This window comes from Gossypium hirsutum, chromosome A13 (genome assembly GCF_007990345.1).
Source record: "Gossypium hirsutum isolate 1008001.06 chromosome A13, Gossypium_hirsutum_v2.1, whole genome shotgun sequence".
Taxonomy (NCBI): domain Eukaryota; kingdom Viridiplantae; phylum Streptophyta; class Magnoliopsida; order Malvales; family Malvaceae; genus Gossypium; species Gossypium hirsutum.
Genome location: NC_053436.1, coordinates 42,327,692 through 42,399,780, shown reverse-complemented (window position 1 = coordinate 42,399,780; position 72,089 = coordinate 42,327,692). Strand labels below are relative to the sequence as shown.

At 35.8% G+C, this 72,089-nt stretch overlaps 2 protein-coding genes and 2 non-coding genes across 4 annotated transcripts; 3 read left to right on the top strand and 1 right to left on the bottom strand.

Moving 5' to 3' along the window:
- The first annotated feature begins 8,840 nt into the window (after positions 1-8,840).
- On the top strand, positions 8,841-8,947 carry LOC121212788 (small nucleolar RNA R71). The gene has a single exon (XR_005908162.1). It is a non-coding gene; the product is annotated as a small nucleolar RNA R71 (small nucleolar RNA).
- Positions 8,948-48,577: 39,630 nt separating this feature from the next.
- On the bottom strand, positions 48,578-49,833 carry LOC107894584 (uncharacterized). The gene is made up of 2 exons (XM_016819844.1): positions 49,501-49,833; positions 48,578-49,168 (listed from the first exon to the last, which is right to left on the bottom strand). The coding sequence occupies exons 1-2, from the start codon at positions 49,831-49,833 to the stop codon at positions 48,578-48,580; spliced, it is 924 nt and encodes a 307-aa protein (XP_016675333.1).
- A 3,135-nt stretch (positions 49,834-52,968) lies between these two features.
- On the top strand, positions 52,969-53,075 carry LOC121213374 (small nucleolar RNA R71). Its single transcript, XR_005908756.1, has one exon. It is a non-coding gene; the product is annotated as a small nucleolar RNA R71 (small nucleolar RNA).
- A 14,650-nt stretch (positions 53,076-67,725) lies between these two features.
- LOC107894583 (uncharacterized) lies at positions 67,726-68,322 on the top strand. Its single transcript, XM_016819843.2, has one exon. The coding sequence runs from the start codon at positions 67,726-67,728 to the stop codon at positions 68,320-68,322; it is 597 nt and encodes a 198-aa protein (XP_016675332.2).
- Positions 68,323-72,089: the final 3,767 nt, after the last annotated feature.

The window sequence follows — 72,089 nt, the reverse complement described above, 5'->3', positions numbered from 1 at the left end:
GTTGTGCATTGACTATCGTCAGCTGAATAAAATGACGATAAAGAATAAATATCCGTTACCGCGTATTGATGATTTGTTTGATCAACTAAAGGGAGCCTCAGTGTTTTCAAAGATAGATTTGAGATCGGGTTATTACCAGTTGCGAATTCGAGATTCGGATATACCCAAAACTGCTTTCAGAATGAGATATGGCCACTACGAGTTCTTAGTGATGCCGTTTGGGCTCACTAATGCCCCTGTGGTATTTATGGATTTGATGAATCGGATCTTCAGACAGTATTTGGACCAGTTCGTAGTTGTGTTCATTGACGACATCTTGGTCTATTCAAGAGATGAGACCGAACATGCTGAGCACCTAAGATTAGTGTTGCAAATTTTACGGGATAAGCAGTTATATGCTAAGTTCAGTAAGTGTGAGTTCTGGTTAAGAGAGGTTAGCTTCTTGGGCCATGTGGTATCTGCATCGGGTATTCGAGTTGACCCGAGCAAAATTTCAGCCATACTTAACTAGAAGCCTCCGAGAAATATTACTGAGGTTCGGAGCTTTTTGGGACTCGCTGGTTATTACCGATGGTTTGTAAAAGGTTTCTCGATGATAGCCACACCCATGACGAAGCTACTTCAAAAAGATATTAAGTTTGAATGGACGGAAAAATGTCAGAAAAGTTTTGATCAACTGAAAACTTATTTGACTGAAGCCCCAATTTTAGTGCAGCCCGAATCAGGCAAAGAGTTTGTCATCTATAGTGACGCCTCCCTACTTGGGTTAGGTTGCGTGTTGATGCAAGAAGGTCGAGTTGTGGCCTATGCGTCGAGACAATTAAAGCCACATGAGAAAAATTATCCGACCCATGATCTCGAATTAGCTGCCATCGTATTCGCCTTGAAAATATGGTGACATTACTTATTTGGTGAGAAGTGCCATGTATTTTCGGATCACAAAAGTCTCAAATATTTGATGACTTAAAGAGACTTAAATCTGCGACAAAGACGTTGGCTTGAGTTGTTGAAAGATTATGAGCTTGTCATTGATTACCACCCGGGAAAGGCTAATGTGGTTGCAGACGCCTTAAGCCAGAAATCACTGTTTGCTTTACGAGCGATGAATGTACACTTGTCTGTTCTACCCGACAATGTGTTAGTAGCTGAATTAAAGGCCAAACCATTATTGATTCATCAAATTCGTGAAGCTCAGAAAGTCGACGATGAATTGGTTGCAAAAAGGGCTGAATGTGTTCCGAATATGGAATCCGAATTTCAAATTGATGATGACGATTGTTTCAGGTTCAGAAGTCGGTTGTGTGTTCCAAGAAATTCAGAATTCATTTCGATGATTCTGAACGAAGCCCATTGTAGCCGAATGTCAATTCACCCGGGGAGTACGAAAATGTACAATGATCTGAGACGCCAGTTTTAGTGGCATGGTATGAAACGAGACATTTCTGATTTTGTTTCGAAGTGTTTAACATGTCAGCAAGTAAAGGCGGAACATCAAGTGCCTACGGGTTTACTCCAGCCAATCATGGTACCTGAATGGAAATGGGATCGAGTCACGATGGATTTCGTATCTGGGTTGCCAGTATTGGCAAGTAAGAAAGATGCAATTTGGGTTGTTGTGGATAGACTGACAAGTCGGCTCACTTTATCGCCGTACGTACGGATTTTTCATTGGATAAACTAGCTGAATTGTATGTTTCTCAGATTGTGAGATTACACGGGGTACCGATTTCTATTGTGTCGGATAGAGATCCGAGATTCAACTCACGATTTTGGAAGAAATTGCAAGAAGCTTTGGGTACCAAACTGCACTTTAGCACCGCTTTTCACCCCCAAACCGATGGTCAATCCGAGCGGATAATTCAGATACTTGAGGATATGTTGAGATGTTGCATCCTCGAGTCTAGTGGTTCATGGGAACGGTATTTACCTTTGATTGAATTCGCTTACAACAACAGTTTTCAATCAAGTATTAAGATGGCATCTTACGAGGCTTTGTACGGTCGTAAATGCCGTACACCATTATTTTGGACCGAGCTCGGTGAAAGTAAAATTTTCGGAGTTGATTTGATTAAAGAGGCTGAACAGAAAGTAAAAATAATTCGTGAGAGTCTGAAGGCAACCACAGATCGCCAGAAGTCGTACGCGGACTTGAAACGAAAAGACATTGAGTATCAGGTGGGAGATAAAGTGTTTCTTAAAGTGTCGCCTTGGAAAAAGATACTCAGATTTGGCCGTAAGGGCAAGTTGAGCCCGAGATTCATTGGGCCGTACGAAACCTCCGAACGAGTTGGTCCAGTTGCGTATAGATTGATTTTGCCCCCTGAACTTGAAAAGATTCACGACGTCTTTCTTGTTTCGATGCTTCGACGTTATAGATCCGATCCGTCACACGTGATTAATCCATCAGAAGTTGAAATTCAATCTGACTTGAGTTATGAAGAAGAACCGATTCGTATCCTGGCTCGTGAAGTGAAAGAGTTACGAAACAAAAGGGTTCCGTTAGTAAAAGTGTTATGGCTCAAGCACGGAATCGAAGAAGCTACTTGGGAAACCGAGAACTCTATTAAAGAGCGATACCCAAACCTATTTACCCGTAAGATTTTCGGGGACGAAAATTTCTTAAGTGGGGGAGAGTTGTGACAGCCCTAATGTGACCCTAGTCGGGAAGTGGTTTCGGGACCACTAAACCGAATCATAAAAATAATTAACCGTCATAATTGATGCTCATTATATGTACATGTGCATGTGTGAAAATTTCGTGTTTAAATTTTGTTAATTGTAAGTGAATTTTATCAAATAGAACTTATGTGAGAAAATTTAGAAATGTGCTAGGCAAATGCAAAGTGGCCTATTAATGCATATTGTGAAAATGATGGGTTTGCATGTCAATTTACCCAAATTAAGGCATAGTGGCCGGCCATGCTATGAGTGGAAACATGTCACAAATATGTTATGTTAGTGATGTATGTTAGGAACAATAAAATAAGGAGTATGGGTAATAAAGAAATGGAAAAAAGAAAGAATGTGTGTGATTGTTTCTCCCCCCTCCCCATTGCCGTAAATGTAAGAAAGAAAACAAAAAAAAGTGTCCATCTTTTTTCATTTCTCTTGGCCGAATGTTCTAAGGAAGAAAGGAAACAAGTTGTGTTCTTTGGTTCTTCTTGGCCGAATTGAGAGGAGGAAGGAAGGAGTGAAGCAATCGGTCATCTTAGGTCGATATTAAGGTAAGGAAGTTGATACTAGTTCTTGAAATCCTAGTTGATTTTGAGTGAGATATCAAGTTATTGTTGGTAAACCATGTTGAAATTGTGATTTTGGAATAAGTAAGGTTTTCGGCTATGGAGATTAATAAGGGTGATGGTTGTGTTTCATGCTAAATCTAGATGAACAATGGTAGTTGCTTACATCTTGATGATTATGAGTTTCTTTCTTGATTCTACCTTAGATCCATGAAGTATATTTTTATTTGGTGTTGTTGGAAGTATCGGCCATGGTATATCCATAAGTGTGATTTATGCTTATTGCATGGTAGGTAAGATTTATGTTTTGGATATATGTTTAAATTTGGTTATAATCAAATTTGTGATTCGGCTCTTGCACATATATATATATATGATTGCACATGATGTATTGGTATGACCTATATATTATCTCAAGGTATATACTTACACATGATGGTGCTTCGGTTATGGATTAAATGATGGATGCGTATTGAGTTATAATATGTAATGCATTAGTTAGTAAAATGTATGCCATTTATGTGTGGTATTAAGTATATAATCGGCCTCAACATAGACATGCATATTCGGCCATAGGAAGAAGATTGGTGTTGCATGTATTCGGTTAGAGGCAAGCATATTGATGCTTTTGTCTTGGCTTAGAAAATTCGGCCAAGGGGGAATATTAGCTAAAATGTTCAGTTTGATTCATGATTCCATATATATATGTGACTCTAATGCCTAAAGTATATATGGGCTAAGTACCTTGAGGTTTTCTTTTGATGTTCGAATGAATTGTATTAAATTGCTTGATGTGATTAAAAATGCATATGACCATTGTGTAGTTGAGCTAGAAGGTGGCCATATGACCAATCAAACTCCTTGTCATATTCGGCCATAAGCTAGCATAATGAGACTTTAATAAGTTAAATTAGTTTGAATTAGCTCAAGAGCTTAGAGGACCACAGTTGGATAAGGGAAAGGAAAAAGTTATCGAATAGCCGCTGAAAACGTTCGACCACATCCGAGGTAAGTTCTTAAGTAATAGAGCTTAAATTATGATTTGATTAGATCATGTTTTAAGCAAATCAAAATCATGCTCTTTGTGAGTGGCTATTGAGCCGAAATTGCAAGAGTGATAAGTGTCTTGTGTTTGAGTTTTGCTAATGAAAATGAAATACGAATGTGTCATGATTTATTGTTAAATGTGCATGGTTATTCGAATGATGTCCGGGCTAAGTCCCGAAGGCTTTGTGCTAAGTGACCATATCCGGACTAAGATCCGAAGGCATTTGTGCGAGTTACTAATTCCGGGCTAAGCCCGAAGGCATTGGTGCGAGTTACTAAATCCGGGTTAAGTCCCGAAGGCATTTGTGCGAGTTACTATAACCGGGCTATGTCCCGAAGGCATTTGAACGAGTAGCTATATCCAGTTAAATTCCGAAGGTACGTGATTCGGGAATGAACGATCTTGCTGTAAAAATTTCAGTTAATACGCTTGTAACATCCCAACATTGAGGTATGTTTCGTATGTGCTTTGAATTAGTTGAGCCCTTACAAATAAGTATTCGCTCAGTTGATAAATGAGCTACCGGCCTTTGGCTAAGTTGATCTTTGTGTATGAATATAAGGGTTGGTAATGTGAAGTAAGTATGATATTGAAAATTTGTGCATATGAAATTATCTGTTTAGCTACATGAATGCTATACTTTGGTTGTGTCTAAATTCTTTGCTCAAAACTAAGCATTTAATGCTTACTCCGTTTCTTTGATTCTCTGTTCTATAGATTTTAGTTCTTCAGCTATCGGACTCGGGATTTTGAAGTCAAAGTCACCCACACTATCAAAGCTCCTTTTGGTATACTTTTGGTTGAACTTTGAAATGGCATGTGTAGGACTACCCTTTTGTTGTTGGTCATGTACCCTTCGGTTTTGTGTAAATTTGGATAGCCATGCGAAAATGGCTTAAATATACTTTGATCATAGCATTATAATCGTTTTGTATGTTGTCCGTCGAGAGGTATAGAAATGTTGGTAACGGTTAGCCATGGGAATGGTTATTCATGATCATTTTTGGAATATGTATGACAAACTCTAGTTGATCCATGGAGGATCATGAAATGGGTAAAGTTTACCTTAAAAATAGATGCTGGCAGCAGCAGTGATGTGGATGTGAAAAATCACTAAAAATAGTAGGAATGGAATTAAATAGTGAATAAATTATTTAATCGAACCTTGATGAATCTATTTTCATCAGAAAGTAATGAAACGTTCATATGAATAGTATATTATGAGATGTTAAAGTTCTCGTGAGACAGGGCCAGAACGGTTTCTGGATCCCCTGATTTGACTTTGGAAATTCATTAGAAATTAACCAGAGACATTTAGAAGTCATTCCATATATGTATAGATTCCTCTTTGAGTGTAGTTTCTATAGAAACAAACGGCATCAGTATTGAAGTCCTGTACAGGGAGATATCCAAATCGTAATGCATGAAGGTCAGTGTAGTCGTACCCTGTAACAGGGGAGACTTTAAATAATAAAATATACTAATTGGCCCAACCAAAAATTCTAGAAAAAATTATGTAGATGGACATATGAGTCTAGTTTCAGTGAAAAATTACGAAACTGATTTTCGAGTTTTAGAACTCAAGATATGATTTTTAAGGTGATAGTGATACAGTTAGCCAACTGCCTGGAAATTTTTAAAATGAACTATGCAAGTAAGTGAATTTAGTCTGTGAACCCCTCGTGTCCGACTCCGGCAACGGTCTCGGGTACGGGGTGTTACATAACTAATCCAGTGGAGTAGAGAAATCATGTAATTAATAAGAATTTGAACAAGAAAAAGATGATAACTTATTCTATAAATGACATTTGAGTGATAGAAAGATGAAAATAATATGAAAAATATAGTTTACTATGATAAATATCATTATAAATTAGTGAAATAAAAGAGAAAGGAGTAAACAAACGCTAAAGGAGAGAGGTTGGGTGTCGAAAATGCAGTTGGAAGCGGAGCACGGGCATGGTGGGGAGGGCATGTGGACTTGCAGCGGCTAGGGTTAGGGTTTTTTGGGTGAAGAAAACAATGGATAGTGCAGCCTATTTATAGATTTTAGGGCACACGGCTAGGGAACACGCCCGTGTTCCCCAATTTTTGCCCGTGGGACTTGCGAATTTTGAATTTGGGTGCATCTGAATTTTAGTCCACGCCTGTGTTCCTTGGGCGTGTGGGTGCACACGGCCATGTCGCATGACCGTGCCTGGCTTTGTTCGCTTCTCCCACGCCTGTGTATGTAGGCCCATGCCCGTGTTCGTTTAACAGGTTCGACCACGGGTTCTAGACACGGGAGTGTCGCACTCCCATGTTGTTTTGGCAGGTTCGTCCAGGACCATGTCGCACGGCCATGGCAATTTATCGTAGCCCTTGTAGGGGAAATCTTTCCCCTGTTTTCACATGGCCCTAAGCACGCCCGTGTATTTGGCTGTGTCTATGTGGAAAAACCTGTATTCAAGATCTCTGTTAGTAAGTTAGGTGTTAAATACTAAAATTTAAAGAAATTAATATTGTTAGTGCTCGGGTGGCCTCCCGAGAAGTGCTTATTTATAGTCTAAGCTCGACTTACATCTCCATTGAATGGTCATGGTGGTTCGAGGAGTTTATACTCCTCATTCCTGCTATCATTCTCATCAAAATAAGGTTTTAGACGGGTGTTGTTTACCTTAAAAGTGCCGAACTTGGGATGACTTACCTCGACTATACCGAATGGGAAAATGCTAAGTACCGTAAGAGGGATTTCTTCATTCGGTGTGGTAGTGACAATGTGAGGATCTGCGGCATCTAATAAGACTTTATCTCCAACCTTAAGTTGACGTGAGAAGGTAATGAGCTTGTTCTGGCGGAGTTTTGGTTTATCATGTGTTCTCGGTTTATGCGTCCGCCATTCATCTAGCTCCTCGATTTGTAGCCTTCGATCTTCATGAATAGGTCCTCTGCTACTGCTTGAGAATGACTCATGTGCTTCCTTCAGACTCATTTCCTGCAAAGTAGGTTGTACCATATTGTCAGTTTTAGTAGAATGGTTTAGACGATAACCTTCAATTTCCGATGTGGCACCAAAATTGTGAGCTTGAAGGGTGATTGTTTCGTCTCCCACACGGAGTGTGAGCTCACCTGTGCCAACATCAATAATCATTTTAGTAGTTGCTAAAAAGGGCCGTCCCAAAATCAAAGGAGTGTTGCTATCCTCCTCTATGTCTAGAACAACGAAGTCAATGAGAAATATAAATTTATTGACTTTAACTAGCACATCTTCAATAATACCCCTATGGAATCTTATAGTTTTATCTGCTAATTGAATGCTCATCCTAGTCTGTTTGGGTTTCCCAACACCTAATTGTTTGAACATTTTGTAGGGCATGACGTTAATACTAGCCCCTAAATCAGCTAATGAATTATTAACATCTAAACTCCCAATTAAGCAAGGAATCGTAAAACTCCCTGGGTCTTTTAGTTTGTTGGGTAGTTTATTCTGTAGAATAGCTGAGCAAACTGTGTTTAGCTCCACATGCGACGCCTCGTCCAACTTTCGTTTATTTGCTAAAAGCTCCTTTAAAAATTTCATTGCATTTGGCATTTGCGATAGAGCTTCAATAAACGGTAAGTTAATATGTAATTTTTTTAAGAGTTAAAGGAATTTACCAAATTTTTCATCTGAGCGGTCTTTCCTTGTCGCGTTGGGGTATGGCACACGAGGTTTATATTTGACATTCACTAATTTGTTTTTATTATGACCTACCTCACCTTGACCTCTGCTTACCATAATTTCTTGCCTCGGTTCTGGCTCAGGCTCAACGAATCCTTCTTCATCTTGAACATTAATCGCGTTGAGCTGTCCCCTTGGGTTGGGTTTAGTATTACTTGGCAAGCTACCTTGTGGTCGTTCGGAGATTAGTTTGGAAAGCTGGCCTATCTGAGTTTCTAGCCCTTGGATCGATGCTTGTTGATTTTTAAGTGCTGTCTCGGTGTTCTGGAAATGGGTTTCTGACACCGAGATGAATTTGGTTAGCATCTCCTCAAGGTTTGGCTTCTTTTCTTGCTGGTATGGTGGTTGTTGAAAACCCGAAGGATGTTGTGGCCTTTGATTTCCTTGACCGCCCCACGAGAAATTGGGATGGTTCCTCTAACCTACATTATAAGTGTTACTATATGGGTTATTTTGGGATCTAGAGTTATTGTTACCCATATATTGAACTTGTTCCTCCTCGATGCTAGGGTTGAAGGGTTGATACTCTGTGCATGCTCCTCCTCCATTCGTCTCGCACCTCATTACTGGATGTACCTGAGTAGAACCAAGTAAACCATCAATCTTTTTATTTAGAAGTTCTACCTGGTTTGACAGCATAGTAATCGAATCGAAGTTATAAACACCTGCTGTTTTAGTTGGCTTAGTCCTCATGACTTTCCACTGATAGTTATTCAGTGACATCTCTTCAATAAACTCATAAGCATTTTCAGGTATTTTATTATTTATGGTTCCACCAGCAGCTGCGTCAACCATTTGTCAAGTCAAAGGATTCAAGTCATTATGGAATGTTTGAACTTGTAGCCAAAGCGGTAACCCATGGTGAGGGCACCTTCTCAGTAAGTCCTTGTATCTCTACCATGCATCGTAAAGAGTTTCTAAGTCCATCTGAACAAACGAAGAGATATCATTACGTAATTTGGCCATTTTAGCCAGTGGAAAATATTTTAATAGAAATTTTTTGGTCATTTGTTCCCAAGTAGTAACTGACCCTCGTGGTAACGAGTTTAGCCACTGTTTAGCTTTGTTCCTTAATGAAATAAGGGAATAACTGAAGACGAATGACATCATTAGAAACGCCATTAATTTTAAATGTATCGCAAAATTCCAGGAAATTTGCCAAGTGAGTGTTCGGATCTTCATCCTGCAAACCATCAAACTGAACAAATTGCTGTATCATTTGATTAGTGGTAGGTTTTAGTTAAAAATTATTTACAGCAATAGCAGGCCTAACTATACTTGACTCAATTCCTGTTAAAGTAGGTTTAGCATAATCATACATAGTACGAGGAGCAGGATTCTAATTTGCTAGTTCAACATGTATCGTAGGAGGTAGCTGATTGTCTTGGTTTTCAGCCATCTCTTCGGTTAGGGATTGAGTATTGTCCTCTTGCTCGTTCTCTGTGTATCTTAAGCTTTACCTTATTTCTCTTGGTTTCTGCGAGCTGTGCGATCAATTTCTTCGTCAAAAAGTAGTGGTCCTGATGGGTTTCTTCTAGTCATAAACTATAAAAACCTGCCAAGAGAAAGAAAAAGTAAATTAATAAATAATAATAAAATTAAAATAAAATTAACTTGCAAGAAAAATAAATGGCTAAAGTAATAAAAATTGAGTGTTCCTAATATCTTAGTTCCCCGGCAACGGCGCCAAAAACTTGATCGCGATTTTCGTGTGACAGGTTTTAAATATTTATAAAGAATCATTCTTGAAACTTACTATTATCACGATGTAGGCAAGTGTACCTATCGAACAGTAGTATAGTTTTACCAAGACCGGATTGTCGAACCCAAAGGAACTAAAAGTACTAGTAATGACTGTCTTTTTATTATCTAGCCTAAGAATAAGGGGGCTTTGTTTTAACTAACAAATTATCTAAACTAAGAATTCGCAGAAAGTAGAATTGGGGGATTACTTTTGGAATATGATTGAATTAAGACAATACCTAAGGAAAATCCACCTAGACTTTACTTGTTTTTCTGGCTCCGAATCAGACGATTTATTCATTTAACTTGTCCCTAGAGATACCTAAGTTATATTATTATCCCTATTTAGGACTAATAATATCTAATCCCTAGATTGAATAGTTAAGACTTTTCTCTAATTAACACCCTAGGGTTGCATTAACTCGATCTATGGATCCCCTTATTAGCTTTCACCCTAATCCGGCAAAATCTTGTCACCCTATGTCTAGGCGCGCAATCAACTCCGCTTAATTATGAAAAATGTGCTCCTAGACAGGGTCTATTCCTCTTCTGAATAAGAGCTTATCTTGAATCAATATCCTGGGATATCAAAACAAGAATTAAGAACACATAATTAAGAACAAGTTAAATATTTATCATACAATTCAGAAAATAATAACAAGATTCGTCTTAGGTTTCATTCCCCTTAGGTATTTAGGGAATTTAGTTCATAACTAAAAAGGAAAACATCTCAAAAGAATAATGAATACAAAACATAAAGAAAACCCAAAACTCCTGAAGGAAATTGAGGGGAGATCTTCAGTCTTGATGGTGATTCTGACTTCTGAGATGGATGAATCGGCTTCTCTTGAGCAGTTCCCTGCCTCCTTCTCTCTGTGTCTCTTTTCCTCTTCCTTTAGGGCATATTTATAGGCTTTAGAATGTCTAAAAGCCCTAAAAATTAGCCTTTTCCAAATTGGACTCAACTTGGGCTCGGCAGGGACACGCTCGTGTGAGTCGTGCTTCGATTCTGCCAGATTGACACGGCCGTGTGGTATGCCTGTGTGAGGAAGTCCAGGCCGTGTTGATTTCATACTTTGGCCCATTTTCTCCATTTTTGGCTCGTTTCTCATTCCTTTCGCTCTCCTATGCTCACCTAAGTATAAAACATGAAATCAAGGCATTAGGAGAATTGAATTCACCAATTCTAAGGAAAAATTATCCATAAAATGCGTTAAGCATGGGGTAAAAATATGTATAAATTATGGTTTATCATAAACGTATAGCTTTAGTAAAAATACTTTGGCAATGACACGGTGTTTGAAGAACCCATGTGGGAACCCGAGGAAGCTATGAGAAAATAGTGCCCTAAACTTTTAGCTGGTAAGATTTTCGGGGACAAAAATCCTTAAAGGGGGAGAGTTGTAACAGTCCATTTTTAGTTAAATTGGAACAGTGGTTTCGAGACCATAAATCCAAAGTCAGAATATTTATTTTATTATTATTTTAATGTCAATGACATGAAAATATGATTGTCTGAAATTTTCGTTAAGAAATTTTATCATTTGAATGTTTAATTTGAAAAAAAGGACTAAATCACGTAAAGTGCAAAAGTGTTGTTCTATTAGTTAAAGGTATTCAATAGTTATAGAACCATAAAGTTAAGGTCCTTATGTTGTAATTAAACCACTAATAGTTTAAGTGGACAAATATGGTCATTAAAATGATATTATAAAGGTTAATGAATAAGGTTAATTTTGTAAATTGGTAAATAATGATAATTAAAAACAAATAAAATAAGCTATCGTCTTTTCTTCTTCATTTTGGAATCGATTAATAGGCCTAGAAGAAGCCATTTTTATGTTCTTCATTCGACTAGGCTATTTTTCTCATTAAGGTACTGTTTTTGTCCCGTTTTTAATGATTTCTATGTTTTTGAGATCATTGCAACTTGGTCTAGCTAGCCCAGGGATAATTTTGCAAAACTATTAAAGATTTTCAATGTTATCATTGATGAATACATGAGTATTTTGATGTTTAATGATAGATTATGAATGTTTGATGATACTTATACAAGTTTTGTTAAGTGATTTTTAGTGAAAATGCAAATTAGGGATTAAATTGTGAAATGTGGAAACTTTATGGTTAAAAATGTAAAATAAATAAAAAATATGGGCTGCTGGGGACCTAATTGAAATTTAGATAGCATGGGTTAGTATTGAATTGCATGAAATTGTGTTTTTATGAAATAAGGACTAAATTGTAAAAGTTGTGAAACATAAGGAGCAATTGTGTAAAAATGCCTTAAAGTGAATTTTGGATTAAATTGAATAGAGGGATAATTAAAGAAGCTAATTTTGATTACATATAGATCAAGAAAAGCAAAACTCTTATATAGATCGAGGGAAAAACAAAGTTCTCGACTAATCGACCAGTTTAGTCGTTTTTATATCTGAGGTAAGTTCGTATGTAATAAACATTGTTATAATTATGTTTTAAATGTTTTGATATTGCATAAACTATGAATATGAGACTAGATATATATTCAAAAATGATTTGACGATGATTCAACATTCAAAATTCCAATTGAACCATAGGAATAGATTTGGATACTAGTGACATGTCATTAAGGGATTATTGTAATTATGTGATCTGGGTGTTGGTCCTGTACATCCTATTGGAGGCTAAGTATACCGGCATGCATTGCGATTACTTGACAGCTTGTGTGAGCAACACCGTGTAGCCACATCTTGACCCACAGCTTGTGTGAACAGGTCCGTTGATAGCTCTAGTGTGAGCAGTATATGTGATATGAGATTGAGATAGCTTTGGCAATATATGTGGCACTTTGGGTGCGGGTTTCCTATGTATCTGATAGTATTCTGAATGGTTCAACGGGTAAATGAAAGATGTGGTTGTGTATAAGATTGATACGAGATGGTACAGGTATGTACATGAGCCGTATAAGCTTAAATCAAAGAAGTTATGAAGTTCATACATAAGATTATAATTGAAAATGTGAAAGGTTTGTTAGTTAATGAACTACATGTTGATATGTTCAAATTGATGATTTGTATATTTATGTTAAGATTAAGTTTATTTCATATGAGCTTACTAAGCTATAAAGCTTAATTTGTTTATTTTCCCATGTTTTATAGTGAATTCAAAGCTAGCTCAGATTCAGGGATTGTCAGAGACTCCATCACACTATACATATATCAATTTGGTACTTTTGAGCTTGTGTTTTGGTCACATGGCATGTATAGGAATATGGTCATTTTGATATGTATTTTGGTAGTGAATTTTGTCATTTGTATTGTAACAATCCTAACCCGTATCTGATCCCCGAATAGGGTTACAAGGCATTACCGAAATTCACACTGCATTCACATACATATAAGCAAACATAAACAAAATCCATTCATCTCAATCATATTGTCCCTTCTAAGGTCCTACGAGACCTTAAAACATGCTTAGAAGTGGTTTGGGACTAAACCGATAACATTTGCAAACTTTAGGAAACTTAGAAGTAGTTTTTATATATTATTTTTTTCGTGGTTTGTTTTTTATCCATATAGGGACATATCCACACCAATTTTTTATAATTAAATTGCATAAAAGGAGTCAAACAAAGTAGCGGCTGCGGCGCGTCGAGGCACTTTAGAGCGGGCCGCCAGGTGGTTATCAGAATGTAGTCAAGGAGGTAGGTTTAAAGCTAGCAATAAAGCTAGCAAAGATAGCTCTACCGAGACGCGAGCGAGTAGCCTTTGCCAAAAAAGCGCTAAGAGCTTACTTGTTTGTTGCCTTGTCAAAGTTAGGGGATTTGAGAAGTGTAAGTGTAAAAGATAAGTTTCACAGTTAGAATAGAAGTAGAGTGAAGGATGTGGCCCCTCTTAGGAAAGGGCACAAGAAGAGGAAAGAAAGAGTAATTTTTTAAGGCTCTGTAAACACAAATTTTCTTTAATTTCAGGGTCACACACCCGTGTGAACAGGCCATGTGCCTCACATGGTAACTAGACACGCCCGTGTCACAGGCCATGTGAAAACAAGGCATACATACTGACTTATGCCACATGGCCGAGGACACACTTGTGTGCTAGGCCTGTGAAATCAAGGGGGTTACTGACTTGGGTCACACGGCTGACCATACGCCTATGTGCCAGCCCGTGTGCCACACACGACCAGTAGACATGTCCGTGTGTCTAGGCTGTGTCAAAATTGTAGGGTATATTGACTTTAATTTGAATGGTACCCCAGGGGACACACGACAGTGTAACATAGCTGTGTGTAGCACACGGCTGAGACACACGCCCGTGTCCCTGCCCGTGTGGACAAAAATAGGCCATTTGCAAAGCCAATTTTCCACCCTTATCTCATACTCACCTAGCCATAAAAATGGTATCATTTCATCACATATATGGGCAACCAAAACATACCAAATCACATATAAGTCATGTCATTTCATAATCAACCAATTCACTACTTAAATTCCCAACCACAATCATGCCAAAACAATCAAACTTGCATAACTTCTAAATGCATTTCATCATCATCATCTTATCACCTATTTCAAACCACAAGATTTACCATTTCAATATCACATAATCAAATCACAACATATCATTATTCCAACCTTAATACTCCCATTTACAACTAATTAAAATAATAATCATATAACTATACCAAACAAGCTAACATATAAGGCATTATATATATCACATAAATAGCTTGTCAAACACATAACTTAAGCCAATTTAAATGGCCAAATTTAAACCAACATTTACAAGCCAAATCACATGGCTAAAATCAAGTCTCAAAACATACCACAATGACACTAACCTATACATGCCATATACCATAAATATAAAGCTCCAAAAATACCAACAAGATGATCGATAGTGTGATGATGTTTCCCGACGATCCCCAAGTCCGAGCTAACTTCGATAATCTATAAAACATGGAAAGAACATAAAAAGTAAGCTTTAAAAGCTTAGTAAGCTATATACAAATAAATTTACCACATGAATCACAACATTTCTATCAATAGGCCAAATACAAGTAAACACATATAGATACACATACCTTGCTCAACTTGAATCTCCCCATTGAACCATTCGGAATCAATAAGGATACTAAAAAATTATATAAGCTCGTACAATGCCATTTCCCAGATATGGTCTTACATGTTGTAACATATCGATGCCACTGTCCCAGACAATGTCTTACATGAAATCAATTAACGATGCCAATGTCCCAGACATGGTCTTACACATAATCTCAATACAATGCTGATGTCCCAGACATGGTCTTACATGTAATCACATCGCGATAACCTAATGTCATGACAATCGTATCCTATACTATTCCTAAGGTTCGTACGGGACTTTCAAATGTCGTAACTTCATCGATTCATGCTCGTATTTGCTCATTCAAAATTTGTAGCAATTCAATGATAATAAAACATATACAATTCAATTCAAAAACATTTATTTGCATATGAACTTACCTTGTAATCGGAATAGACGAATCGGATCGATTACTCGATAACTTTTGATTTCCCTCGATCTAAATCTGATTTCTTTCATTCTTGATCTATATACATTCAAAATTAACTCTTTTATTCATCAACACATTCAATTTAGTCCACAAACACATTTTTGCACTTTAGCCCCTAAATTACACATTTTCTCAATTTAGTCCCTATTTCAAAAAAACACAAAATTCATGAAATTCAATACTGAATATCTATAACTCCATAATAGCCAATATTTATCAATATTTCACACATTTAACCACACATTTTACACTTTTCATAAATTAGTCCCTTTTATGCAATTTCACTAAAAATCACTTTACAAAACATGATAATCTATCAACAAATACTTATTTTCCATCATCAAACATTCAAGAGCTCAAGCATTCAACAATGACACTTTAAAAAATCATCAATAAATTTGAAAATTGAGGTATGGGCTAGCTAGAACACGAAGCAACGATCACAAAAACATAAAAATTATCAAAAATCGAGCTCAAAACATACCTTAAAAAAACTAGATAAGTGCCGAACCCTAAGTTAGCATGAAATCTTTCTTTTACCTCTTCAAATTCGGCTAGAATAAAGAAATAAAGATGATATGGCTTTTTGTTTTATTTTAATATTAACTTAATAGCCAATTTACCATTTTATCCCTTAATTAAAACATTTCAAAACACATAATTCAAGGTCATTTATGTCCATCTCCACTATCAATGGACTAATTACATCATAAGGACTTCACATGTAATCAACCATGGCAATTAAGCACTTTTAACATATATTATACTACTTTTGCATTTTACGCAATTAAATCCTTTTTATCAAATTGAGCTATTAAACAATAAAATTAGCTATCAAAATTTTCACACATATATATATTCATATAATGTAAACACATAAACGACCTCGGATTTGTGGTTCCAAAACCATTGTTCTGATTTAGCTAAAACCGGGCTGTTACATTTATTGGCTTGTGAATTGCTATGTTTTGGTTTGTATATATATAGCCATGAGATTTGGCTTAATTTGGTTGTTTTTGATGTATATGTATATATGTGAAAATGGTTTATGATGTGGTTCATAATTCCTTGCAAATGGTTTGTGGTAGTTTAGCATTTAAGGTAGCTAATGGTTGGAAATGGTTATTGTATGGTTGAAATTTTAGGCAAGGTAAAATGTTTAGTTGAAATAATGAAAAAAAGTTTTTTATGATTAATGTGTATAGAGAATAGGAGTATTGAATAGGCATGAATTATGTTTGAACTGGTTGATTTGAAATGCTTATTGATGCTATGTATTGGTGCCTTTGAGTTTGATGTAGGTGAGCACAAGTTTGGATGGCGAAATGACTTGGTAAACAGTCTATTTTTGTCCACACAGGTAGAGACACAGGAGTGTGTCTCAGCCATGTGTGATACACAGTCATGTACACAGCCGTGTGTCCCGTGGTGATGAAAATAAAAACAAGTCAGTATGCTCCATACGGCCTCACACACGGGTGTATGACTTGGCCGTGTGGCATAAGTCAGTATACCCTACATGTTTGGCATGGCCTAGCACACGGCCTGGCACACGGGTGTGTAGGACTATTTCTAGGGTACACGGGCTAGCCACATGGGCATGTGTGTCGGCCGTGTGACCCAAGTCAGAGAGTTACACAGGGTCGGACATAGGCTGTAACATGGCCACGTGCTTCCATTTCGAATGTCCACACGGCTTGTGACATGGGCATGTCTGTTGGCCATGTGAGACACACGGCTAGGCCACACAAGCATGTGTCCCCTATTTTTGAGAAAATTTTTCAAGTGTTCTATGAGTTTTCAAAGTTATCAGTTTAGTCCCGAATCACTTCTAAAGCATGTTTAAGGCCTCGTAGGCTCGTATTAGTGACATTTTTATTGAGACTGAATGATGATTGCATGAAATGTGATAATGTATGCAAAGTGAATGTTTAATTGTTTTACAAGTCTGGTAATGCTCCATAACCCTATTCCGGCGTCGAATATGGGTGAGGGGTGTTACACTAATCATGTGAAGTGTATAATAAAATAAAATTGGAAATTATAAAGCTGAAAATTTAGTGAATAATGAGGTTGTTTGAATGGTAACGAAATGGTTTTGCTTGGGACATAATAATGTTGTCCAATATGTATTAACAAGGTTGACCATTTTGTGCATAATGGGATGGTTCTAATAAATGTACTAAAGTGTGGTTCAAAATTTGCATCTTCAATTATTGTCTAAGAATCAATTTTAATTTGTTGCTCAGAAGTCATGATTAGGAAATAATCGAATTAATGCATTTAATTGTTAACGGAGTTACATGCTTGGCTACTGTTTGAATTGGTGTCTTAATGGTTTTAAATGTTCATTTTTTTATGTTGTCCAAATCTGCTTTATTGTTATGAGTTGAGATATTTGGGATGTGGTGTCTAAATATTAAATTAAAAATAACAAATTAATTTTTCATTAAAATGGTATTACAATGCTAAATTTGTGAGTTAGCATAGTTAACTAATGTTGTCTGAATAACAATGTATATTGTGCTAATTTAAATGTTGAAGATTATGATGTCCTATGTTGAAATTAAGAAAAAATTAATGGCTATAATTATATTGTCCTACTGCTGTTAATTAAAATAGAATGTAATTAATTTTATTGTCTTAAAACATAAATTGAAGTGGGTTAAATGTTGTAAATTGAACTGCATTAATAATGAAATTTTGATATCTTCAACCACCAATTTGAAAGGAGAGTATGTTTGTAATTTAATTTTCAATGGTTTGATGATTAAAATGTATAATTTTTGGAATTATATAGAAGAGGTTGATGTTAATGCACGGATTGAGTTTTTAATTGCTAAATAAAATGTTAGTTAGAAATGTAATTTAAATTTTGCTAATGACAAGCTTAATGTTGTTATAAGTAAGTGGTTTAAGTTGCTTCAAGTGGAAATTGTATTGAATTACTATCCAAACCTAGAACAAATCCATTAGTGTTTGATAAGGGTATTAAAAAAATACATTTGTCGTTTTAATTGCTGTCCGAGATGGTCCAAGTGCACGTGAAGGTGAAGGTATGCTTATTAAGTTTTATCGAGTGCTAGTGACGTGTTGTCAAAGAAAGAAATGAACATATGATTGAATGTTACTATTATAAGTATAATGATATGCATATATAATTCACATTTAAGTGGGGAAGAATTGTTATTAGTCACTGGCACTTAAAATGTTCAAGTTGAATATGTATAGCATAGTAACTTTGATTATTAAGTATGCAGTAGATATACCCATTTTACTTATGATGGATTAGTCAGACTAATATTACATGCTTAAGTTTGGAAATACCACTGAGTACTTTTCTCAGTGTGTGGTTTGTTTTATCTGTGCACAGGTTAGGCTTACTTTGTGATTTTCTAAGCATCAACCTTAGCATCCCATTCACAATCTTGATATTAGAAATGTTGGTTGTTCCATGTTTAATTATATTTGGCATGTACCTAGTAGGTTAGGTTCTACGATTTTAAATAACATTACAATTAGATTTTCATATTCATAGCCTAGTACTAATATATGTAATTATATGGTTTATCGGTTGTATGTTATTAGTTGCATATATAAATTAAACTCATTTTTAGTTAAGTATGTTTAAAAAATTTATATTTGTTTGATTTTATTCATATTAATTGTATAATTTAGTTACGAATTATTTGTAGTTGTTTTTACGACGTTTGTGACACGTATTTCAGACTTGATATCGAGTCGAGTGTATGGTGTTACATTTAGGGGGTATCAGATCTATAGGTTTAGTCGATTTTGAGACTAAATCAAGCTCGAAAATTTCGATTAGAGGTACATGCCAACGTTAAGTCGAGTCTGAGACGAGATTGGATGCTGATTGTTAATTATTTTGTCTTATATTTGAACATGTCTGATGAGTTGAGGTATGTTGTGAAGTAGAAGTTAACATTAATAATCATTTTGTAGAAAGTGAGAAGCAAGTAAAGATGAATGTAAATGATGATGATCAAATTAGTACTCAAGGTAGGAATAGAGAAGATAGATCTTACCAAGAAGATTGAGGTGTTGAGGGCTTATTCTGTGTGATAAAGGATTTACTTTAAGGAATAGTGGGAATTGTTCCGTGGACTGCAGTAACGAATGCAATCAATCAAACTACAAGGTCAAAAAATGCTAACTTTTCTTCAGTAAAAAATTTCCCAGCCCTCGGAAAAAGAATTGGGACCTCTAATTCACAACCTTAGCCTAAGCGAACTAAGGGGACTTAAGGATCATGGATGTAACACCCCTAACCCTTCTTCGTCACCAAATTAGGGTTTCAGAGTATTACGACACAGAACAAAAGAAATGACAACATAAAACCTTTCAAATATCAATTTAAATACCATGTATTAAAACTACACATCATTCATAGCATATTTAAATTTACAAACCAGCCTTAAACCGAGCTTAAGGGGGCCCTAAAAATAGTTTGGGAATAATCAAGGATCAATTTGAATCAAATTAGAAAAATATTGAAAAACTTGAAAATTTTGGAAAGAGGGGTCACACGATCGTGTGGTCAGGCTGTGTGATAGAGGCCAGATCATGTGGCTCAGAAACATTGTCGTGTGACCAAACTGTGTACAATTTGAAATATGGGTCACACAACCGTGTCTCAACCTGTGCTCAATTGAAAATAGGATCACATGACCACGTCACTAGGTCGTGTAATAGCCTGCTATCGTGTGGAAAATCCTTCACTTAAAATCAAAATCACACACGGTCGTGTGACAACCTATGTCCCGGGCCGTGTGCACCTAAAATTGCTTTCAAAACAAGGAAAAGCAACACCAATTCCGTAGGTGCCAAGACAAAACCAAATCAGTCATAAACATACTTTCAAAACACCTATAATCAAGCCAAAAACATACCAAAACATTCAACCTAAGTGCCTAACCAATATGCCATCATTTGGCACCGCAATTCACACCAAATTAATTCAATTTCCACACTACAAGTTCAATTTAAAACATATATAAAACATACCAATTTAACCATTCCATTCACAATCCATTTCACCATAATCTATATACTTTCATTAGGCATAAAAGAAGTGACCAAAAACACATATATACATAGACAGTTTTATGCCAAAACTAAAGTAATATAAACAAGTAAGTTAGAGGTAAGCTCAAACCATACCATATTAAAAAAATAACATAATAGATCCTATTACATGCCATTTACAACCATCAACAAAACAACCAAAACATCTACCAAAGTGATGGACGGATAGTGTCTATGTACTCTGACTAGGTTCCAACTGGTCGAGCTTTCCAATGATCTTCAAGAAAAGAAAAACAACTAACGTAAGAAACTAATGCTTAGTAAGCTCATAAAAATCTGAAACATAAAATTACCATATAGGATAAATTTATCTAATTCATGCATAATTCCATTAATATGCTCATGAATTCATTAAAATCCTATACACATCACCAATCCCACAAGTTAGTGAGCTCAACAATGTAACATATAATCGTATCATTTTATAAACCGTGTATTAGTAACAACTCAAATATACATTTCATTGATCACATTTCTAATTTGCATTACTCTTTCCAATTAATGCATTTATGCCAAAATTTTCCATTTCATCTATCATGATATCATAACATTTCATATAATTAAGTTCACTTGTTTAAGCCTTTATTGCCCGTTGAACCAAAAATGAAACAACATCAGATACATGGGAACCATGCTCACACAAAGTGTGCATGTATCTGTAACTATAACCATATCTATAATGCTTACACGAGCTATGAAATGGGTCTGTTCACATGAGTTGTGGGGTCGGGATGTAAAGCTACATGATGTTTCTCACATGAACTGTGGAGAATTCGCAACAAATGCAAGACCTCAATCGTTGGTAGGACATCCAATACCAGCACCTGAAACTGTATAACCCCTAATGACTTTTCATTTGTATCCTAAGTATTCACTAGGCTCAAATGGGACACATTACATACTCAAATCCTTTATTCTTATTCCATTATACCTTGTCAAATATATATCCGTGAAACTCATATTTCAAACATAATCATCAATTTGATTAACATTATAATTCAATCCAAGTCACTAGTTAATCTTTCACAATCAACTAAAGTTCTATAAAGCACAACATTAATCAACAATTTAACCAAAATAATAATTAGCCAACTTAATCAATATACGAACTTACCTATACAAAAATGATTACTAACAAGAACCAATGACTACTCTACTACTTTGGCTTTTCCATGATTTGAGTCTGACTTATTCATTTATTGATCTAGATAATAATTTTCATTCAATTAAACGATTCAAATAGCTTAAACAATCAAACTTATACTTATAGGCCCTTTTATTATCAATTTACCAAAATTACCCCAATATTTTATCCGTTATGCAATTTAGTCCCTAAACCTGAAACTTGCAAATTAACCACCATTAACTAAAACCCAAGTTAATAGAATTTATTAGGGTTCCTAATCAGCCCATATTTATCACCATATCAAAATATTTCCATGAAATTTACTAATTTAATAATTAAATCCTTAAACATTAAAATTACCAAAAATCACTTAATAAAATTCTTCTATTTAACTATCAAATTCATGAATCTATCAACTAAGTTCATAAACATGTAACACCCCAAACTCGGCCCAGAAGTTAGGCCCGAATCTGGCGTGTCACATTGAAGTGTTTTTCGGAAACCATGTTTTCATTAGAAACCCTTCTTATTTGAAACATAGTACATTGAAAACTTATTAATTTTATTCCCAAAATTCCTTTTTGGGTTGCGGAAGCTAATTTTGGAAGTAACCGATTTATGAAAATGTGATGTTTAAAAGTTAAGTTGCGAAAATGTATTGTTTTGAAAATAGTTGTTGCTTTGCAAAATAGCGATTTACTTCTAACAATTAGAAAACATAGTAGATAAAATCCCATAGTTTAAAATAAAAACCAGAATTAAGAGAGGCCTTATTACAACCCAAATATAAAAAAATATGCAACAGTAAACAAACAAATCTGAAAACATAAGCAGTGTCTGGCCATCTCTGTGACAACCCAAATTAGACCCTGGTCGGAATGTGGTTTCGAGACCACATTACCGAGCCAAAAATTTATTTTTGTGTTTTAATTGCATAAATTTTTGTGTGACAGTGAATATATGAGAAATTAAATGCTTAATATTAGCTTTAGGATTGTGAATTAATTCAAAAAGGACCTAGTTGACGAAGTTAGAAAAGATGATAGATGAATTATAAGGAGTAAGTAATAATAGGGTGAGGAAGCATGGCTTTGCATGTCAAATTGCCCATAAAATACATGGTGGCCGGCCAAGGAGTGATGATGCTCCACTCATTCTAATTTAATATGTTTTCTTTTGGTTAACAAATGATGGGGATAATAATAGGAAAGTGAACAAAAAAAATGGGTGTCATACTTGCCATCTCCTAGTCGAAAAACCAAGAAAAGAAGGGGAGAAAAACTTGGAAAGAGTTCGGCCATTGCTTGTATCTAGGAGGAGTGTTTGATGTTGTGGCATGAAAATGAGGGAGTTTGAATGCTTAATAAGGAGGGAAGAAGGAGTGTTCATGTTTTCTTTCTTTTGCAATTGTCGTAACTAGAGGAAGAAGAGGAAGCAAGATTCGGCCAAGGTGGTCCTTTAGATCAAGGTATGTTCAATGATATTTTTGGAAGTTTACACAACCTTTGGGTGATGAGTCTAAATTCTATCTATCCCATGGTTGGATTTGGGGTTGTTGGAGAGTTAGGATTCGGCTAAGGAGCTTAAAAAAATTTTAGTTGATACCTTGATGCTATTAGCATGCTAGTTATATGGATGTGTTAAGTTGCTTGTTATGTTAGCATGAAAGTTGAAATTGTTAAGCTATTTTGTTGGAGGTGCCGAATTTAGGACTAGGAAGAGAATGAGTATTCGGCTAACATAGTGGAAAGGTGGGTGTTGCCGATTGCTAGATTTAGACTATGGGAGTGGCTATAATGGGCATTAAGATGTAGAACTTAAGAAATGTAATTATATGTGGATTTACATGATGTTACAAATAGATGTGAAAATATGCTAGATTAGGAAAATTCGATTAAGTGTTCATGAGATGAAATTAGGTGTTTAAATGATGTTATAGTTGACATTGTACATGTATACATACATTCGGCCATCTAATTGAGTATGAAGGTGGTGTTAAATCTAATTGTGATGCCCATTCCGAAGTATATATATATACATATATATGTATATATACACAAGTATGCCCATTCGGGATGTTACCTTTAATTATGTGTATAATCGACTAAATGGGTAATTAGTGAGGATGGTTGCCGAATATACAAACATACATATGCATGTGTAATTGAATTATGAATGTTTAGCAAGATGGCTAAACTAGTTGATTTATTGATTAAGCTCAAGGAGTTAAAGGAGGAGAATCAAGCAAAGGCAAAGAAAAGATCATCGAGTAGCCGAATTGGAACCGTCTTACCCAACACCAAGTAAGTCATCAAGCATATATTTTGTATTGATCTAAATAGACATAATGTCTATGTAATCATGCTGAATGGAATGATAAATTTATATACATGTATGTATGTGGTGATGAAAATGTTGAATGAAGAGAAAAGAGGTGAGATGTATTGAGTTGTTGACCTCGGCACTAAGAGTGCGGGTATAAACATTTATGATCATGAGATTGGCGCTAAGTGTGCGGGTTTAAATTGTACAGCACTAAGTGTGCGAGCTTGATTATGTAGCACTAAGTGTGCGAGCTTGATTATGTAGCACTAAGTGTGCGAATTTGATTATGTAGCACTAGGTGTGCGAGTTTGATTATATAGCACTACGTGTGCGAGTTTATTATATAGCACTGAGTGTGCGGACTTAATATATATACGTTTGAATCATTATGGACACTAAGTGTGCGACATTATTAAGTCGATCACGGACAGCGGATCGGGTAAGTACCTTGAGTTCATGGCCAATAGGCGCTATGTTTATAATTGGAGTTGAGCTTGGTAAGTTGAAACCTATGTGACAATTATAATTGAAGTCACGTACATAAGATTTATTGTGGAATAGGTGAAAGGCCGTTTAGTTGTATGATTGTAACGAAAATAAAATGATGTATGAAAATGCCTCAAATATCCTATTGATGAGTATATGGAATGTGAATGCATGATTTGGTATGAGATTGAACCGATGGGTCTGAGGAACTATGGCATGGTTCGGTATGGATGGAGTAACTAGCCTCGTTCCATTTTATTTCCTATTGTGATAATGTTATTAATGGATGGTAGTGCATTGCTTATGACTTACTGAGTTATAAACTCACTCGGTGTTTCCTTGTCACCTATTCTAGGTTTCTTGGACTCGTCTCTTTTTGCGTGGTCGGGCCGTCATCCAAGTCATCACACCGGATAGCAAGTTTTGGTACTTTCTTCTTAGTTGGCTTAGGAGAACATTTCGGCATGTATAGGCTATTATGTTGTGTTTGAACTTTGGTATGTAATCTTTTAGCCATGCGAAAATGGCATAAATGTTCGGTTGGGTTTGGATTCATAACGTTAGGTCGCAAATCTTGATAATTCGACCTTTTTATGCCATACGTCATGGTTGATTATTTTGGTGTTAAAATTCATGATATGGCAATAGTGTAGTAGGGGGAAGTTTGACAATGATTAGCCTTTGGCATGGCTAGTCATGATCATAATTGGTGATATGTATGATGAATTACTAGTTAGATCAAGGAGAAATCACGAAATAGGCATAGTTGCTTTCGTAACAGATGCTGGCAGCAGCAGTGACGTGAGATAGAAAAATCACTAAAAATAGTAGGAGTGGAATTAATTGATGAATAAATTATGTATTTGAAGCTTGATGAGTCTATTTTCATATAGAAGTAACGAAAAGATCATATGGACAGTATGTTAAGAGATATTCAGGTTCTCGTGAGACAGGGCCAGAACGGTTTCTGGATTCCCTGTTCCGACTTTGGAGATTTATTATAAATTAACCAGAAATAATTAGGAGTCATGCCATATATGTACAGATTCCTCTCTGAGTCTAGTTTCTATAGAAACAAACGACATCAGTATTGAAGCTCTGTGCAGGGAGATATCCAATTCCTAATGCGCAAGGGTCAGTATAGTCGATCCCTGTAACATGGGAGATTTTGACTAATAAACTGTACTAATTGGCCCGACCAAAAATTCTAGAAAAAATTATGGAGATGGGCATATGAGTCTAGTTTCAGGGAAAAATCACGAAACTGATTTTCGAGTTGTGAAACTCAAGATATGATTTTTAAAGCGACTAGTACGCAGATCGGCAGCTTGTCTGGGAAATGTCGAATAAGTGGTTTGAAGTCTGTTAACACCTCGTGTTCGACTCCGGCGACGGTATCGGGTTCGGGGTGTTACATTTAATTGGTATCAGTGCTATGGTTTAGTCGGTTCTAGGACTACCATAGCACGTATGAGTCTAGCTATACATGCCGAATGTTAATGTTTAACTGTGTGATGACTTCTGACGGTTAAAATTTTATGTTTTGATTAGTAAATGGATCCCGGTGTAGAAAGAATCTTAGCGGATGACGTTGAAAGTGTAGCGGCTGCTCCTGCACAAGGGACACCGCCTATTGAACCTCAGTCATCTGCGAATAATCAAGGTGAGGGGGCTAAACAAGCCTTCTTTACCATGATGAATGAGTGGGTCGCGCAGTATGCCCGAACCAATCCGGCTGTCCAACAATTCCCGAATTTGAATAATCCACCCCCGGAGCCAGTAATGCCATCAGTTACTGATCCTGTGAGGCTGAGTAAGCCACCTGTAGACTTGATTAGGAAGCGCGGGGCTGAGGAGTTCAGGGCCATAGTTACTGATGATGCTGAAAGGGCCGAGTTCTGGCTTGATAACACCGTTCGGGTGTTCGATGAACTGTCATGCACACCTGATGAATGTCTAAAGTGTGTTGTATCTTTGTTGCGAGACTCAGCCTACTATTGGTGGAGGACCTTGATTTCCATAATCCCGAACGAACGAGTAACTTGGGACTTCTTTCAGACGGAATTTCGGAAGAAATATATTAGCCAACGGTTCATTGATCAAAAGCGTAAGGAATTCTTGGAACTCAAGCAAGGCCGTATGACAGTATCTAAATACGAACATGAATTCGTGAGACTCAGTAGGTATGCCCGGGAGTGTGTAGCTGATGAGGTTGCTATGTGCAAAAGATTCGAAGAAGGATTGAATGAAGATTTAAAGCTACTAATGGGTATTTTGGAAATAAAAGAATTCGTAACACTAGTCGAACGAGCCTGCAAGGCGGAAGAACTTGGAAAGGAGAAGAAGAAGGCTGAATTTGAAGCTAGAGACTATCGTAAAAGATCGACGGGTAAAGCTCCGTTCTCAGCTGTAAAGAAGTTCAAGGAGGACACTAATAAGTCGAGGACGACTGCGGGAATTTCCATCAGAGCAAAACCATCGACGGGCTCTCGAGCTACTTCGGTAGCTAGTGTGGGCAATAATCGTCAAGAGAAACCTGAATGTCCCCAACGCGGAAGACGACACCTAGGTGAATGTTGGGGTAAGTCTACTAACAGGGCCTGTTATGGATGCGGTTCGAAGGACCACTTCATTAGAGATTGCACGGAGCTTGATGAGAAGAATAAGATTCAAGGTGCAAGACCTAGTGGAGTGACAACTAGAGGTAGACCACCGAGAATTTTAGGAGGTAGGGATGGTAGTCAGAGAGGGGCCCCTGATACGGCTGTTCGAGCCGAGAATCGTACTCTTGCTAGAGCATATGCCATTCGCGCACGAGAGGAGGCATCCTCCCCCGACGTCATCACTGGTACCTTCACTCTCTTTGATACTAATGTGATTGCATTGATTGACCCTGGCTCTACTCATTCATATGTATGCGAAACCTTAGCATCCAGTAAGACTCTACCTGTTGAGTCTACTGAGTTCGTAATTCGAGTGTCAAACCCTTTGGGTCAATGCGTACTTGTTGATAAAGTGTGTAAGAGATGCCCTCTAATAATCCGAGAATCCTGTTTTCCGGCCGATTTGATGCTTTTGCCGTTTGACGAATTTGATGTTATTCTTGGTTTGGATTGGTTGACCGCGTATGATGCGGTTGTGAATTGCAAAAGCAAGACTATTGATTTGAGGTGAGCAACTAACGAGATAATCCGAGTTGAGTCTACGGACTTAAGGGGGTTGCCAGCTATAATATCAGCAATGTTGGCCCAGAAATATGTAAGAAAAGGGTGCGAAGCATACCTTGCGTATGTACTTGATGACAAAGAGTTAAAAAAGAAACCCGAATCTGTGCCGGTGGTTTGTGAATACCCGGATGTGTTTCCTGAAGAATTACCGGGTTTACCACCTGTTCGGGAGGTAGAGTTTGGTATTGAGCTTGTACCTGGGACTACGCCGATTTCGATAGCTCCGTATCGTATGGCACCAACCGAGTTAAAAGAGTTAAAATCTCAGTTGCAAGAATTGACGGATAGAGGTTTTGCTCGACCAAGTTTCTCACCTTGGGGTGCACCAGTATTGTTCGTGAAAAAGAAGGACGGAACCATGAGGTTGTGCATTGACTATCGTCAACTGAATAAAGTGACGATAAAGAACAAGTATCCGTTACCGCGTATTGATGATTTGTTTGATCAATTAAAGGGAGCATCAGTGTTTTCAAAGATAGATTTGAGATCGGGTTATTATCAGTTGCGGATTTGAGATTCGGACGTACCCAAAACTGCTTTTAGAACGAGGTACGGTCACTACGAGTTCTTAGTGATGCCGTTCGGGCTCACTAATGCCCCTGCAGTATTTATGGATTTGATGAATCGAATCTTCAGACCATATTTGGATCGGTTCATAGTTGTGTTCATTGATGACATCTTGGTCTATTCAAGAGATGAGACCGAACATGCTGAACACCTGAGATTAGTGATGCAAATTTTGCGGGATAAGCAGTTATATGCGAAGTTCAGTAAGTGTGAGTTCTGGTTGAGAGAGGTTAGCTTCTTGGGTCATGTGGTATCCGCAACGGGTATTCGAGTTGACCCGAGCAAAATTTCAGCCATACTTAACTGGAAGCCTCCAAGAAATATTACCGAAGTTCGGAGCTTTCTGGGGCTCACCGGTTATTACCGACGATTTGTAAAAGGTTTCTCGATGATAGCCACACCAATGACGAAGCTACTTCAAAAGGATGTTAAGTTCGAATGGACGGAGGAATGTCAGAAAAGCTTCGATCAACTGAAAACTCATTTGACTGAAGCTCCAATTTTGGTGCAACCCGAATCAGGCAAAGAGTTTGTCATTTATAGTGACGCATCCCTACTCGGGTTGGGTTGCATATTGATGCAAGAAGGTCGAGTTGTGGCCTATGCGTCGAGACAATTGAAGCCACACGAGAGAAATTATCCAACTCATGATCTCGAGCTAGCCGCCATCGTATTTGCTTTGAAAATATGGCGACATTATTTGTTTGGTGAAAAGTGCCATGTATTTTCGAATCACAAAAGTCTCAAATATTTGATGACTCAAAGAGACTTAAATCTGCGACAAAGACGTTGGCTTGAGTTGTTGAAAGATTACGAGCTTGTCATTGATTACCACCCGGGAAAGGCTAATGTGGTTGCGGACGCCTTAAGCCGGAAATCGCTGTTTGCTTTACGAGCGATAAATGTGCGCTTGTCTGTTCTACCCGACAATGTGTTAGTAGCTGAATTAAAGGCCAAACCATCTTTGATTCATCAAATTCGTGAAGCTCAGAAAGTCGACGATGAATTGGTTGCAAAACGGGCTGAATGTATTCCGAATATGGAATCCGAATTTCAAATGGATGATGACGATTGTTTGAGGTTCAGAACTCGGTTGTGTGTTCCAAGAAATTCAGAACTCATTTCGATGATTCTGAACGAAGCTCATTGTAGCCGAATGTCAATTCACCCGGGGAGTACGAAAATGTACAACGATTTGAAACGTCGGTTTTGGTGGCATGGTATGAAACGGGACATCTCCGACTTTGTTTCGAGATGTTTAATATGTCAACAAGTGAAAGCAGAACATCAAGTGCCTTCAGGATTACTTCAGTCGATCATGATACCCGAGTGGAAATGGGATCGAGTCACAATGGACTTTGTGTCCGGACTGCCATTGTCAGCAAGTAAGAAGGATGCGATTTGGGTTGTTGTTGATAGACTGACTAAGTCGGCTCACTTTATCCCCGTGCGTACAGATTTTTCATTGGATAAACTAGCCGAATTGTATGTTTCTCAGATTGTGAGATTACATGGAGTACCTATTTCTATCGTGTCGGATAGAGATCCGAGATTCACCTCGCGATTTTGGAAGAAATTGCAAGAAGCTTTGGGTACCAAGCTGCATTTTAGCACCGCTTTTCATCCACAAACCGATGGTCAATCCGAGCGGATAATTCAGATACTTGAGGATATGTTGAGATGTTGCATCCTCGAGTTTAATGGTTCATGGGAATGGTATTTACCTTTGATTGAATTCGCTTACAACAATAGTTTTCAATCAAGTATTAAGATGGCACCTTACGAGGCTTTGTACGGTCGTAAATGCCGTACCCCAATATTTTGGACTGAACTTAGTGAAAGTAAGATCCTTGGGGTTGATTTGATTAAGGATGCCGAACAGAAAGTTCGAGTAATTCACGAAAGTTTGAAAACCGCTTCGGATCGTCAAAAGTCGTATGCGGATTTGAAAAGAAAAGACATTGAATATCAGGTTGGAGACAAAGTATTTCTCAAAGTTTCACCCTGGAAGAAGGTGCTTAGATTTGGTCGTAAGGGCAAATTGAGTCCGAGGTTCATCAGTCCGTACGAAGTATCCGAACGAGTTGGACCCGATGCATACCGATTAATTTTGCCCCCTGAGCTCGAAAAGATTCACAATGTTTTTCATGTCTCGATGCTTCGACGATATAGGTCCGATCCATCGCACGTAATTCCTCCATCGGAGATCGAGATTCAATCTAATTTAAGTTACGAAGAAGAACCAGTTCGTATTTTAGCACATGAAGTAAAAGAACTACGAAACAGGAAAATCTCATTAGTGAAAGTACTGTGGCATAAACACGGAATTGAAGAAGCCACTTGGGAACTTGAGGACTCTATGAAGGATCGATATCCAAAATTATTTACCGGTAAGATTTTCGGGGACGAAAATTTCTTATGTGGGGGAGAGTTGTGACAACCCAAATTAGACCCTGGTCGGAATGTGGTTTCGAGACCACATTACCGAGCCAAAAATTTATTTTTGTGTTTTAATTGCATAAATTTTTGTGTGACAGTGAATATATGAGAAATTAAATGCTTAATATTAGCTTTAGGATTGTGAATTAATTCAAAAAGGACCTAGTTGACGAAGTTAGAAAAGATGATAGATGAATTATAAGGAGTAAGTAATAATAGGGTGAGGAAGCATGGCTTTGCATGTCAAATTGCCCATAAAATACATGGTGGCCGGCCAAGGAGTGATGATGCTCCACTCATTCTAATTTAATATGTTTTCTTTTGGTTAACAAATGATGGGGATAATAATAGGAAAGTGAACAAAAAAAAAATGGGTGTCATACTTGCCATCTCCTAGCCGAAAAACCAAGAAAAAGAAGGGGAGAAAAACTTGGAAAGAGTTCGGCCATTGCTTGTATCTAGGAGGAGTGTTTGATGTTGTGGCATGAAAATGAGGGAGTTTGAATGCTTAATAAGGAGGGAAGAAGGAGTGTTCAAGTTTTCTTTCTTTTGCAATTGTCATGACTAGAGGAAGAAGAGGAAGCAAGATTCGGCCAAGGTGGTCCTTTAGATCAAGGTATGTTCAATGATATTTTTGGAAGTTTACACAACCTTTGGGTGATGAGTCTAAATTCTATCTATCCCATGGTTGGATTTGGGGTTGTTGGAGAGTTAGGATTCGGCTAAGGAGCTTAAAAAAAATTTTAGTTGATACCTTGATGCTATTAGCATGCTAGTTATATGGATGTGTTAAGTTGCTTGTTATGTTAGCATGAAAGTTGAAATTGTTAAGCTATTTTGTTGGAGGTGCCGAATTTAGGACTAGGAAGAGAATGAGTATTCGGCTAACATAGTGGAAAGGTGGGTGTTGCCGATTGCTAGATTTAGACTATGGGAGTGGCTATAATGGGCATTAAGATGTGGAACTTAAGAAATGTAATTATATGTGGATTTACATGATGTTACAAATAGATGTGAAAATATGCTAGATTAGGAAAATTTGATTAAGTGTTCATGAGATGAAATTAGGTGTTTAAATGATGTTATAGTTGACATTGTACATGTATACATACATTCGGCCATCTAATTGAGTATGAAGGTGGTGTTAAATCTAATTGTGATGCCCATTCCGAAGTATATATATATACATATATATGTATATATACACAAGTATGCCCATTCGGGATGTTACCTTTAATTATGTGTATAATCGACTAAATGGGTAATTAGTGAGGATGGTTGCCGAATATACAAACATACATATGCATGTGTAATTGAATTATGAATGTTTAGCAAGATGGCTAAACTAGTTGATTTATTGATTAAGCTCAAGGAGTTAAAGGAGGAGAATCAAGCAAAGGCAAAGAAAAGATCATCGAGTAGCCGAATTGGAACCGTCTTACCCAACACCAAGTAAGTCATCAAGCATATATTTTGTATTGATCTAAATAGACATAATGTCTATGTAATCATGCTGAATGGAATGATAAATTTATATACATGTATGTATGTGGTGATGAAAGTGTTGAATGAAGAGAAAAGAGGTGAGATGTATTGAGTTGTTGACCTCCGCACTAAGAGTACGGGTATAAACATTTATGATCATGAGATTGGCGCTAAGTGTGCGGGTTTAAATTAAACAGCACTAAGTGTGCGAGCTTGATTATGTAGCACTAAGTGTGCGAGCTTGATTATGTAGCACTAAGTGTGCGAATTTGATTATGTAGCACTAGATGTGCGAGTTTGATTATATAGCACTAAGTGTGCGAGTTGATTATATAGCACTGAGTGTGCGGACTTAATATATATATGTTTGAATCATTATGGACACTAAGTGTGCGACATTATTAAGTCGATCACGGACAGCGGATCGGGTAAGTACCTTGAGTTCATGGCCAATAGGCGCTATGTTTATAATTGGAGTTGAGCTTGGTAAGTTGAAACCTATGTGACAATTATAATTGAAGTCACGTACATAAGATTTATTGTGGAATAGGTGAAAGGCCGTTTAGTTGTATGATTGTAACGAAAATAAAATGATGTATGAAAATGCCTCAAATATCCTATTGATGAGTATATGGAATGTGAATGCATGATTTGGTATGAGATTGAACCGATGGGTCTGAGGAACTATGGCATGGTTCGGTATGGATGGAGTAACTAGTCTCGTTCCATTTTATTTCCTATTGTGATAATGTTATTAATGGATGGTAGTGCATTGCTTATGACTTACTGAGTTATAAACTCACTCGGTGTTTCCTTGTCACCTATTCTAGGTTTCTTGGACTCGTCTCTTTTTGCGTGGTCGGGCCGTCATCGAAGTCATCACACCGGATAGCAAGTTTTGGTACTTTCTTCTTAGTTGGCTTAGGAGAACATTTCGGCATGTATAGGCTATTATGTTTTGTTGAAATTTGGTATGTAAACTTTTAGCCATGCGAAAATGGCATAAATGTTCGGTTGGATTTGGTTCTATAATGTTAGGTCGTAAGTCTTGGAAATTCGATTTTTATGCCATATGTCATGGTTGATTATTTTTGGTGTCAAAATTCATGATATGGCAATAGTGTAGTAGGGAGATGTTTGACAATGATTAGCCCTTGGCATGGCTAGTCATGATCATAATTTGTGATATGTATGATGAATTACTAGTTAGATCAAGGAGAAATCACGAAATAGGCATAGTTGCTTTAGTAACAGATGCTGGCATTCAAAATATATGTGGGCTAAAGCCCGATTCATTAACATTTGGGTCTCAACCCATCACAGTCTTAATTGGGCCTAGCCTATCTCAGAACAATATCAGTTGGGCCTAGCCCATATTAGAACCAGTATCAGTTGGGCCTGGCCCATTTCAATATCAAACCCATATGAATAATGCATGATAACCCACCCAACCCTACACTTGCCTCCGTCGAACCCTGCACTACTTGTGGGGAATAAATCACCCACGCCATCCCTACACTTACAGTGTTAGTACGGGTTGCAACACTAACTAGAGTCGCTATAAAGCTGCTAATATCAGAATTTGTGGAACAACCACCAATACGGTTTCTTCCTTCATAACAATATCCCAATCCCAAACAGTATGTCATGTATGCAGAATGTCATGCACAAAATTAGTCATACAAATCACAGACAAATCAGTCATTTACCCTCAAGGGGCATAACAGTCATTTTACCCTTTAAGGGTATTATGGTTATTTTACAAATTTTGGGGTCCCAGTACAGGTTACGACCTCATAGATGGTTTGCCGTAGCCTTGAGCGACTCAAGTAACCTAGATGGTCAAAACGGTGAAAATAGGCCCAAGGCTCATTACTCAGCACAAGTGGCCCATATACTCGTGTGGCCCATTTAGCTTAATTTTAGTCAAGCTATGCGAACACCATAGCCTAGTTCATTATTTGTCACTTACCACAGATTATATCCGTGTGGGGCCCATGAGCCCATTAGGCGCACACTACCCATTTCGACCCATCGAGGCCTAAAACAGCCCCAGTACACGAGAACGATCGTGGTGGCCTCTATAGTCTATCGTCCCTAATCTATGGGCTCGTTTTACCACACGAGTGATCATACACTCGTGAGGCCTCAAATGCCAAAGTTTCGGCTTTTCAGCTTTTGCTGATTTCTAACAAAGAGGGGCGTGAATCCACACCTTAAATGAAGTTACGCAAATAGCCCTCGAGTCCAAAGCCTACACTCCACCAAAAATACTCCATTAGCCAAAGCAATAGGATTAACATCCCCTTTCCCTTTCTACTTTTATCAAAATTACTACATCAACACTTGGCTTACTTGCAAGAGTGAGACTAACCCTGAATGAACTGTTGAAAAAGGCTGAATACCACTCATTGACTGAACTGCATACAACCGAACTCCGTTAACCTATATCAATATTGATCACATGTAGATTGGACCAATGTAATCACTTACCAAAAATGTGAAACCGGTTGTAGAAATAATGCAGTCGTCCCTATTCTAGAAGTGAGAATCCAAAAGATAGAGGCAAGGTTCAATACCACACGCTCCTAGCCATAAACGGCAGTAAGAACGTATAAGAGAGATTACTAAACCACGAAAAGAAAAGAACAGAGAGAGAGATAAGAACCTACCGATTGGCCAAAATTAGTTGCAAAAGCCAGAAGCAGAGGTAGGGAAAAAAGTTATGCCGCCACTGTTACAATACCAAAGGGTGAAAAGATTATAAGAGGAGAGAAGAGAAAAGAAGAAGTATTCGGTAAAGGATCAAAAGAAGGGAAGGATGATAAGAGAAGTGGTTAATAGAAGAAAAAAGGTGCAAAAAAGAAAAGTGAGACAGGTTATTGGGTCACCAACAAACTAGAAGAGGGAGGGGAAGACGGAGAAGTCGGCCAAAGATAAAACCACTAGTTAAAACCCCAAAGTGCAAAAAGTGACACAACTAACTGGTAAAAGCCGAATAAGCAAAATGCCAAAACCCGAAAGAGAACCCCTCCCAACACCATTCGACCACAAGAAAAACAATAGCTCTTGAGCACCTTTAGCCGATTTGTCATACACAAACCTCCCTATTCAATTTCAATTTCAATTTCAATTTCCTTGATTTTTTTCTACAAATCCCTCCTTAATTTACTCCAGCTTCCCCCAATTCAAATTCAATTCAACAACCATGACCAGTTCAAACTTCACCCTTTTACCAAGTCCACAACAACCTTCTAGAGTTTCAATCCAATTCAACCACTTACTATCCCTATGTAGCAAAATAATTGTGTTTTGCTTGCAAGGGGATTTTAACCCAAGCCCCCCTTAATAGCTCAACATGCCACTTGCCTCCTTTCCATAAGCTCTTTTGTGTCACAAAATATCCTCAATTAATTATAAGGTCTACAAGCCAAAGTCTAGGTTCCTTTAAAACAAAAACCAAAATAAATTGCAAGAGCCAAGATTTGAACCCAGGTTCCCTTGTAACCAAAATGACGCCACAACCACTAGACCACATGCTTCCTTGTGTCATATATGTAACACAATAATTTAAAAGGCCTACTTCCAAGAATCCAGGGTTTTATTCACTTAAAACCAAAATTTTTGCTAAAGCCCAAGTTTGAACCCAAGATTTCTCCAACACTTCTCAGGGCCATTAACCACCAAAGTAGACATTTAATTGTGTCATTCACTTGCACAACTACATTTCAATTCCTTCGGTACGTGAAGCCCATTTCTTCTAGGCCCAAATTTGGGGCGTTACAAAACACATATAAATCATTCATGGTAAGTCCCTAAAATTGTAACAATTTTACAAATTAACCCCCAGGCAAGCTATAGCTAAAACGATCTCAAAAACATAAAATTCACTTAAAACGAGTAAAATTACATACCATGCAAGATGAAATTAATCTAGCCGAACCAAGCTTCTTCAATGGAGTTTTCCTCCCTTATAATTTTGGTAGTGGATTTAGGAAGATGATAGCTTATTTTTAGTTTAATTTGTTTTAGTTTTATTTATCTAATTACCATTTTACCCTTAGTAATTTAATTAACAAATAACAAAACATTGTCCATAATTGTTTACTATCTATATATATATTTTTGGTATATTTATATTTTAAGTCTATTAATTTACATTTCTATAGTCAATCATCACTTAACTAATAGATGCTAACTTTTCTAGCTTTTACGATTTAGTCCTTTTTACTTAATTTACTATTTAAACGTTAAAATTTCTTAACCAAGCTTTAATGTCTATAATAAATACTCGTAAATATTATTTATATAATATTTAATACCTCACTTGTCGAAATTATGGTCCTGAAACCACTGTTTCCAACACCACTAAAAATGAGTTGTTACAATGGGGATCAACTTCATTAAAAAATAGGTCAGAAAAAGACCGTATCGGTTAGTCAGTGGTATTGTTGGACAATGTTAAAGGTCTGACAAAAGATGTGGTCATTCTAACATGTGAATACTAGGAAAGAAGTGCCAAAGTGAATGTTGGAAAAATATAGTAGCATGTTACCGATGCGGATCCCTAAAGCATTTAACTCGAGTTTACCTGAAAAATAATAGGAATGTTCCTAATACTATTCAGAGATCTATCCTTACAACTAGAGGTTGAGGAATCATTATTATTGAATTAGTAACATGAGGATTTGGTACATATTTTTTTATGAATTAAAATTAAATTTACTTGTTTATGAATTAATGTTGTTTGTATAATTGTGGATTAAGATGAGTTATAATTACCTTATGAATTGAATTGTGATTATAGGTATAGAGCATTGAAAATCAGACTAAATTGAATAGAATAAAAATTTATTGATTTGATTGATATTTGATGATTGGTATGAAATTGTGTAATAGCCCGATTTTGGGTCTAGTCAGAATAGTGGTTTCGAGACCACAAATCTGATGCAGAAAAATTTATTTTTATCATATTTTTATGTTCTACAATTTTATGGAATGATTTCGTGAAAATTTCGTTCGAAAATTTTAACGTTTGGGCACTCAATTTAGTCAAAATGACTAAATTGTAAAAAGTACAAAAGTTGTGTTCTACATGCTAGAGGTGTCTAATTGCTATGAAATTTTAAATTGGAGGTCCTTAAATGGTAATTAGACCATTTTTAAAGTTTTTGGACAAAAATGGACAGGGTTAGGCATGTTTCTAAAGTTTTTCATTAAGGGATTTTAGTAATTTGGTAATTAAATGAACTAAAAAGCCAAATTGAAAGCCAATTTTTGTCCATCTTCCTCCCATCGCTGAATTTTACAAGGAGAAACCATGATTAGGTTTTTCAAGCTTCCAAGCTTGATTGTAAGTTCGTTCTAGCCCCGTTTTTAATGATTTTTATGTTTTTGAAATCCTTATAACATGATCTATCTATTTCTACAACTAATTTAAGACATAATCAAAGTCTAAAATTTTACCCATGATGGATATTTGTGTATTTTCATATTTAATGGTAGAAAATGCATGTTAGTTGTTTGATAAACTACTTTTGCTAAGTGATTTTCGATGAAAATGCCTAAAAAGGACTTATTTGTAAAGAGTTTTAAAATGGGTGTTAAAATGCAAATAAAAGAAAAATGTGGGCTTCTATAAGCATGTATAAGGTTTGGTGAGGCATGGGTATTGAAGAAATTGAGTACATTTCATTTTACGAGCCTAAGGACTAAAATGTGAAAATTTAGGGGCAAAAATATAATTTTTTCCATAATGTGATTTTGGGTTGATTTGAATAGTATAATGATTAAATAAGTTAAATGTGATATGATAGATCAAGAAAAACGAGGTTTAAAATTAGAATGAGAGAAAAACGAGTATTCGACGGTTAGGTCCTTTTTGCCATTTTTTTGCCGAGGTAAGTTCGTGTGTTTAATAAGCATTAAATTATATATGTATAAGTGCTTAATTGATATAATTGTGGTAAATGCTATATTATTGAAATGAAATGTGAATGCTATTGAGTACGATACTACTGAAGTGACCTATAGAGATTCGATACAGTGAAAGTCCCGGTTGAACCTTAAGAATAGATAGGATACAAATGTCATGACATTAGGGTTACTGAGATTACGTGTAAGACCATATCTGGGATGTGGCATCGAGATGAGACTTCGTTAAAGACTATAGCTATGCTATTGGCATCGATACAAGATTACATGTAAGACCATATCTTGGATATGGCATTGGTACGATATTGTGTGCACGAGATTCCCGAGTATCCTTTAGTATTCCAAGTGGTTCAACGGGTAATTTAATGGGTATGTCAAAGAAGAGAAAGAGCATGTAAGTATTACAAATTTCTATAGGTATGCATATAAGTTTATAAACATTGACTTCATGATATTGTGAGTTCATGGTTTCCATGAGAATGTTTTTGTGAAAACCTTGTGATTATTGATTTATACTTGTGATGTACAAAATACATCGTAAATTTGGTTGGCAATTGTGTAATTGGCTTTTGGGCTAAAATTGAGTTATGATATAGCATGTTATATTCACACAAATTGTGATTTATTGGATATGAGGAAAAGGAAAGATAGGTATAATTGCCTACTAAAAAGATTATGGAAGTATGAGAAGATATGAGCTTTAAATAATTGAAGGATGTTAAAATATATGCTTGAAATGTTAATACCCATAATTAATGTGCATGTTTACTATGAGGTCTGAAATGGTTTGTTATTTACTGTAATATGTTACAAAGGAGAGATTACGGTTGTTAGGCTAATGCCTAGATATGTTAAATTATGCTTATAAGTTGTTAGAGTAAACATTGTGACTGATTAAAATTATAACTGTGATATTTATAGAAATTTGTATTATTTTGTGTTTAAATTGTTGGACTTATTAAAAGATTGGTAAGAGTTGTTTATTATTTTTGTATGTACCTACTAACCTATATAGCTTACCCCCCTTATTTTCCCATATCTTATATGATTATTAAGCTAGCTCGAGTTGGAGATCGCTGGAGATCCTATCACACTACCAAGCTATCATATGGGTATTGATGAATTCAAGTATTTTGAGTTTATGGCATGTATAGGGACTTGGTCTTTTGGTCATATGTGTCATTATGACTTTAGCCTAGGTATTGGCTTGTAAGGGTCAAAATCTTGTTTTGATATTTTGCCATGTAAATTGGCTTATTTGGCTGACATGGTTGTAAGCCTAAGTATATTCATATACATGTTAATGTCTTTGGTGATATGATCATGGTATGCTGGGTGAATATGGATAGTTTGTAAATGTGATTTATGGCATTTATGTGAAATGTTTGGTAATGTGGTCTATTGATGAGATGATAAATGTTGTGTGCATGATAGATGTTGATATGGTATTGGTATGTGATGGTCATAATTGTGAATGGTTTGGTAGCTCTTACATGCTTGAAATTGTGCCATAAGTTGTTGTGTAGATGTGCGCAAGTGAGGGTGGAAAAATGGCTTGGTAAATAGCCTTATTTTTGTCCACATGGGTAGACACACGGGCATGTGTCTAGGCCGTGTGACACACGGTCAGCCCCATGGGCGTGTGATCCAACCGTGTGTCCCCTGCACATAAGTTGTTACAAAACAAAATGCTCAGTATCGAGCACATGGGCATGAGACACGGTTGTGTGTCTCAGCCGTGTGAAAGACATAGCCTCGGGACGTGGGCGTGTGTCTTGGCTGTGTGACTTCAATTTGTTCTTGGATGACAAACAGAGAGTTACACGGGTTAGGAACACGGGCGTGTGTGACCACACGGCCTACCCATACGGGCGTGTACCAAGCCACACGGGCGTGTGGCCCTTAAAACATGAAAAATTTTCTAAGTGTTCTAAAGTTTTTTAAAGTTCTTGGTTTAGTCCCGAACCGCTTCCAAAGAACGTTTTGGGCCTCGTAGGACGATATGATTGGTTCTTGAAAAGTTTCAATTTGATGCCAAATTTATGACTCGAAATTGTATGTTTGCTTGTGTTTAAGTTTGGTAATGCTTCGTAACCTGTTCCGACGTCGAATATGGGTAAGGGGTGTTACAAATTGAGCTATAGCATATTGTGTTATAGGATAAAATAGTGATTGATGACAAGTGAGAATAAAAGAATGTAAATTGATTTCGATATAATGAATCGAACAATGGTTACCCTATTATATATTCAAGTAGAGTTAGATGAAATTAACATGTCATAGGATTAGTCGAGTACGCATTACTTTGACTACGTGTCAATGATTACAGGATGCAATCTATTTACTTGGGAAATGTTCAATGATGGCTGAGTAACAAATTACTTCAATTATATCGATGAGCGTTGGGCGCATATTACTTCAGACGTTTTGATGACTGTTGGGCACACATTTTACTTCAATTATATTGATGAGCGTTAGGCGCATATTACTTTAGACTTTTCGATCAGTGTTGGGCACACATCTCACTTCAGTTGTACTGATGAATGCTGGGTGCAAACTTATGCTTCAAATGTTCCAATAAGGCATTGGATGCTAGATTGGTGTGTTGAATTGACAATTTTGGGTGACATTGTGTATCGTTTAAGCATCATCATTGTCGAGCAATCTGGGGTGACGAATTTGTGTAACTGTACCAATTTTGAACCTGGTAAAAAATAAATAATAATAGATTAATAAATAAAAATGCATAAAATAGTAAAAAGCGTGATGGAATGAAACTAATGGAAATGTAAAATAGGACATCCTGTGATCTAGGTATGTTCTCGAAATTTTTTGAAATGTTGATATGAAGTTGAACAGATATGTATGTGACATGTATATGTTGCGTGTGAAATGGTATGTGAATTGTGCAAGTATACACGTCGAATTAAGTAATAAAGTGTTAGGTGAGATTGTCTCCACAAGGATCGGTTAGGTATAAAATGGTTGTGTTATTCTAATGAATATGATGTTATGAAAAAAATAATGATAAGAATGTAGTGGTAATTTTGAGAATAATTATGTGAATAATATGGAAACGAACAAGTAAAAAACAAAAAAAATGCTATGGCAAAGACACTATGGTAAAGGATAGAGGGTCTAAGATGTTGATTTGGAAGGTCAAGATTACTAAGAATCTGCCGTTACTGACAGTAATGCTTCGGCAAAACCATACTGAATCTGCTGCTCAAAAGAGTTCTAAAATGGTCTACTTCTTTCGAGAACAAGACCTCAAGTTACCTTGCCTTAAGCAATATACGTAAATAGGCCTTTAGCACGGTACCCTACATTATTTTGTTTTCTTTTTGTACGACTACTCTATGTCTAGAGGCTACTATAAGTATTTGGTCAAACACTTGCTCATGTAATTCAATTTCAATCTCATTAACCTAACCTTGTCAGAAATAATGTATTAAAACAGATCTACGCTTTAGTCATTAAAGAAAATAAGAGTTTTATCATGTAATCCTATCCCTATGAGATTTACCTCATAGTTGGCACTTAAAATTCAAATCCAAAGTATCATTCAACATCATTTTCATCAAATCAATTCACGAAGAGTAATCAAGAAAAAATGAAAGAATTTAGGGAAGATAGCTTTCGCTTATCCAACCCACACTCCAGCGATACAGTGTCCTGTGGTAGTTGAGAGGAACTGCCTTCATCTTCCTCTTCCTGTCTCTACTCAGCTGCTACCCTCTATATTTTTTCTTCGCCACCCCTAGGGTTTCCTTCTTTGTCTTTTATAATCATTTTCCCTAGAGTAAATCCAACAACCCATGATTTTCTTCCCTTTTTTTAGGTAGATATATTTGGTACAAGTTTAACTGGGCCTAAGTTTGATATGCTTTGAATGTTAACTGGACATCGTCTCGGTATTTCCATAGCATTTGTGTTGACAAACTGTCCAACCCTTTTCCCTGGCAAACCTTCACTCTTTTACTTCTTGTTCTTTATCTTGCACCTGTCAACCCACCACCACACACAACCCTTCTACAATAAATTAAAAATAACTAACGTTTAAGTACAGTCCAAGCTACTAATGTAATGCTAAAACAAGAAAAATACTATTGGAATGTCCTAAAATGCAACTAAATGTATCTAACTACAGGTAATAAGCTAGATTTAAAGGCATGAAATATAACTCTTTTCAAATGTTATCAGTATACTAAATGATGAAATATTACTTGTGATGTGAATGGTAGGTTCAATTACTTATGTGATAAATAGAATGTATTATGATGAAATTGATATGTGGTAATCGATGTTGGATTGAGTTGAAATATATTACATACTATATTGGAATAGTAAATTGATGAAGGATTGAGATTGATAGAATGCATGCGGTAGGGAAAAAAACTTCCATGGCTTGGATTAGAGTGTAGTTCATTCACTCCTGCGAGTGGATTTACGGGCAAGAACTTTATACCGTAGCTTCCTCTTCATAGGGTTCATTTTCTCTCCCTGCTTATCAATTTCCGTAGGCTTATCAATAAGATGATCGATGTCACGATCTTATGCAGTCGTGGAAGCTGGTGGGGTGGGTGGAATAGGGTCTTTACCTTTTGTGGTAGTAGTAGTGGTTACACCAGCCCGTTTTTCAGTGGTGTTAAAAATAGTAGTTTCGGGGCCACTAATCTGACGAGTAAGTTCATAAATAGTATTATTTACTATTTACGAGTCAAATATGTTTTTAAAAAGGTTTTTATTATGGTAATTTATGTGATATGAATGATTAATTAAGTTCAAATGGTAAGTCCCTAAAGTCATGTGATTTTAGAAAATGAGGTATCAGGGCCTTATTTCCATAAAATGAGTTTTAAATATTTTTATAAATATTTACATAGTTTTATTAAGGTTGTATTAAAGTTTCGTTAAGAAATTTTAATGTTTTGATAGTTAATTAATCAAAAAGGACTAAATCGTAAAAGATGTAAAATTTGATCACTATTTGATTTGAGTGATTAAATGGCTTAATGAATAAAGGTAAAAGGACTTAAATGTTAAATAAACCATTTATAGAATTAGTGGACAATTATGGGCTTGGTTTTGGTGTTTTATTTAATTATTAACCAAGGTTAAAATGGTAAATTGATAAATTAAATTAAATTAAAAGAAACAAATGCCAAATTATCATCATCTTTTTGGTTTTCATCTCCAAAAACAACCAAATATCCATGGGAAAGCAAGATAGGTTCGTCCATGGTGATTTTGTTATTCACAGTAAGTAATTCTTACCCGATTTAGTAATTTTGATGTTTTTGAGATTGTTGCAACTAGGTCCAGCTAGCCCATACCTTTGATTTTGAAACTGTTAAAGATATTGAATGTTTCCATTGATGAATCTATGTGATTTTAGATATTAAATGATGAATTTGAAGTATTAGTTGTTACTTATAAGTATTTTATTGAGTGATTTTTGACGAATTTATCGATTAGGGACTAAATTGTTGAAATAGTAATAGTTTAAGGACTTGATGTTAAATTGTTGCAAAAATAGGCTGAAATGGAAGCTAACAATATTCATCTGGTATGAATTTTCAATAAAAAATGGTTAATTTGCATGTTTTAGCCTCAATGACTAAATTGAATAAAAATGAAAAGTTGAGGGCAATTTTGTAAAAAAGTAAAAAGGACTAAATTGTATGAAATAGAGTGAATTTTCTGTCTAAATTAATGAATTTAATGAAATTATTAATGTAGATCAAGAACGAGGAGAAAATTGAGTAGAAGGGAAAATTACCAAAAAGCCCCTTTACTTTGATATTTCCGCAATTTAGCTAGGTAGGTTCGTATGAACTATAATCACTTAAATATTGGTTAAATTGAATGTATAATGTGTTGTTCTAATATAATTGAATCAATATATATATATGTTATTATGCAATTTATCATGTCATGAAACGATGGAAATCCAACGACGTATGACAATTATCAAGCCTTGTTTGAACATTAGAAATTTGTAGGATACAAATGACATGTCAGTAGGGTTACCATGTTTTCGGGTGCTAGTCCTGAATGTCCCACCGATGGCTAAGGTCTGACATTTATTGTGGATACTCCATAGCTCATATGAGCAGCATCGTATAGCTTACATTCTGACCCATAGCTCGTGTGGCCCATTTCATAGCTCGTGTGAGCAATGATGTAAAGGAAAGGAAAAATTACGATTATATGTTTAGCACACTTTGTGTGAGCTACCCCGCGTATCCGATGATATTCTAAATAGTTCAATTGGCATAAAAGGGAAGGAATGGTAGGTATTAAAATGACTTATGTTATGAATCCATGAAAAGGAATGAAAAGGTAATGTTCAATGAAAGTATGTCTATATTCATGAAATTGATAATTTCAAATGGTGTTGTTCATGTATATGACTTATCTTATGTTATTTCAAGTGATTTATGAGTTGATGCTCTAACATGTGTTGTGGATGATGCTTAGGCTTGTGCCAAGCTTATGATTGGATTATATCATATTTAATCTCAATGAAATACATTGAAATGGTAAGTGTTCAAGTGGTAATATGCTAATGTTCATGAAAAGGTGGTATAAATCAAAACATGTAATTTCTTATGAAATGGGTTATCATGTAGTTGATCTCAAAAGAGTTATGTTTAAATGCACTAGCTTGTGGTCATGGTTGATGTTATGCTTATGTCCTGTGTGTTATGCATATGAAACAGGTGAGGAAAGGTAATGAAATGGTAAATTCATAGTTGAAATGAAATATGATGAAAAGTGGATGATGAGTTGAAAGATGTGCTTATATGTGAGAAATTTACGTATGCTATCGATGGATATATCTAGTTCATGAAAAAATATACTAATTAGTGAATTGATGTTGTTATTTTAGCTAAAGTAAGTAAATGTAACGGAAAGTAAGTAAATGGAAAGGTTCAAAGTCTTATAAAATCTTACTATGCTAGGAACGATAAATATATATGGTGTTGATAGACTTGCTCATTTGTAAGCATTTGTAAGTTGATGGTTATGTAATTGATAAATATTGAGGCATTGGTATAGGTTTATATTTAACTTATACAGTTCATTGTTTAATTGTGGTGTTATATTAAAGGTTTATACGAGCTTACTAAGCTTTCATTTCTTACGTAGTTCTTTCTTTTACTTTCCAGATTATCCAAAGTTCGATCGGTTTGGAAGCTCATCGGAGATTTATCACACTATCCAAAGATTGTATCGGTAGATTTTGATGTTTTAATCAAGGTTATAATGGCATGTATAGGTGGACTTATGTTTAATAATGTAATTGTTTTGGCATGTATAAGTGCTGTTATGGTTGATATACTTATTGTATTTTGATGCCTTGATGGTTGGTGTTATTATGGCCAAGATGATGCATGTGATAGTGTAGTTTCAACAGGGTCAAGTTATGGTATGCTTAGATAGATTTTAAACTAGATGTGCAAGATTGAAATATGGTATGTATATATGTTGGATGTTTGGCACTATTTGGAAATGGTTGGTTTGTGTCACTTATGTGATTTTGATGCATGTGAGTAATGGTCCAAATGGTAAGTGATATTGACATGGTATAGCTCAAGTAATGTATGTTTCCAAATGATAGCAATGTGATTAAATGTACTTATGTTTAGGCATGTTAGTTTGATTGTGATTGAGGTGCCTATATGGCATATTGGTTGAATAGAAATTAGTCATTTTTATACAGGTTTTGAATAGGCTTTGATGCATTGGTCATATGTGCAAATGTGTTTAGGTACATGCTTGAGGTGGGGGAAGAAAATGGCTTGATTTTGTCACATTTCTTGTCCACACGGCCTAACACACGTGCATGTGTCTCAAATGTATGTGACACACAGCCATGCGACACGACTGTGTGTCCCCTGTAGGTGTTAATGAATGCATATTGAGAGTTCCACACCTGGCACACGGACATGTGGCTTGGCCATGTGACCTAAGTCAGAGAGTTACACGGGTACGGACACAGGCTGGGACCCAGTCGTGTGTCCCTATTTTGAATGTTACACGGCCTGAGATACGGGCATGTGTCTCAATCGTGTGAGGCACATGGCCTGGCCACACGGCCGTGTGACCCCTGCAGTGTGAATTTTTTCTAAATTTTTCTTCAAAAGTTTTAAATGTTTCTGATTTAGTCCCGAATTGTTTCTAAAGTGTTTCTAAGGCTGCAAGAAGGGACGATATGCATGTTTTTGAATGGATTATGTTATGATTTATGAAATGATTAGAAATGAATGATTTAAGTTATAGTTTTACGGTAATGCTCTGTAACCCTATTTCGATGACGGATACGGGTTAGGGGTGTTACAATGGTAGTAGCAGTTTCATCTTTCGTTTCTTCTTCTTGATTCTGACGATTTAATAATGTTTTCTTTTCAGGCTCCTCAGCAGTAGTTTCCCCTTCATTAGCAGTGGTTCCTAAATTCACGGATTCTTCTCTAGTAGCAGGAGTTTGAGATGGTTCCCCTACAACTTCAGGAATTGGGAGCAAAGAGGTAGGGAAGGCAGAGAATTCTGGCATTGGCTTTGTAAAGTTCTTCTACAAGGATCTTTTAAGAGCCAAATCTCTACTCCTCATAAGTCCAATATTGAGCCAGCTACTCCTGGGCCTTGACCATCTCTTCAGCTAGTTGAAACTACTGAATCTCAAATAGGGAAATCCTTTTCTCCAATTTCTTTAAGGAGTTCAACACTTGCTGTTCAAAGGAGCTGTGAGATGCTGAGGCTACTGTGTAGGAAAATGTACAGCAGTAGAAGTGGTAGCTTGACTATGTTGAGTTGATTTTGTAGCATTAATGGCTTGAACTTTGGAAAAATGGCTCGGGATGATCCACTATTGTTGGGGGTGATATCCTCATCAACATTCAGATGGACTCTAGCAGTACGACACAAAGAAGTAATGATGGAGAGAAAGTTTAGATTGCTATCATTTTTCTTGGCACACCAGTGCACCTCCTAAAAAATGATCTAGCCAATCTTGATTCTTCTCCCTATGATGATGGGGTGTAATATGAGCATTCTCTCTTTTGAAATAGTCATATTGTGAGTTGATGGCATGAGGCGACTTTTCAGGAAATGGTACCACACTTTCCAATAGGCTTTAAAGAAGCCCTCTCAACTTGACTGGAAAAAGTCCAATGCGTACCTTCGGCACATAAATCATTTAAGACTTAATTCAATCCATTAGCAGTGACATTGTCAGTGAAGGGTGTGTGTTCATCTTACACATCAGTGATCCCAAATTGGATGTTAATATGATCTTCATCAAATAGAATTGAAGTGCCATGAACATAAATAAAAGGAGAATCGTGTGAATTAACATGTGCATAAAATTCACAAACAACCTTTTCGAAAATGTTCTCAGGGTGGAAACAGAAAATACTCCACCAATGCTTTTTTACAATGGAGGACACAGACTCGTCATAGCCCATGTGTGGTTTATCTTTGAACAAGAATCCTTGTTCAAAAAAAAAGGGTGCTTTGAGATGTTAGTGTTGTATTTGTGGCTGCAACATTGTTGAAGAAGATTTTACGTCGGGTAGCAATGGCCTGCGATGATTTAGCAGCCGTTGAAGTAGTCTTTACTTGAGCCATGGATGGAGGATAGAAAGAAATCTCAAAAAATACGGTCTGAGGAAATGTAGGAGAAGTTGAAGAGAAAGAAATGGTAAAGATAGAAACTTTGTGGGAAACGTAAGAGACATGAGTAGTTGGAAAGATGTGAGTAGAGGAGATAGTGTTGACAGTTCAGAAAAATGAAACATGCAAAGTAATCTTTGTGGCATGGAAGAGGGAAAAATAAAGGGATTTTGGGGGGGGGAATGTGGGGGTGACCTAGCCTTAAAATAATAGTTTTGGCTTTTCCTCCTTGGGCTACGCAAGTAACGAAATGGGCCTAGCTATCCAAAAATCTCTCCCTTGGACCTTTCTATCCGGTCAACCCATGTTACATCGTACCTCGACATTTCTTCACTTAGGTTATCGTGGCATAATTTCTTTCTAAGATGCTGCAACAAAGTCCTCTTAGTATCACAATTGATAATCTCACACTTCTATTCTATTTCTGAAAATCTAGAAAAAACTGCTTATTAATCAAAAATAAAAACATAAATGAAACAACATTAAATAATTAATGATAATAGATAATAAAAACAAAATGAAAGAAAAGCAATTAAAGAAAGGAAAAATAAAAGGAAAACTGCTAACACAAATATCTTGAAGATTAATGGATTGCTTGTCACGATCCACATGAGCACCCTAGTAGTGCTTCAAGCGTTGTCCATTAGCTTTGAATGTGACCCCCTTTTTCAGGTCTTTGATACCAACAACTCCATCCAGGTACACTTGAGCTACTTCAAAGGGACTTGACCATCGTGATTTTAATTTACTAGGGAACAATTTAAGCCTAGAGTTAAACAACAACACCTGTTGCCCCAGTTCAAATTGCCTTGGCATAATTTTGTTATCATGCCAACACTTGGTTTTCTCATTGTATACTTTAGCATTTTCATATGCATGTGCCCTAAAATCTTCCATTTCATTCAGCTCTAACAACCTTTTATGGCGAGTAATGACCTAATCCATGTTCAGCTTTTTAATAGCCCAAAATGCTTTGTGCTTGAGCTCAACATGTATGTGACATGGCTTTCCATAAACAAGATTAAAATGTGACATCCCCAATGGTGTTTTAAATGCAGTATGATAGGCCCACAATGCTTCATCCAGTCTGGAGGACCAATACTTTCGAGTTGGGTTCACCACTTTTTCTAGAATCTTTTTAATTTCTCTATTAGAAATCTCAACTTGTCCATTTGTTTGGGGATGATATGCCGCGGAAATCTTATGTTTCACTCCATACTGATGCAAAGAGTTAGCCACTAGCTTGCAATCAAAATGAGATACTTCATCACTAATAATGGATCTAGGCATATCGAATCTTGTGAGAAAGTTCTTGTGCAAGAACTTTATTGCTGACTTTGCATCATTAGTAGGAAATGCAACAGCTTCAACCCATTTAGAGACATAATCCACTACTAACATTATGTACAGGTTGCCCACTAACGGTGGAAATGGACCCATAAAGTCTATTCCCCATACATCAAATAAATCAATCTCCATAATATTTTGTAGGGACATTTCATGTCTCCTAGATAGATTTCCTGTCCTCTGACAACCATTACACGATTGATAAAATTCATGAGCATCTTTAAATAGACTCAGCCAATAAAATTTTGACTGAAGTACTTTGGTAGCAATTCTGATTCCTGCAAAATGTCCTCCATAAAGAGCTGAATGAAAATGCTATAGAATGTTATGTATTTCATCATTAGGGACACACTTCCTAATTATCTGATCAACATAATGCTTAAATAGGAAGAGTTCCTCCCAATAATATTGCTTGGCATCATGAAGGAATTTCAGTCTTCTTTGGCTGTTGAGACCAGGTTGCATTACACCACTTACTAAAAACTTCACTATATCGACAACCAGGGTAATGCCTTGGCAATTAACAATTGCTTATCTGGAAAGTCTTCTTTAATAAGTTTGTCATTTCCATCTTCATTTCCAGATTCTAACCTCGACAAGAGATTAGCCACTTGATTTTCAGTCTCCTTCCGATCTCTAATTTCCAAGTCGAACTCTAGCAATAAGAGTATCCACCTAATTAATCTTGGCCTGGCATCTTTCTTGCTCACCAAATACTTAATAGTAGAATGATCCATGTAGACTGTGACCTTAATACTAACTAGATAAGAGTGTAATTTATCAAATGCGGACACCACAGCCAATAACTCCTTTTCTGTGGTGGTATAGTTAAGTTGTGCATCCATTAGGGTTCTGCTCGTATAATATATTGTACGTAGTACTTTGTCTTTCCTTTGCCCTAGCACTGCTCCCACAGCATAATAGCTAGCGTCACACATGAGTTCAGAAGGCAATGTCCACTCCGAAGCTATTATAATTGGTGCTGCTACCAGCTGTTCTTCAATTCCTCAAAAGCTACCAAGCAATGTTCATCAAAATTGAAAAGTCTATTTTGCTCTAGCAAAGTGCACAAGGGTTTAGTTATCTTCGATAAATCCTTAATGAATCTTTTATAAAATCCTGCATGGCCTAATAAACTTCTAATACCATTAACACTAGTGTGAGGTGGCAATTTTTCTATTTCTTTAATTTTTGCTTTGTCCACTTCAATCCCTCGCTATGATATCCTGTGCCCCAGAACAATTTTTTCATGAACCATGAAGTGACATTCTTCCCAGTTCAAAACAATATTTGTTTCTTCACAACGACACAAAACAATTCTAGATTTATGAAGAAATTCTCAAAATACAAACACAGTGAAATCGTCCATGAAGACTTCAAGGAAGTTTTCCTCCATGTCTGAGAATATAGCCATCATATAATGCTGAAAGGTTGTCGAGTCATTACATGACACGAATGACATCTGTCTAAATGCAAAAGTTCCATAAGGACAAGTGAAAGTGGTCTTCTTTTGGTCCTTAGGACCTATAGCAATCTAATGATACCTTGAATAACAGTAAAAAAAACGTAGAAAGCTTTCTCAGCTAATTTATCTAACATCTGATCAGTAAATGGTAGGGAAAATGGACATTCCTAGTTGGCTTGTTAAGCTTGTGATAGTCTATACATACTCTCCATCCCATGATAGTGCGAGTCAGAATGAGCTCATTATTATCATTACTTACTACTGCGACCTCTTTTCTTGGGTACTCATTGTACAGGACTCACCGATGAGCTGTCTGAAATTGGGTAAATAATGTCAACATCAAGCCACTTGAGAATCTCTTTCTTGACAACTTATTTCATGATCAGATTTGGTCTTCTCTGATGTTTAATAGAATTGCTATTGCAATCCTCCAACAAAATTTTATGCATGCAGAGAGTAGGACTAATTCCCTTTATATCAGCAAGGGTATATCCTAATGCCTTCTTAGATCACTGAATGACTTCTAACAATTTGACATCTTGATCAAACGTTAACTCTGCAGAAATTACTACCAAAAAAGTGTTGTTGTCTCCCAAAAATGCATATTTTAAATGTTGAAACAAAGGTTTCAACTCCAGTATGGAAGGTTCCCTCTATAGAAGGCTTAGAAGGATGAAAAGAGCGTCATCATAAATCCAAGAATTCAAACTTCTTCCCTAGTCTATCCACAAATTGCTTGGCTTCCATAAGTTCACCAATGTCCTCAAAAATTACTGCATCACTCCATTCAAGTGAGTCTTCATGACTATCAAAATTGTTATGGAAAAATTTTGCATACTCTTCCACTACTGATATTTCTATCAACACAATGACATGACATTCTTCATTCTCATCAGAACATTTCAAGGCATCAAATATATTGAAATTAATCTATTGGTCATTTACCCTTATGGTCATTTCACCTTTCTATACGTCAATTAAAGTCCTGCCAATAGCAAGAAAAGGTCTTCCAAGAATAATTGGCACATCCTGGACAACTTCGCATTCTAAAATAAGGAAATCTATAAGAAAAATCAATTTATCTACTCCTACCAGCACGTCTTCAATTTTACCTTCCAGATGTATGTAGGATTGATCAGCCAATTACAATGTAATCGTAGTAGGTCTTGCTTTCCCAATTCCCAGCTTCCTAAAAATAAACATAGGCATTAGATTTACACTCGCTTCCAAATCACATAATGCCTTACTAACATAATGATTTCCAATTGAACATGGGATAGTGAAACTCCCTGGGTCCTTCAACTTTGAAGGTAATTTATTCATCAACATTGATGTTTACCCTTTAATGAGAGAAACAGTTTTAAATTCTCCTAATTTTCATTTCTTTGACAATATATTTTTCATGAATTTCAAAAAATTGGGCATTTTCTCTAAAACTTTTATTAGCGGTATGTTGATATGGAGTTGCTTCAAAACATCCAAAAATCTATTGAACTGAACATTCTATTTAGAATTATGGAATCATTGAGGAAAAGGTAGAGGTGATCATCCTTTAGGTTTCTAATATTGTTTTTTTGTGGCATTTTTATTTGCAACATGATCTGATTCTACTGTAACATTCTTTTGTTTACCCTTTTCAGGTGCACTATGCTTTTCAGTTGATTCTGAATTCCTTTATGGAGTTGTCCTCTTCTACAATGGTGTCTTGAACAACATTATCGAACTGTGTCTCACTTTTGAGAGTGATGGCCTTGTACTGTTCCTTCCCTTGTGTTCTCAAATTCTCTTTATCGTTTGACAATGCTCCTTGTGGCCTCAAATTTAAAGCATTCGCTATCTGTCCCACTTGATTCTCAAGGCTCTGAGGGTCGCCGCCTAGGTCTGAATTACAGCATCATTCTTGGCCATATATTCCTTCAACAAGGCTTCAATAGAGGTAGAAGATGATGCTTGAACCTGTTGAACATTTTGCCTCAGCATAGGATGATTATAACTAGGCGGTGCACTATTAGCATTCTATCTTGCAACATTATTTAAATTCCCTGCACCTTGACTATTCTAACTAAAGTTTGGATGCTTTTTCCACCCTGGATTGTAAGTGTTGGAATAGGGGTTATTATTCTGGTCAAAATTACCCATGTAGTATACAAATGCTGGGTTTAAAGGAAATTAATCAAACACATGGCCTTGACTGCAATAAACACACAATAGTTCGATTGATTTCATCTCCTGGTCCCCAGTGGGCCTCTTCATTATTTTGATAATATTAGCTAAAGAAGATATATGGGCTGTCAACAAAGTGATTGCATCAAGCTTCATGGTACCAACAACTTTTTTACCCGTCCCAACTCTCGTTGTAGGATATTGATAATCATTGTTGGCAATCTTTTCCAAAATCTCATATACTTCATTATAAGATTTATCCAACAAGGTACTATCGTCAAAAGCATCAACTACCATCCTCGTTTGCACATTCAACCCATTATAAAATATCTTCATTTGTGTCCAGTGCTTAAATCCATGCATTAGACATTCTTGAAGTAATTCTTTAAATCGTTCCCAAGCTTTATATAACATTTTATCCTCCGATTGTCAAAAAGATGTGATGTCATTTCTAGGCTTGGCATTCATATTTGGTGGATTATATCGTATCAAAAATATCTAGCAAAGATCATTCCATGATGTCACAATCCCGATGGCAAAGCATTTTGTCATGCTCTTGCACGATCTCTCAAAGAATATAGAAACAATTTAAGCTGCAAAGCCTCTACAGGAACACCGTTTTATCTAAACAAGTCACAGACTTCTGGAAAAAGTCTTAAATGCAGTCTCGAATCTTCAGTGGATAATCCACCAAACTGTCCTACTATTTGGAACATCTGAAATATTACCGATTTCAACTCAAATTGCTGAGCTTGTATGTCTGGTCTTACTATTCCTGGATTCAAATAATCCACAATTGGAACAACATGTTCCCTAATTGGTGTATCTCAATCATCTATCACAAGATGAATAAGAGAATTAACATCCTGACCAATTGGATCATTATTGAGACAAGGATCATTCAGGACAGGATCATTCCCTTTCCTAGCTATATCACATAATTCTTTTCACCTCCTCCGCAAAGTTCGTTCAATCTTTGGGTCAAAAGGATACTCTTCATTAATAGGAATGGCTCTTCTCATAAACTAGTGGCAAACCTACAGAAATTAAATACAATTAAGTTAGCTAAAACTAAGAAAAAAATGAAATTAACAAAACCAAATTTAACCAAATTGCTGATCCCCGGTAATAGAGCCAAAAACTTGTTGCGTGTGAAATGATATGTGAATTATGCAAGTATACACATCGAATCAAGTAATAAAGTGATAAATGAAATCGTTTTCATAGGGATCATTTTGGTTTAAAATGGTCATGTTATTATAATGAATATGAATAATGTTATGAAAACAATAATTATAAGAATGCAGTAGTAATTTTGAGAATAATAATGTGAATAAGGTAACACCCCTTACCCGTGTCCGACGCCGGAACAGGGTACGAAGCATTACCGGACTTAATCGTTCATAAACATGCAAAAACTGGGCTGCAAAATTTCATTTGTGTCAAAACTTTTCATACACATGCATAATGTCCCAAACACAGGCCTACGAAGCCTTAAACATGCATTGAAGGTTAGGGACTAAACCGAGAACAATAGAAAGTTTTGGGAAAACTTAGAAAATTTTTCCATGACCAAGGTCACACGTCCGTGTGCCTTCGACACGCTCGTGTCTTCAGGCCGTGTAGCTCTCTGACTATGACGTCAGCGAATAATTTGAACTACACGGCCAAGCCACGCGCTCGTGTGCTAAGGCTGTGTCCCCCACATGTTTGAGACACACGGTCGTGTCTCAGCCCGTGTGGCCAACACTTAGGCTATTTTCGAAGCCTTTAAGTTACCCTTAATCCTTCACATAATTAATTCCATATTACACATTTAATTCATGGCCATGACCATTTAGATTGGTCATAAAACATTCATCATGCACATATTTCATAACACCAACCATATACGGCCAGAAAGCATAATCACATCACAAGCATTAGAATTGTAACGCCCCGAATTTTGGGCCTAGAGGTTTTAAGTCTTGAGTGGGTGCAGTTGGGAGACTGTACATAAATTTTCAGTTGTGCAAGAAAGTGACACAAATATATGTTTGGCTTAGTGGTTGTGTGCTCTGGAAGTGTCTGAGAAGTCATGGGTTCAAGCCTTGGCTTCCTCAAACTTTTACTTTTAAAATAATGAATGTCTTTGTCTGGTAGGGTTATAAGTTTATTTTGATAAAAACATGACAGAATGGACCTGCTGGTCTAGTGGATAGTGGCGTATGGAATGTGCTCGTGGTCTGAGGTTCAAATCTGCTTGTGCAAATGGAGACTATTTTTGTTGGTGGCCATAGGAGGAAGTTGTGTTTGACCAAAACACCAAGAGTTTGAACAGATTTGAATGGGGTTGTTGTTAGCCAAATTTGAAGAGATGGATGGGAGAAAATTAAGGAGAAAATCAAGCAAGTTCGAATTTGGAGAAGAGTCTTGCCGGGTTTGAACTCTGGCACTTAGTGTTTCGATTCTGTAGGGATGTTAGGGGAGGTGTTTAGTGTGTGGAAGGCTAAACGAAATTGGGGAGTTCTTTTGGGGTAAAATTTAGCTATGTATTGGTAATTGGTCATTTCATTTCGGGTTTTCGCCAAATTGTGGTTTTGCTCTCCATTTCAGAAATGATTATCACTTGTTGTTCATTTTTTGTTACCTTTTGAGTATTGTTTGTTTGGTAGCCAAATACCACTAGTGCCCATTCGGGTAATTGGTTTTTTTTTCTCTCCATTATCATGCTTTGCTTGATCAACTTCTTCTCTCACCCTCACTTATCTCCTCTTGAATATTATTGGTACTTTGTCTTTACTCACATTCGATTTTGTGTAACCGAACATTTTCCTCCCTTGTAGCTGGCCCTATCAATCCTTTCCCTAGTCCTTCATTGCCGATTCTCTTCTACTCTCCCTCTCTCTCAAGCCTTGGTGGAGTACCCTCTCATCTCCCTTTCGATTTTATCCTTCCTTCCCTTTTACTCGATCATTTTTTGTTAGCTAGATATCGGTTAGTAAGTATCTGTGACGCTGCTCCTTCTGGTTATTTCCTCTATTTCTCTATATGCCGATTCTTATCTTTTTCTTTCTTTTGGTTATGGTGTTCTTTTGGGTTTAAGTGAGTCGTGAGGAGTAGAGGATTTCTCTAGCGCTATAGAAACGATTGGATTATTTTCGTTCGTTCTTGACTGAAGGTAGTGATTTATCTGAATTGGAATATGTTGGGTTGGGTGGGAATTGGCTAAATATTCCTTTTCCTTGCTTTGGGGTTTCCGTTTTCTATAGGCTGGTATATGTGGATCCAACTCATATGTATAAGTAACGTGAGTAATGAATTTGCTTTATGTGCAGATAACCATCAAGGAGGTTGTTAGCAATCTTTTTCAGCGTGTTGGGTGGGCTGAAACCACACTCATTCAGTCAAGGCAAGTATCGGTATATTTTAGAGATGGGTGTTTAAATGAAGGTGTTAATCTTGTTGATTATAAGAGTAATCGAGGGTCTTGATTGGATATAGGTTGGTGGTCGTGGTTTTCGGTGCATTCTCGTAAATAGGTGTGTGTAACACTATCATTAGATGTAAACTACAAAGGCTGAAAAGCTAAAAAGTGGGTTGTCAACACCACACGGACGTGTGGGCGCCCGTGTGGTAAGCTGTGTGACAAAACATGGTCGTATGGTCGATGAGATGGCCATGAGCATTTTCATGGGCCGAATAGGTATTGGGCCATTTTCAGCCAAATTGGGCCATGTAAGCCCAATGGGCCTGTGGGCTCCACATAGAAACGATCACACAAAAGTGTGTTTACTATTGGGCTAGGCTGTGTGAACCACACAGTTAAGGCCAATTTGGGCTATGTGGTCACACGAGCGTGTGGGCCTACATGGTGTGACAGCCCAATTTTTACCCTAGTCGGAACGGTGGTTTCGGGACCACAAATTCGAGTAAAAAAAGTTATTATTTATTTATTATTTATCTATGTTTTGAATGCATGAATTTGGTTGGCGTGAAATTTTATTTTAAAATTTGCATCATTTGAATGACGATTTATTGAATAGGATCTAAATGCATAATATTAAAACTTAATGAGTTATTTGGTGATAACCAAATTATGAGGACTATTATTAGTGGAGGGATTTCATAGGAAATTTTGCCATTTCCAAGTGTAGTGGACGACACTTGTTATTGTTATTAGTTTTATATAATGAATATATGCATTTTACCCTATTAGTATTATTATATTATATGAAATGAAAGTAATAAAAATAAAAGAAAAGGAATAAAATAAAACCACTTGCCTTGTTCTTGTCGAAATAAAAAGAAGAAAATAGAAAAGAAACAAGACATTCAGCCTTCCTTAATTCAAAATTTAGGTATGTGTTTAGCTTTAATTTGAAATTGGTTGCATTTTTGAGATGTTAGTTGTCTTTTGATCATAACCCATGAATTTATTTTCCTAATTGTTGAACATTGAATGTTCGGTCATGAGGTTGATATGAAGAAATGCTTTAGTTTTTTGTTGAATGGGTTAGAAAATAAGAGTTGGTGTTTGATTATTGAGGTTTAAATTTAGATGTTACGTGATTTTGTGTTTATGGTATGAAAATGAAATAAATTGTTAAATGGGAAGTTAATTGCGAAATGAAGATATGTAAGGATTCAAATAGGCATATGGAGCATTCGGTTATGGTACATTGAAATAAAGAATTGATGTATTTTAATTATTAAATACTTTGGACTATTTAGCAAATGTTGAATACCATGAGGAGCGAATAAGTAAACTTATTAATTATGCATTAAGAATTGATTTGTTTATAAATTAAATTGAATGAGTTGAAATTGAAATTTTAATTAGATCAAGAAAAGAGGAGATCGGAAACGGATAAGAGAAAAGCGAAATTAATTGAATAGCCGAGAAACTTAATCCGTCGATAATCGAGGTAAGTTTTAAGCAATTGAGTTGATTGAATTTAATTATAATGTAATTCATGAATTCAATGGAAGTACATAATTATATATGTATAGTTTGGTATAATCAAAAGTGAATACATATGTATGGTTTGATATCACCGAAGGTGAAAAAATATATATATATACATTTATTTGATCTAGCCTATTGTGGTATAAGTATGTGTATGTATAATCAAAATGGTAGTAAGCTTGAGATGAGCACTAAGTGTGCGAAGTGAAATTGGAATGAGTACTAAGTGTAAAAAAATTGATCATTTGTCACTAAGTGTGCAAACTGAATTTATACCGAGTACTAAGTGTACGAGATCGGTTAATGAGCACTAAGTGTGCGAGTTTATCTTTACGTATCAAAGATGGGTTAAGGTGGATAAATGTTTATTTGTTTGTTTGAATTAAGCTCAAGAGAAAAAGGAGCTAAATTCGGAAAGGGGGAAAGCAAAAGTAGTTGATTAATCAATCTTTAAGTAATTAAATTTGATTTGCTGCGCGCTTAAGATTATATAATATGATAAGAAATCATTTGACCTTTACAAGTTCGATTTGCAATAAGTATATTGAATTTAGGCTATAAAGCCGAATATGAAATGGATGATTTATGTATATAATGTGGCCGAATGACTATTAAGTAATGATGTGAAAGTGTGTAATATGTGTGTACAATTTTACTGTACTTGTTTGTATAAAGTCGAATGTGAATTGAATGGTATATATGTGGTGACCAAATAGCTATTATGAAACAAAGTCAAAGAATGGGATATTTGTATAATTGATGAATTGTGACTATTGTTCCTACTTGATCGAGGTTGTGTGTGAAATAATTTGTGAATATGGCATATACCCGAATGGTTATTAAAAGTGAAACTGGGATAGTGAAAAGATTATGTGTTCTTTATGTATGATTATTGAACCAAAAGTTAAAGGGTAGGTGTACATTTTGTGCTTATATTCGAATGAAGCAATTGAATTACTAATGTGATATGTTATGTGAAATGTGTTAACATGTGAAAAAAATATGCAAGATACTGGAAATGTATCCGGGCTAAAATCCCGCAGGCTTCGTGCTGGAAATGTATCCGGGCTAAAGTCCCGTAGGCTTCGTGCAGGAAATGTATCCAGGCTAAAGTCCCGCAGGCTTTGTGCTGGTAATATAATTTCGGGTTTTATACCTAGCAGGCCAAGTGCCGATGAATTTGATAAAAGTATACAATTACAAGATCCTACACTAAGATGACAAATTGAAAGTGTATTACATATTAAGTTGGCCAGGTATGTATCATGTACTCGTATGCGATTTTGATTTGAATTAAATTATAAATGTATAAAGTGATGCATCTGTGAATAAGTGTTATGACTATAAATGTGATCGTGATACATTCGGTAAATGTGTGAAGTTATGTGAAGTGATTCTATGTTTATATTCAAATATAAACACTTGGTCTTTGTGGAAAGGTTTGTGGAAGTATATGATTTTATTTTTAGGTGATTACGATCATGGAAAATTAAATGTGAATATGATATTGTATTTTATTCGTTTCAATTGAACTAAAGTTGATAGTGAAGCATTTTAATGCCTATGTTATATGAGTTCGATCTTGAATGACATGATATACATGTTTAAATAATTTGAATGCAAGGAATGTGTGAAAGAGCAAATTTGTAATAAATCTGCTTGGGACAGCAACAGTAGCGTGATTTTGGAAAATCACCATAAATTGTGGAAATTTAATTAGAAGCTGAATAAATTATGTAATTAAATCTTAATGAGTCTAGTTTCTTATAAAAGAAACTGTATAAGCAAAAGAATTATAGATAATGAGCTATTTGAAGTGGTGTGACATAGAGTCAAAATGACTTCGAAATCCCCTGTTCTGTTTTTAGAAAATCATTGTAAATTGTAAAATGATGATTATAAGATAAAATTTATATTCTTAGACTCCTTAATGAGTCTAGTTTCAAATGAAATAAACGAGAATATATTTTGAATTCTGTACAATGACAAATCTGATTTATAGTGAAGAATGGTCAGAATAGTCAAACAGTGAAATAAGGGAAAATTTAAGAAAAATCTGGTATTGATTGGTCAAACAAAAAATTCTTAAAATTTTAGAGATATAAGATATATGAGTCTATTTTTAGGGAAAATTAACAGCACATGATTTGGAGTTTTTTAGCTCCAGTTATAAAAAATTTAGTGACTGCTGCTCAGCAAGACAGCTTGTAGTGATTATGTGATTATGTTGTGAACATTGAATAAACTTGGTCAAATGTATGTAGTCTATGTGAAAATGATACGTGATAAATAACAGATAAATATATGCTATATGTGCTTGACATGTGACCTTGTGGTTCCATGAATCAAACATGGAAAAATATGACATGTTTTGGTTGGTATGTATTGGATATGTGCAAGTTTTGTTCATACGAATGAATTGACAGTTATCACACGAATTTAAAATCATAGTCATAAGTTATTTGTAAATATAAATAATTGAAGCTATTTAATAAGGTTATATGAACTTAAGAGTACTATGAATGTATATACAATTGAGATTATTTTTCAATTCGGATTAGTGATATGGAATTTTCATAATCATTGAAATGATTTATTTGCTTAAGGCTTACTAAGCTTTCAAAGCTTATTCTATGTGTTTTTCCTATGTCTATAGGGCTTCAGAGAAATTGCTTGGGTTGGAATTCGAGGAGATTTCATCACACTATCGAGTTATAATGTGAGTAGATAAAGTTTGTATATCATTAAGGTTTAAGGCATGTATAGAATAGACTAATAGTGGAAGGATATTTTGGTTAACGTATTTAAGCCATGCGAATATGGCATCTTTTGGATGTTTAATTTTATAAGTTAGAAATTCGATCACTGGTTGTGTCTAGCATTTATATAAAAAAAATCTTTATTTCAAGAGAATGTTCAAAATTTTACTGTTAAGATCTGTTTTTTGATTTTCGGTAACGCCTTGTCCTATTCCGGCGACAGTTACAGGATAGGGGTGTTACACATGGGCCCGCAATATAGGTCATGGGCCCATTATCACTGATTGACTGTTAAGGTTGCACGGGTCGCCCAAGATGACTGTGGGCCTACTGTTGGGCCGATAAGTGTAACTGGACCCTTATTTTGATAAGATGACTATTTTACCCCTATGTGTTGTATGACTGTTTAAGCATGTCATTTTTACTGTATGTTCATTTATATTATGTTGCATTGCATGGGGTGGGATATATGATTTTTGAGGAAGTGTATTGAAAGGCTATAAGTCTATTACTAGCAGCTCTATTGCAAATACTGATTTAGTGCCATAACTGATACAACTTGGTATGTAGGGCTGGGTGGGTAGATTTTATCCCTATATGGTGTGTAGGGTTGGTACAGAGATGGTGTGTAGCGGATGGATTGGGTAGGATTCTTTGTTTGCATACCATTCTAAAATGGGTTGAGGCCCAGACTGCCACTGATACTGAAATGGGCTTAGGCCCAGACTGTTACTGCTGCTGAAAGAGGGGCTAAGACCCTTAACTGAAACTGAAAGGGCTTAGGCCCAAATTGTGTTTACTCTTACTGTATGTTTTTTTATGGGATTTCACACATTGAGTTTTTGTAAACTCACCCATTTGTTAACTATGCAGGAAATCCCCAGGCTTAGATGGATCGAGGCCATGGAGGACTCCGAGGTGGCCACTTGACGAAGTTTTCTTTTAATATTATAATTGAGAATTTATTTTGGGTTTTATTTTGTAATAAGGCCTCTCTAAGTCTATTTTTTAATTTTGGGAAATTAATTATATTGGTTTATACCTATTAGCAGTAGGATTCGAGTTTTCAAAAGATAAATGATTTCCAACTGTCACACCTACGCAACTTGTTTAAAAAGCTTCTACAACAAACACTATTTTTCTCAAAAAAGGGTAATCACAATCTAAGTTGACTTACGTTTTACTAAACCAACCGGAGTTTTAACAATGAACAAGATATCTTGACTTGTCAAAATCATAACAAGGTTTTATGTTAAAAATAGACTTTTCCAATGGAACAAACTTTTCAAAACACACTCCAATGTGACATCACAGATTCAACCATAACGTCTAGGCCGGGTTTGGGATGTTACAAGAACATAGCATAGGTAGATAGGTTCAGAAACCATAATCAATATGAGCCACCCTTCATGGCCATATACAAATAACTCAATATAGGCCAATACATTTGGCTAATCATGTTAACACCCATATACAAATAACTTAATATAGGCCAATACATTTGGCTAATCATGTTAACACGTATCATAATAAAAAAAACCAAGTCCCTATACATGCCACTCACTTGAAAACGCTTAATATATATATCAATATTCCAAAGGTGATGGCTTGATAGTGTGGTGCTGCCTCCGACGATCTCCAATCCCGAGCTAACCTGAAAACACTAAAGAAAAGGAAAGGAAGAGAATAAGCTTTATATCTTAGTAAGACCATGTGAAAATAATAAGCAATTTATCAACTTCCCTCTCAAGGTAATACCACAATATTTGTGCTTTTGCTTATGTTTAAGTCAAGCTGTTTTCTCAAGTTATAGTCACTAAATTATTTATATCTAGAGCTACGGAACTCCAAATTAAGATTCGCTAATTTTCCCTAAAACTATACTCACATATCTTCTTACCATAAAATTTTCAGAAGTTTTGTTCTAGCCAATAAGTACATTATATTCTTTAAAGTCACCCCTATTTTGCTATCTGACAGTTCTGACCCCTCTTCACTAAAAATTAATTATCTCCTTGTACGGATTCATATGATGTTACCTTTTGTTTCATTTGAAAATATACTCATTAGTATTCTAAGCATATAAATTATAACTCATGATTAATTTTTTACAATTTTTAATGATTTTCCCAAATCGGAACAGGGGATTTCGAAATCATTCTGACTCTGTCTCACAACAATTCAAATATCTCATAATACGAACTTATTTTACTTACACCGTTTCTTCCATATGAAACTAGACTCAATAATATTTAATTTGATATTTTATTTAGCCTCTAATTTGATTTCCACAAGTTTTGGTGGATTTTCAAAGTTGGACTGCTGCTGCCGTCCAAAACTATTTCAATGCTAATTTTACCCTTTCATAATTATCTTTAAATAGGCTTTTATGCCAATCAATTTCTTTTTTCATAATCATTAGACCACAAGGTGAAGGGATAAACATATCATGTCCCAATTTAATTCAACCTAAAAGCCTCACACATATCATCCATCAAATTTACGACATAATTATACACCATAGGTATCGACCTAATATTTACAAGGTCGTCACAAAGTCATTCTCATAGGTATGACTTACTCATTTACATTTTTATCAAAAGTCCGATATACATCGAGGTTATCACTCATGAATTTCTAGTACATACCTATACGCTTTCAACTTGATCATAAACATTGCTTACTCATTTTCACTCCTTACTAATCATACAACATAAATTGAGCACGCATTTCATGAATTTCATGTAAGTACCTGTACCACACACAACATGGCCATAACCTCTCTTATTTTGACATAAACCGTAAATTTCCCGTTGAACCATTTAGAATACTATAGGATATTCAATAAGCCTCAAGCATAGGGTAAGGTGCTAACGCCATGTCCCGGACATGGTCTTACGTTGGCTCACACACTAAAGTCGATGCTATGTCCCAAAAATGGTCTTACATTGGCTCTCATCTATCAGTACGGATGCCATGTCCCAGAATGGTCTTACACTGACACATATCAAGCTGATGCCATGTCCCAGACATGGTCTTACACTGACACATATTAAGCCGATGCCATGTCCCAGACATGGTCTTACACTAGCTCTCATATCTCGAGGCCGATGCCATGTCCTAGACATGGTCTTACACTGGCTCTCATCTATCGATGCCGATGCCATGTCCCAGACATGGTCTTACATTGACACATATCAAGCCGATGCCATGTCCCAGACATGGTCTTGCACTAGCTCTCATATCTCCCTAGCATCATGATATGAATATCCGATCTATTCCTACGGTTCAACCAGGAGTTTCCCGTATTAATCTCCTCATACATTCCTCATAGCCACATTCAAACATTCTATGCAAAAATCAATCATTAAATGCATAATAATGATAAAGTTGTAATATTTGAGCACATCTTACTCGTTTCAATGGAATATCATATTCCATCAAAATTTCAATGTATTCAATCATCACATAAATGTTATTAACATTTGGCATCACTTTCTCGTACTCAATATCACCAACATATAATTCAATACAATCATGCAAGATAGATTTCAAGTATATTAACAATAACATGGATAGCATGCTTATTTAGTCACATAGACTTACCTCGAATGCAAAAATGGCTAATTATTCCCTTTTTATCCTAAACCACGTACTTTCTCAATTTAAACCCGAATCTCGATTTTATTTATCTAAAATAATAAAATTTACTCATTTAATCATCAAATTAAATTAAGCGTTCCACAATTCATACTTTGGAAAAATGATCAGTTTGCCCCTAAACTTTCACAGAAATTATGATTTTGCCCCTAGGCTTGTAAAATGATTTTTATCAAATTTCCTCATTAATCAAGCCTATCCTAACTTGTAGCAACTCAAAATTCCAATTATTTTACACAATTCCCATCCATTTAACAAACTTTACAAAATGGCCCATCTTAGGTGTTTTCATGAAAATCCTTTCAAAAAAGTTGTTTATTTAACAAACAAGATTCATTTTCTTCCATAAAAATTCAGCAAAAAACATGAATACTCTCATGGAAAAACCTTATACTTTCAACCATTTTGCAAAATAGTCCCCTCATTAGCTAGATTATGCTACAAGGGTCCCAAAAGTACAAAAATTATCAAGAAAGGTCATCAAAATCACTTACTTGTAAGGGATATAAGTTGCTGATATTTTTGAGCTTTCAAAACCCCCTCTTCGCTGGTATTTTCACCTAACTTTGACCCTACAATATTTTTGTCTCCTTGATCAGCCACTAACATATTTATGGTCTATTTACTCAATAAAGACCCCTAATTTAATGTTCTATAGCTATTTGACACCTTTACCTAGTAGAACGAAACTTTCGCACTTTATGCGATTTAGTCCTTTTTCAAAATTAAGCAAGCAATTGCTAAAATTATTTCACCAAAATTTTCATGCATTCATATAATCAAGCTATAATACATAAACTAACATTAAAAATAATTTCTCTGGCCTTGGAATAGTGGTTCTGAAACCACTATTCTGACTAGGCCCAAAATCGGGTTGTTACAAATGATATGCAAATGAACAAGGAAACAACTAAAAATGCTATGGTAAAGATAGTACTACAAAGGATAGAGGGTATATGATGTTGATTTGGAAGGTCAGATTACTAAGAATTTTCAGTTACTGATAGTAATGCTTCAGCAAAAACATACTCAATCTACTGCTTAAAAGAGTTCTAAAATGGTCTACTTCTTTTGAGAAAAAGACCTTAAGTTACCTTGCCTTAAACGATATATGTCTATAGGCCTTTTAGCATGGTACCATGCACTATTTTTTTTTCTTTCCGTATGAATGTTGCTTTATTTCTAGAGGCTGCTACAAGTATTCGGTCGAACACTTGCTCATATCATTCAATTTCATTCTCCTTAAGCTAACCTTGTCAAAATTAAATTAATTAATGAACATGTTGTACATCCGTCTATGCCTAGATACGCAAACATGTAATTTTATAATAAAAAAACCATTAAATGAAACAATGAATTAAAGCAGATCTATGCTTCAGTCATTAAAGAAAATAATAGTTTCATAAAGTAATCCCAACCCTATAAGATTTAGTCCATGGGTTGGCACTTAAAATTTAAATCCAAACTATCATTCAACTTTGTTTTCATCAAATCAATTCACGAAGAGTAATCAAGAAATAACAAAAGAACTTAGGGAAGATAGCTTTTGCTTATCCAACCCACACTCCAACGATATAGTGTCCTGTGGTGGCTGAGAAGGTCTTCTTTCGTCATCCTCTTCCCATCTCTACTTAGCTGCTACCTTCTATGTTTTTTTTGCCACCCATAAAGTTTCCTTCTTTGGCTTTTATAATCGTTTTCCCTAGGGTAAATCCAACAGTTAATGATTTTCTGCCCTCTTTTTTAGATATATATATATCTAGTACAAATTTAACTGGGCTTAAGACCGGTACACTTTGAGTGTTGATCGATACGTTTTCTTTAATTTGTTGTTTTAGTTGTATTTTTTTAGTTTTCCATTTAATTGCTTTATTTTAGATTGTTATTTCTGTTTTTCTTTTTGCTTTATAATTGTTTTCTTTTTTTGTTTTTAGTTCTTTTAATTTCTTGTATCATTTTATGCGTATTCTTTTCTTATTTTTACTCCGATCTCTATCCGCTTTGGTTCCTATCTTGTTTGTGCTTTGGGTGGTTTTTTTCGAGGATCTTTTGAAGAAGCGACTGTTTCTTGTTTCAATCCTTGTTTTTCCTAATCTTGATTATTTTGGAGTCTCTTTCTATTTTGGCGGTTTGCTTCGTGACTAGGCTTGGTGTCTATCCTGTTTCCTTGTGGGTTCCTACTTGGTGACGCTCCAAGATTGAATGCGATGGTGTCCTTATTTTTGTCTTAATTTTCTTATTGTTTTAGCTTTCTTTATCTAGGTTGTAAACAAACTCTTTAATTTGGGACCTTTATTATTCTTTGATTGCTTGTTCTTTCAGTTTTATTTGTTTATCATTTTTTTTGCTCTCTTGATTTTTTTATTGGTTTTAATTTTTGGTTCATTTTACGACTTTTTTCTAATTGTTCAGTAATGTGCCTATGGTTTTTCTCTTTTGCTTTGTTTTGTGTTTTTTTCTTTTGTTCCCAGTGAGACGTCTTTCTTGTTGTAGTTTTTGTATTGTGTGGTGTTTGTTGGCTCCCTTCAAGTGACTATTTTGTTGGCTCCCTTCAAGTGACTGTTCTTTTTGGCTTATAGGTGGCTTGGTCTTGTTTTTGAGGGCTGGTTCTTTCAGTCGCCTGGTTGTTGCGGGTGCTGCCTCAGGTTCATGATGGCTAAAGACATCAACAGGTTGTTCGCTAGATTAACATTTTTGGAGGAAGAGGCTACTCAAATGGTTGGAGTGAATTAGTCATTACTGGACTTCATTGGACATGAAGCATGGGATGTTGGAAGGGTTATGTCGATGAAAAAAGTTAATAGGGAAGCCATCTACAGGGTGCTAAAACCAACTTGGTTTACCAAAGAAACAATCAATTTCATCTTCATTACAGAAGGCCATTTTCTAGTCAAATTCGGTAGTTTGGAAGATAGGACCAAAATTCTCAATATGTCACCCTGGCTGTTTGATCAGTGCTTGTTCTCAATGCTTCCTTTTATAAAGAGGCAAGCCATGATGGAGTATGATTTCCATTTGACCCTGTTTTGAATTTGAGTCTATAATATGCCTTTTGAACTACCAGATTGGCAAGTTGCAATTGACCTTGGTGGTGTCTTGGTGAATTATTGGTTATTGATTAGTGGGACAAGGACAGTTTTTGGATTGAATACATTAGAATCAAGCTCAAAATTAATATCCAAAAACCTTTACGACCTGTGATCAAAATGGTGGGGTAGGATGAGATCAAATTGTTGTGTGCAGTCAAATATGAAAGGCTCCCAAATTATTGCTAAATTTGCAAAAGTATTGGACACAAAACCAAGCAATGTTAATCTCAGGTAAAACATGGAGTGGATGAATTGAACCTCCAATTTGGGAATTGGTTACGGGTTAAGTTGGGATAGTCAAACAACAATGGAGGTAGTTGGAGGAATGGTGTTAAAATATTAAGGACTGATGCCATTAGCAAGACAGATGATGAGAAGCGAGGGTGGATTGCGGAGGAAGAATGTGAGGTACAAAAAGGGAAATGTAAACTTAAGGTGGGTGAAGAGGTGTCAAATTCAAGTTCGTTAAATGATAGAAGACAGAAGGTGATTCCTAAAGAGGGAGGGAGTCGTGTGAGGAATAAGCACAAGAAAATTAAGCGGAGTAAGGGCGAGGGAGATATGGAAAGTCTAGTTCATGTGGTAAGAAGGAGACTTTCAAGTGGTGCTTTACCATTCAAGGCGGTGGTTGTTGATTAGCCTCGCCTAGAACCATGAAAATTATTTGTTGGAACTGTCGTGGGCTTAGAAACCCTGCAATAGTTTGTGATCTTAAACAACTCCTTGTTGTTAAAAATCTTCTTATTATCTTTTTAAGTGAGACAAAAGCTAAAGCTCGTGAGATGGTACGGGTTAGAATTAAATGCAGCATGGATGGGTGCTTTGTGGTTGATGCTAAGGGGCGCTGTGGGGGTCTAGCTCTCCTTTGGAAAAATAAAGCCAAGGTTTCTATTAAGAATTTTTCTAACAATCATATTCATTCGGTGATCTCTTCTGAGGGGTTGGACAGCTTTCACTTTACGAGTTTTTATCGATTCTTTTATTTGAATAGTCACGTCCAGTCGTGTGAGTTGCTGAGAAAAGTGGGCAATTTGATTCATGGTGACTGGATTATTGAGGGGGACTTTAATTCCATTTTAAATGACAATGAGAAGATTGGTGGGAGGACGAAACCTAGAGTTTCTATGGAGGAGTTTGAAAGAGTGCTTGATGAACTGGCTTTGGTTGATATTAAAACTGATAAGCGTTGGTTCACGGAGTCTAATAATATGGATGGTTCAAGTTTTGTTAAAGAGCGGTTGGATATGTAATAGCCCAAAATTGGGTCTAGTTGGAACAGAAGTTTCGAGACCACAAAATATGAGATAGAAATAATTATTTTATGATTATTTTGAGGTCTATGATATGATTGCATGATTGTGTGAAAATTTCGTGAAAAAATTCTATGCATAAAGTGCTCAATTTGAAGTTAGGGACTAAATTGAATAAGTTGCAAAACTTGCATTCTAGAAGTTTCTTGTATGAAATTGCTTTGAAATATTAGTTAGGAGGTCTTAAATAGAAATTTGACCAATTTCTAAGTGATGGACAAAAATTGGACATAGATGGAATTTTGGAAAGTTTAATAAGGAAGGGCATTTTGCTCATTTGGTAATTAAAAGAAATAAAAAGGGAAAATAAAGCCAAAATTGACTCATCTTTCTCATGGAGGCCGAAATTAGCATGGGGGAAGCCATGGCTAGGGTTTTCAAGCTTTCTAAGCTCAATAGTAAGCCCGTTATAACCTCGTTTTTCAAGTTCTTTACGTTTTTGGAATCCCGATAATTTGATTAAGCTTATTCTAACAATAATTTAAGCTAGGGTTCATATTTGGAAAAATACCCATAAGTGAAATGTGTTTATTTTTCTGTTTTATAATAGAATATGAGGTTTTAAATTATGTTAGACAACTTGTGCTACTCGGTTTTGAGTGAAAACGAGTAAAAGGGCTTAATCGGTAAAAATACCTAATAGTCATAAGTATATGTTAGAGTGAGAATTTGATGTTTCCATAGAAGGGAAAAGTGATCAGCATGTCATAAAACATAAGAATAAGGGATGAAGTTTAATTCCCGAGCCTAGGGGCAAAAGTGTAAATATGTAAAAGTTTAGGGGCAAAATTGTAATTTTTCCAAAGTTTGAGTTAAGGACTGTTTTGAATAGTAAATTAATTAAATAAGTAAAATATGATGTTTTAGATCCCAGAAAACAAGATTTGAACCTAGAATGAGAGAAAAATCGAAAATTGGGAAAGTTGGTAAAATGGTCGTTTTAGTATCGAGGTAAGTTCATATGTATAATAAGCATTAATTTATGCAATTTCAATGTAAAATTGATATATTCATTATGATTTCCGAGGTGTTGAAAGTATGTAAGTTGGTATGATAATAATACAGCAATAATGTTGTAATTTATATTTGAAAGTTAAATTTAGTGAATTAATTGAATTATATTAAATTAAATGATTATGGTGCCAAGTTTATGAATTGATTTAAAAATATGTCTATGGTACATGAAGTGCATTGAATTATCATACATAAATGTGATTTCTATGATTATGGATATTATGGGAAATTGTAAGTTCATATGATTTTTAATAAGGTAATGTGTAATTTAATGTTATTACCTTGATATTAAATGAAATGTAAGTTTATATGTAAGTAATACATCAATATTACTTGTATTATGATATTTTATAATAATATTGGAAATATGTTTGTGGATAATTACTTGATTGGTGAAATTGTTGGAAAAGAGAGAGAAATCCCGGTTGAACCTTCGGAAAGATTGGATGATACAGATAGTATGTAGCTAGGTCACATGTATGGTGCTGAGTGCACATTATGTGTACAAGAGAGCTACAAGACATTATGATGTAGCTAGGTCGCATGGGTGATACTATGTGTACACCATGTAGACAAGAGAGCTACGGGATATATGTAGCTAGGTCGCATGCGTGGTTCCAGGTGAAGGACACCATGTAGACAAGAGAGCTACGAGATAAATTGGCTAGGTCACATGGGTGGTACTGAGTGTTCACCATGTGTACAAGAGAGCCGAACTAGATGATGGGTGGAGCTATGTGCTGAAACCACCAAGTATCGAGGATTGATCCGAAGTGTTCAACGGGAGACTCTCTATGTATTGCTTTGTGAGTTTTGTGATGAATAAGTGCAGGAACTTGATTATGTGAATGATGTGTTCTGTGACAGCCCTAAAATGACCCTAGTCGGAAAGCGGTTTCGGGACCGCTAAACCGAGTCACCAAATTATTTGAATGTGATATTTATTGTCTAAAATATGTGATTATGAAGGTGTGAAAGTTTTAGGCTTCGATTTAGTAAATTGCATGTGAATTTAGTCAAAACGACTTATGGGTGACATTTTTGAAATGTGATAGGCTAATCTACAAGGACCTAATAGTGCATGTAATCAAAAGGGAGGACTTGCATGTCAATTTTTCCCCCCTAATATGTAGTGGCCGGCCATGAGCATGGGTGGACAAGATGTTATGGCTAAAAACATGTCATAGACATGTTGTGTTGGTGCATCATGGGAGGAAACAATAAAATAAAGTTAGTAATAAAATAAATGGAGTTGCATGTCAAATATCCATTTTCTAAGGTTAGTGGCCGGCCATGCTTTGAATGGAACTATTGTTTTTTTTTGTATTTTAATTGTAAAATAAAGCTTAGTGGAATGTTATTATAATGGTGAATTAAATAATAAAAGAATTTGGTGAAAAGAACAAGGTAGCTCTTTTGTGTTCTTTTTAGCCAAAAATCAAATAAGAGGGGGAGAAAAGTCTAAAACCATTCGGCACTTTGATATTCTTCAGGAGGTGAGTTTCTTGATTAAAATTTGATGGAAATTCGATGTTTTTGGGATGGATGTTAAGCTAGTTAGGCAACCAAAGGTTCAATATTTTTTTGTTATGTGGTTATATGTGCATTTTGGCCATGGTCTTTGCTTGAATTTGAGATTTGTAATGTGATTTTCCTAAACTGTCTATGAATTTTTGGTTGTTGATTTCATGGTAATGGTATATTGAATCCATGATTTGAATCCATGAAAATTTAGTAAGGTTGCATTTGGCAACTTGCTTGGAATTATGAAATGATGTCCAAAATTTGTAATTCATGCTTCAATATTGAAATAGAGCTTACAATTAATAGAACCATGTAATAATTGAGGATTTTATGTGTTAAATTTTGGATGTTGGAGTTTTAGCTTTGAAATAGTTGTTAGATGAGTTATAAAGTACTAAAAAATGGAAAGAGAAAGAGCTTAAGGCATGGTTAGTATTCGGCCATGATGAGAAGTAAGAAAATTATGTTTGTGGTTATAAAAGATTTTGGGCATTCGGCTACTCGAGGAAAGATGAGAGACATGCTTATATGCTTATATGCGTATTACCGAACAAGATTGTGAATAATGATACTAATAAAATAGTTTGTAAGTTATTAATAAGGGTTTTTGACATAGATACTTGTAAATAAGACAAATGCTACATATTTGGAACCCTTACTGGTATTTCGGCTTTAGTTAATTATTTTAGAAATTGAAGCTAAATGTTATAAGGAATAAGTGTATTTCTTGCTAACCGAATTATAATATAATCGAATGTGGTTTTACACAATAGTGATGTGATAATTTTAAATTTGGTTCATTAGCTCAAGAACTCAAGGAAACAAAGTCGGATCGTGGAAGAAGGGAAATTGGTCGAATAGTCGGAATTGACGTACATTAGCGATCGAGGTAAGTTTTAAGTATTAAAGCCTATAATGTGATTGAGTATGATATGTTAAGCACATATTAAAAGAATCATAACTCTATTGTAAATTTTTATGCATATAGCCTAATGGCTATTATGAAGTATAGGTAAGTTATTGATATGATATGTTGCCAAATGGATATGATATTATGAAGTGCTAAAAGGATATGTCAGAAGAGTAAATTTGTGATAAACCTGCTTAGGACAGCAGCAGTAACATGAATTTAGAAAATCACCATAAATTTTTGGAGTTGAATTAGAGGC

Bases quoted from the DNA above. Each gene is read 5' to 3' on its own strand.
- LOC107894584 (XM_016819844.1), bottom strand. From the start codon at position 49,833: ATGGATGCACAACTTAACTATACCACCACAGAAAAGGAGTTATTGGCT. The intron at 49,169-49,500 runs GCATTACCCTGG...AATGGTTGTCAG, and splicing joins AGCAATTGTTAATTGCCAAG to AGGACAGGAAATCTATCTAG.
- LOC107894583 (XM_016819843.2), top strand. From the start codon at position 67,726: ATGAAAATTATTTGTTGGAACTGTCGTGGGCTTAGAAACCCTGCAATA.